The sequence below is a fragment of the Hibiscus syriacus genome, unplaced genomic scaffold (assembly GCF_006381635.1).
Source record: "Hibiscus syriacus cultivar Baekdansim isolate YM2019G1 unplaced genomic scaffold, ASM638163v2 tig00110893_pilon, whole genome shotgun sequence".
Classification (NCBI taxonomy): domain Eukaryota; kingdom Viridiplantae; phylum Streptophyta; class Magnoliopsida; order Malvales; family Malvaceae; genus Hibiscus; species Hibiscus syriacus.
This window is the reverse complement of record NW_024062901.1, coordinates 9,690,163-9,746,660: the sequence shown is the minus strand read 5'-3', so window position 1 is coordinate 9,746,660 and position 56,498 is coordinate 9,690,163. Positions and strand designations below refer to the sequence as shown.

The 56,498-nt window shown below is 36.0% G+C and overlaps 1 protein-coding gene, 1 long non-coding RNA gene and 2 pseudogenes across 2 annotated transcripts; 2 read left to right on the top strand and 2 right to left on the bottom strand.

Moving 5' to 3' along the window:
- Nucleotides 1-20,830: 20,830 nt before the first annotated feature.
- Nucleotides 20,831-37,636, top strand: LOC120145711 (annotated as a pseudogene).
- LOC120145712 lies at nucleotides 27,853-28,994 on the top strand (annotated as a pseudogene).
- LOC120145713 lies at nucleotides 29,364-29,929 on the bottom strand. Its single transcript, XR_005518145.1, has 2 exons — nucleotides 29,751-29,929; nucleotides 29,364-29,623 (listed from the first exon to the last, which is right to left on the bottom strand). It is a non-coding gene; the product is annotated as an uncharacterized LOC120145713 (long non-coding RNA).
- On the bottom strand, nucleotides 37,506-56,252 carry LOC120145692 (pentatricopeptide repeat-containing protein At5g55840-like; the record flags this gene model as incomplete). Its single annotated transcript, XM_039159461.1, has 3 exons — nucleotides 56,077-56,252; nucleotides 54,045-55,991; nucleotides 37,506-37,510 (listed from the first exon to the last, which is right to left on the bottom strand). Coding segments are annotated over exons 1-3 (2,121 nt in total), but the record flags the coding sequence as incomplete, so codon positions are not given.
- Nucleotides 56,253-56,498: the final 246 nt, after the last annotated feature.

Genomic DNA, 56,498 nt, shown 5'->3' with positions numbered 1-56,498 from the left:
ATATAGGTGAGTGCATATGTATAGTATGATTATAGAAATATACTCAATTATATACTTGTGAAAGTCTAGATTTTATATCTTGATACATGATCATATTTTGTATTATGAGCATGACATGAATTATAAAATGCATTAGTGACATGAATGTGCAGGAAAAGTTATATGAGCTATGTGAAAAGGTAAGAATTACATGTCTACGTGATAAACTACGTGAAATGTAAAAGCCCATGTTATGTTGATGAGAACTATAGGTATAGTTGGCATGCCAATGGTAGAGGGTCTACGCGGTCATTCGGGACAAAATTCTACGCGGTCCTTCGGATATATATATTCTTTGGAATATGTGAAGTCTTGTGAGACACATACTTGATCCCTAGTATATGTATATGATTCTTAAGGAATTCTATGTGGTCCTTTGGACATTATTATATGGCACTACGGTGCAATTCTACGCGGCACTTCGGCCATGTTATGTTGATGAGATATAGGTATAGTTGGCATGCCAATGGTAGAGGGTCTACGCGTCATTCGGGACAAAATTCTACGCGGTCCTTCGGATATATACTATTCTTTGAATATGTGAAGTCTTGTGAGACACATACTTGATCCCTAGTATATGTATATGATTCTTAAGGAATTCTATGTGGTCCTTTGGCATTATATATGGCACTACGGTGCAATTCTACGCGGCACTTCGGTGCATTATGAGCTGTGGTGACAGCATAGTGCACAACCTCACATACTCACATACCTTAGGTTCTCAATTGATCATGGGCCAATAAATTTATTAATACAAATTCATGAATGTTAAAGTTATATGCTTACAGGTAAGGATAATGGTGATGTACAGGATTAAGTATACGCTTTCATCCCATTTCATATCATTATGACATTTCATTACATTCCTTGTTATTATTATTACATTGCCTCACTAAGTTGATGACTTAGCGTGTGAGTGTTTCACACGTAGGATAGAAAGTAAACGAGACAGGTTAGCAGCTGGACAACATTACTCCTGCAACCATCAGATCAAGCAACTTAATCAGTAGGTCATTTTGTTATAAATGGAATTGGCATGTAATTAAAGGGTTAAGTTGTGTATGCTCTGAATATTTTGGTAATTATATTATATGTATATTATCGTATTTTGTTATATAAGTTCAAGTATTTTGCTATTATTTGTTAAGAGTTGTGTTTTAAAAGTCAATGTAATATCTCTGACTCGTATCCGGGTTGGGTACGGGTTGGGGGTGTTACATTTAATGGTATCAGAGCTATGGTTTAGCCAATTCTAGGCATAAACCAGAGTCTATAGAGTCTTTAGGTGAAATACATGCCAACATATAGTGAGAAATTTTGATATGGTATAGTATGAGTATGTTGTTTTGCTAATAGAACAATGTGTTTATTTTATTAGATGTCCGGACATAATAGCTCCCGAAGTGAAGCGACAGAATATAGGCCTGCTGAAAGCAATAATTCACCTGCCTTGGCTAGGCAAGGTGAAGAACAAGCATCTCAAGGAGTGTATGTGCAAGATCAGGATACGTTTTTCAGAACGTTAGACGTTATTTTGATGCGTCTTCAACCTTCTGCTCCACTAACTCAAAGAATGAACGTAGCAAAAGAGTTGAGAGGTTTAGGAGCTCTCGAATTTAAGGGAGAAGCTGATGAAGGTCCAGTGTCAACGGATCTTTCGTTGAATGATTTGAAAATCATGCTAGATGGTCTCCACTGTTCCGAAGTGGAGAAGTTAGATGGAGTTGTATCTTTATTGAGGGGATATGGTGGACAAACGTCACCATTAGGATGTCAAACGACCAGTTGACTTGGTCTTTGTTTATAGAAGAATTTAAAAACAAGTATATTGGAGATCAGTTTATTCGACAAATGAAGCAGGAGTTTATGAATTTGAAGCAGATGAGCCGCTCTGTATATGAGTACGAATGTGAGTTCAATAAGCTGAGCAGGTTTACAGCTGAGCTTGTGCCTACTGAAAAAGATGCTTGTGAATGGTTCGTGGAGGGCCTGCGCCCTAGAATTAAGAAATATTGATATTAAAACTTGTCCTCGTTTCAAGAGGTGATTAATCGTGCAAAATCTCTTGAAAGAGCTGAGAATGAAAGATTCGGGGACTCAAGGGTTCAGACATCAAAGAGGACGGGTGCTTCTTCCAGCTCAGTACTACCAAAAAGTGGAAGAGATTCAAGATTTCGATCACAAGCTAGATCAGAATCATTTGCATCCTCTGCTAGAGGAGCAAGTCATGTGAGACCTAGACAGACACAGTCAGTGGGATCGGGTACTGGGAGAGCCACTCAAGGTCAAGCGAGACAATGTTCGCATTGTGGGAAAAACCATTTTGGTGTATGTCGTATGGCTTCAGGGACTTGTTTCCGATGCGGAGAGGTTGGACATTTTATCCGGGACTGCCCGTTATTAGTTGGTGAGCCTGCATCATTTGAAAGAGTTGGTTCTGCCTCACAATAACCGGAAGTTCGATCCACTGCTCGGGTATATAATTTAAAGACAAGCGATGATCTCGATATTATATCAGGTACTTTTCAGTTGTATGATAAATTAGTGAGTGTGCTGATTGATCCAGGTTCTAATTATTCTTATATTACCAGTAAATTAGTAAAAGAATTAAGAATTCCCTTAGAAGCTACGAGTAATGTAATGATAGTAACTAATCCGTTAGGGCATAGTGCTTGAGTGGACAAGGTTTGTAAGGGGTGTCCCATAAAGATTCAGGGAATTGAATTCCCTGCTAATCTGATGGAATTACCGTTTGATGAGTTTGAAGTGATTTTGGGAATGGATTGGTTGTTTCATTACTATGGGAATGTCGACTGTAGATTGAAAAAGGTAAACCTGAAGAGTCCAGAAGGAATAGAAGTAAATGTGATCAGTGAAATGTGTAATCCCTTAGTAAATGTAATATCAGTGATGTCTGCCAAGAAATTACTGCTACAAGGATGTCAGGGTTTTCTTGCAAATGTGATAGATTCAAGAGCTCAAGAGAAAAGGTTAGAGGAGATTCCAATAGATCGAGAGTTCCCTGATGTTTTCCCTGCTGAGTTCTCAGGATTACCTCCAAGTAGAGAGGTAGAGTTCCAAATTGAAATAATGCCGGGAACAGCTCCGATTGCAATGGAACCTTATCGAATGTCTCCAAAAAAACTACAAGAGTTAAAGAATTAATTACAAGAGTTGCTAGAGAAGGGATTTATCCGACCAAGTGTATCACCTTGGGGAGCTCCGGTGTTATTTGTTAAAAAGAATGATGGATCAATGCGTCTCTGCATTGACTATCGACAGCTCAATAAGGTGACAATCAAGAATAAATATCCTCTCCCACGCATTGACGATTTGTTTGATCAGTTAAAAGGAGCTTCGGTATTCTCGAAGATTGACTTACGTTCCGGTTATCACCAATTGAAGATTCAGGAGAAAGGCATTCCGAAGATAGCTTTTAGAACGAGATATGGTCACTATGAATTCATTGTAATGTCATTTGGAGTGACGAATGCACCTTGCTGCTTTCATGGATCTTATGAACAAGATTTTTCAGCCCTACTTGGACCGGTTTGTTGTTGTCTTTATTGATGACATACTGGTGTACTCGAAATCCCATGAAGAGCATAGCGCACATCTGAGGATCATCTTGCAAATTTTAAGAGATAAGAAGTTGTATGCCAAATTGTCCAAATGTGAGTTTTGGTTAAATGAAGTAATTTTCTTGAGGCATGTGATCGCCGCAGATGGGATTAGGGTGGACCCTCAAAAGATTAAAGCTATAATGGATTGGGAAGTTCCTAAGAATGTGTCTGAAGTTCGGAGTTTCCTTGGACTTTTCGGTTATTATCGAAGATTCGTTAAGAATTTCTCGATGATTGTGTTGCCTCTAACAAAGCTTATGAGAAAGAACATACCTTTTAGTTGGACTCCTGAATGTCAAGAAAGTTTTGAAATGTTAAAGGAAATTTTGACAGAAGCTCCTGTTTTAGTTCAACCTGAAACTGGCAAGAATTTCATAGTGTTCAGTGACGCGTCCTATAATGGGTTAGGGTGTGTGTTAATGCAAGAAGGGAAAGTGGTAGCGTATGCATCGAGACATTTGAAACCACATGAAAAGAATTACCCCACTTATGATTTAGAAATGGCTGCTGTAGTGTTCGCTCTCACGATTTGGCGTCATTATCTGTATGGAGAACGATGTTATTTGTATACGGATCATAAGAGCTTGAAATACCTGATGACTCAGAAAGAACTTAATTTGAGGCAAAGGAGATGGGTTGAATTCTTAAAATATTATGATGTGATAATTGATTATCACCCCGGGAAGGCTAACGTGGTAGCTGATGCCTTGAGCAGGAAAACGTTTGCAGCCTTACGAGCTATGGACGCAAGATTATCTTTAACTGGAGACGGTGGTCTATGTGCGGAACTAAAGTTTAAACTGGAATGGTTGGACCGAATTGGAGAATTACAAAGTAAAGATGAAATGTGTTTGAAAAGAATAGAGCAAGTAAAGAATAAAGAGATTAAGGATTTTGAGGTTAAGTCAGATGGGAATTTATTTTATAAAGGAAAAATTGTGATACCAGACAATGAGGATTTGAAGAAAGAAATATTTACAGAGGCTCATTGTAGTTCATTGACGATGCATCCGGGTGGAACCAAGATGTATATGGATTTGAAGGATAGGTATTGGTGGTCAGGAATGAAAATAAGTATCACTAAAGTTGTGTCTAAGTGCTTGGTATGTCAACAAGTTAAAGTTGAGCATTAAGTTCATGAATACATGAGCCAATAAATTTATTAATACAAATTCATGAATGTTAAAGTTATATGCTTACAGGTAAGGATAATGGTGATGTAAACTAAATGGATTAAGTATACGCTTTCATCCCATTTTATATCATTATGACATTTTCATTACATTTCCTTGTTATTATTATTACATTGCCTCACTAAGTCGATGACTTAGCGTGTGAGTGTTTCACACGTAGGATCCGAGAAAGTAGACGAGACAGGTTAAGAAGCTGGACAACATTACTCCTGCAACCATCAGATCAGAAGCAACTTAATCAGTAGGTCATTTTGTTATGTAAATGGAAGTTGGCATGTAATTAAAGGGTTAAGTTGTGTATGCTCTGAATATTTTGGTAAACTTATATTACCATATGTATATTATCGTATTTGTTTTTATATAAGTTCAAGTATTTTGCTATTATTTGTTAAGAGTTGTGTTTTAAAAGTCAATGTAATATCTCTGACTCGTATCCGGGTTGGGTACGGGTTGGGGGTGTTACACCTTCTTTTTCTCAACTCTCATTTGTCGTTTCTTCCTCTTTAATTCTTCATCTTCATAGCTCTTACTTCCTCTCCAAGAACCAAGTAAAGGTAGAAACTTAGTAGTCTTGCAACCCTAGTTCAACAACCTAAAGGTAAGAATCATGATCCTTGTATCCCAAGCTTTTTATCAAGCTCTTAAGACACTCATTTCACCATAATTGCAAGAATGAGTTTAGAAGGGTTTTAGGAACTAGATGATTCCAACCTATTTTTTTCAGATATTTCTAGCATTATGAAGTATTTTAAAACCCTCCTTAATCAATAGAAACAATTAGTAACCCTTGCATATGGTTTTTTTGAGTGCAAGAGGTTAGAGAAGGCTCCAAAGTTAAGGGGAATGAAAAACTTACATTGGGCTGAGCCTTTGAAGTTTCCAGTAGTATATCATCAAAGGTAACTCACTCTTGACTCAACTATACCATATGTAAGTCATTTAGATGAAATATAGCAGGTTGCATAAGCTTGAAGTATTCCCATGGTAGATTTCATGTTTTAGAGTTATAAACATGTCTAAAGCCCTATTTATGTTCCTTTGTATCTTAATAAAACATTAATAATGTTTGGGAACCTCACTAAGATATTTAGGATAGTAGAATAGGAGTTTTTACACCTATTTTATGCTTTTTGTAGGTTGAGTTTTGATATTATAGGGATAGTATCGAAACTTGTTGTAACATCCCAAATTATGGGTTAGTGACTAAATTGTAAAATTTTAGAATTTAGTGATTAAAGTGGAAAAGTTGAAAAGTTTAATGATTTATGTAGAGATAATCCATGGAAGTTTTTAGTAATTATCCAAAGTAGTAAAGGGCAAAATGGTCATTTGACAATAAAGATATTTTTTAACCCCCTTTAATAGGAGATTGAAACGTGGAAGATGAAAACATTTCATCTCTTCTTCCTTTCTTCTTTCTCCTCCCGTAAGAGCTCAAGGGCAAAGGTAAGTTTCTTCATTAGTTGATTATTTGTTCAACTAAAGGTTGGGTTCTGATCATTGGATGATAATTAAGCTTAAGGAAAGCTTAATTGGTTCTAAAACAACAAGATGAAAGGCATAGAAGAGATTAAAGATTTTGAGTTTTTGAATGAAATCTTGAAATAAAGTTGGTAAGTTGAATTTTAAGTTGAATTGACTTGTCAATAGTTGAATTGAGAGATTTGGAGTGATAGAAATGAATTTAGAACAGTTGAAAATTGAGTATAATTCTTGAATTCATTAAGAGGAGAGGATTTTGAGAATTAAGATGAATTAAATTAGTACAAATGGGCTTAAGTATGTGTGTTTGAGTTTAGTATATATAAGAGGTTGAAATATGAAGTGTTTAAGATGAAATGAAGTAAATTTCGTGCTGAAAATATGATTTCTGGGCAAGGGGAATCGGTACCCATTCAAGGGAATCAATACCCATTCAATGGGGAATCGATACCCCTCAAGCGAACCAAAATTCCATGAACTCGATTCCCCCACATGAGGGAATCGATTCCCCTAAAGGAAAAAATGTGAATATTGGTTTAAGTCCGTTTAAGTTGCTAGTATTCAATTACAAGGTGTATGTATCTAATGATTGCCTCAACATGTACATTTATGTAGATTCTGCGCGTAAAGCAATTCTGGAACATTTGGCAAGTAAGATTGATCAAGGGAAATATAAGAGATTGGAATTGACTAGTGAGGCCAAGGTGAGTGTATACTAGTGATATGTAGTGTTTAATGGAAATAAGACTTGCGATGAGTCTATTTCCTAGAGTAATATGCATGAAGTCATGGACATGATTATGTGTTATAATTATATGTGATTATCTGTATTACATTGATTGTATGTATGCATGACTAAAGATAATGATATGCTTTGTATATGCTATATGATTTATGTAAAAATTTATTATGTAATAATGGAAAAACATGGGATAAGTTATATGATAGAGTCATAAGAAATGAAATGAACACGAGAGAATAAGATAATCAAGTATAAGTCATATGATATGGTATAAGTGATTATACGAGAAATGTTAGGAGACTCTAAGAGAATAGTATAAATTCGAGGGCATAAATAAGGATACATAAGTTATATAAGGAAGATTGATAAATTAAAGGAAGTATGGTTTATGTATTAAAGTGAAGAGCTACAAAGTTTTATTAAAGAGTATTGTGGAAGTCATGAGAAATTGAACTAAATAAATAGATGGTTTATGAGTGGAAAAGGAAAATGATATAAAATAAGTGGAAATTATTATAAGATGAATGAGACTAATTGAACCTGTAATATAAACTTTATAAAGGAGTACTTGGGTAAAATCATTGTATGATACAATTATAGATTATTACTATACAAATTATATTAAAATATGATATATGAGAATAGTAAGTTTATAGGTTATTGGACATAGAATATAAATGTATGATGATATGAAAAAGGGAACTAAGTTTAATGATGTTGAACCATATGAGTAGAAGTTATGTGATTATAAGTAACATGATTATATGATCACAAGATATGATACATGATATGAGATATATGAAAGAGAAAATATATGATATATGAATATTATATGACTATGCGATTATATGGAATGTTCTACGCGGAAGTGAACCATGTGTTATATGTATATGGGATATGTGATTTATATGACGATGAGCTATGTGAAAGAACTACATGACTATGTGTATATGTGAATGTATGTTAACATAAATATTAATGCCCATGTTATGTGTCATGAGAGCTAGGGGTATAGTTGGCATGCCAAGAGTCGAGGGTCTACGCGGTCCTTCGGGACATATATGTATTCTTTGGAACATGTGTAAGTCTGGTGAGACATACTTGATCTTGGCATATGTATATGATTCTTAAGGAATGATATGTGGCCATTCGGATATATATTCTTTTGAACATGTGTGAAGTCTGGTGAGACACATACTTGATCCCTAGTATATGTATATGATTCTTAAGGAATGATATGTGGTCCTTATGGACATTATTATATGGCACTACGGTGCAATTCTACGTGGCACTCCGGTGCAATTCTATGTGGCACTTCGATGCAATTATACGAGTTGTGGTGACAGTATAGTGCACAACCTCTATAGACTCACATATCTATAGTTCTCACATGTGTACATGGGCTTTGAAAAGAGAACATAATTTGATATAATGATATGTGTATTTCTCGTGACATGGTAGAAGTGCATATATGTCATGGTGATATGAGATGCTATGTGTAACACCCCCAACCCGTACCCGACCCAGATACGAGTCTGAGGTGTCACATTGACTTTTCAAACTTTGACTCTTGATAAAATTCAAAGAATTTTTAAAACATTTCATTAAAATAAAAGAGGTTTAGTTACATAAATTGACCACAATACCCAAAAACCAATAAGAGCATAACTAATTCAACCAATTAGTACATGCCAACTATACTCAAAATAACCAAAAACATTTAAATTCTCTATTTTCTGATATGAAATTTTGTAAGGGAGATGCTGACCTGTCTTACTCTTCTTCGTTTCTCTTCTAGCTTCTGTAACCTACGTGTGAAATAATCACACGCTAAGTCTATGACTTAGTGAGGCATAAAAACTTATAATGCACTTTATAACATATATCAATACATGCATGTTCTGTTCTATCATGCTATACCAAATTACATGATTCCCTCATATCATGAAAAATCATATCAGATTAATTACAATAAAAAACATACACATAACTCATCATTAACAGTTTATCACATATACTTGTATGCTTAACCTTTTCAATCAAACACTCTGCACACAATATCCTATCATTTCTATAACATTTATCATATCACTAACATATATTTTGTTATATCTCTTGATTAGCCCATGTACATATGTGAGAACTATAGATATGTGAGTTTATGGAGGTTGTGCACTAATGCTGTCACCACAACTCATATAAATGCTCCGAAGTGCCATATAGAATTGCACCGTAGTGCCGCGTAGAATTGCACCATAGTGCCATATAATAATGTCCATAAGGACCACATTATCATTCCTTAAGAATCATATACATATACTAGGGATCAAGTATGTGTCTCACCAGACTTCACACATGTTCCAAAGAATACATATATATCCCGAAGGACCACATATCATTCCTTAAGAATCATATACATATGCCAAAGATAAAGTATGTGTCTCACCAGACTTCACACATGTTCCAAAGAATACATGTATGTCCCGAAGGACCACATAGACCCTCGACTCTTGGCATTCCAACTATACCCCTAGCTCTCATGACACATAACATGGGCATTGTCATTTATATCATTTCATATTCACACATGCATATTAATTATCTTTTATCACATGTCTGATCTCTTATAATCATGTAATCACTAGCTCATGTCATTTCTTGTAAAATACATATATGTAATCCTATAACTTATACACTTCCTCATATGTTCACATGGTTTACATCACATGAATCATATCTTTTCATAGTTTTATGTTTATTCTCTTATATTCCCATACATGTAATACATATCAGGCATGGTTCACAACTCCTTTTGATATAACTTGCAGTACCTATATCTTTTCATACTCACATAGTCATATAGTAATATTTCATATAACCTCATGAAACAACTCACAGGATACATACTCAAATACTCATAGTTACATATCACTTAAATTATTCATATTTACCTAATCCATGGTCATAGCTTTATCACCAATTCACTTATCTAATCTCTTATTCTCATATGTTCATATTTATCATATAACACATAAGTTTTATTGCATATTATATCTCATTCCTACATCACTAATTCATAATATAATTTACATCATATCATCTACCTTATTCTATATTTCTTAGTATACACTTACATTACCTAACCTACATTTATACTTATAAACCTGAAATATTACTTCTATTATTTCTTTTATATACAATTTAATCTATTTACTTAATTCAATTCCGTAAAACTCCTATAATCATTTCATATCACTCCATAGCTTCTATTATACAACTAATGTATCATAATTTTATTTAAACATATGAATCTTTCTCTTCTATCTTATCTTATATGCTCATAGTATCACTGAAGTTCAAGTCTCCTAGTTAATATATTATTTATGTAACCTTTGCTTACTTAGTTCATATCCTTTCTCATAAACTCACTTTTACCATATTCTCATATATACTTAAATTATATCATAACATGTATTCACGTAGTAATATTTCATTTATATATCAAAGATCTTATCACATAACTTATCTTTTATATTCATATAATTTATTATCATATCATATGGTTTATATCATCATAACATATCACACATTCACATCAACCATATAATACATATATACAATACATGTCAACATGTATAAATCATACACATATATACTTCTATTTATGAATTCATGCATTTTACTATGGAAAATAGACTTGTCGCAAGTCTTATTTCCATTTAACATCATATATACTAATAGCACTCACCTGGCCTCACTAGTCCATTCCAATCTCTTATCTTCCCTTTTTATCGATCTTACTTGTCAATGATTCCGGAACTCGTTTAGGCTCTGAATCTACATAATTATACATTTTAAGACAATTATTAGATACCTACTGTAACACCTTGTAATTGGATACTAGCAACTTAAACGAACTTATTAAACCAATATTCACATTTTTCCTTTAGGGGGGAATCGGTTCCCTCCTGTGAGGGTATCGGTTCCCCTCTGGCATTCTGGAATTCCATGTTCGTTTGAGGGGGTATCGATTCCCCTTGAATGGGTATCGATTCCCCTAGCCCAGAAATCCTATTTTGAGCTCGAAATTCACTTCATTTCAGCTTAAACCTTCGTATTTTACTTCCTTTAATATTCCTAACTTCCATACACATATTTAAACTTATTTCTATTCCATAATCACTTCTTTAAACCCAAAATTCCATCATTTACATGGCATTCAAGAATCACACTAAATTTTCAATGTGTTCTAATTCCAATTCTAACACTTCATACTTCTTAATTAGATTGATGACAAGTTAAATTCATCCATAAAACTTCAACAGCCATACCATATCAAAATTCCATCTTAAAAATCATATTACAAATTCCTTCTTAATTCCTTTATCTTATTGTTTAAATCCCATATAAGTTTTCCTTAAGCTTATTTAATACCCAAAGAATCAAAATCCACTTAATATTTACAGTAAATAACTATAAAAACCCAACTTACTATTGTAGTAGCTAAGCCCCACGTGAAGAAGAGAAAGCAAGAAAAGAAAGCTTCCAGATAGCTCTTTCCCACGTTTTTTTCACTCTTATAAAAGGGAAAAAATATCTTTTAAAGGAAAAAGACCATAATACCCTTAATTTCCTTTAATAATTACTAAATAACCTTCATCATATATTTCCAATAATCATTGAATTATTTCATTCTTCTACTTTAGTCACCAAATTATGAAACTTTTCAATTTAGTCACTAACCCGGTATTGCGGATGTTACACTATACGTTTATGTATTATATGATTATAGAAATTAGTAATGTATTGTGGCATATTAAAATATATAATATGTTTATATTCATTATATGCTCATATGACGGAATTGAAGTGATGACAAGGGAATTAGTAAGGATAAACAGGTTGGTGATATGAGAACAATGTATGTGATATATGTATATGATGTGTGATATGAATTGCATGATATGATATGTGTGATAGGGGTTATGGTATCTGTTACATAATATACATGAATATGTTGATGTATATGTAATTGAGTGTATAATTTGATAGCATAAAAAAATCATGCATGATTAGTGGGTATGAATTCCATTAGATGTGTTTTCTTTATGTCTCACTAAGTCATCGACTTAGCGTGTGAGTGTTTCACACGCAGGTTACAGAAAGTAAATATAGAAGCTGTGAGGAACAATACAGGTCAGCATCTCCCTTACAAAATTTTAGATCAGAAAATAGAGGATTTAAATGTTTTTGGTTATTTTGAGTATAGTTGGCATGTACTAATTGGTTGAATTAAGTATGCTCTGATTGATTTTGGTTATTGTGGTCAGTTTATGTAAATAACCGCTTTTACTTTAATGAAATGTTTAAATTTTCTTTGAATTTGCAAGAGTCAAAGTTTGAAAAGTCAATGTGACACCTCATACTCGTATCTGGGTCGGATACGGGTTGGGGGTGTTACATTTAATGGTATCAGAGCTAAGGTTTAGCCGATTCTCGGCATAAACCGAAGTCCAAAGTGTCATAAAATGTGTACATGCTAACTAAGGTGAAAAATTATGATCTGATAGTGTAAGGAGTGTGTTGTCTTGCTAATAGAATTAGATTGTTGAGTTATAATAGAAGTATGATTATATTAATTTCGAAGTGAAGTAAGAGACGATATTCCTTATTGTGATAGCAATTCACCTGCCCTGGCCAGGCAGTGGGAAGAGCGGACACTTCAGAAAGTGCCTCATAAGATCAAAGACTGATTTCAGAAAGTCGAAATCATATTAGAATAGTGTTAGAAAGTTTTCACAGGTCTGAATCGGAAAAGTGATATGAAGTATTCTTATTATTTCATGGATACGATCGAATATGGTGAACAAGTGTCACCATAAGAAAGTTAAAATCTAAGGATGTGGCTAGAATTGTAGAAGAGTTCAAGAATAAGTGAATCAGTGACCAGTTTATAAGATAAATGCAATTAGTGTGATGAATTTAAAACAAAGAGATAGTACTGGGTATAAGTAAAATGTGGATATTATAAGGATTTGCATTCTAGATGAAAAGAGTTAGCGTTGGCTAACCAGTTTATGTGACGAAAAGTGTATTGAAATTAAAGGATTTTAAGATATTATTAGGATAAGTTAACCGAATATGAAACGGATATGGATATAGTTGTGTATCTCGACCATGTAAATGTGAAGGAGATAAGGATTCATATGGTTAAGGAAAGTTATAAAGTAATATAAAAGTTTAAGAATCAATATCTCAACAATCAGTTTATAAGACAGAGAAAGTTAGAATGCTTGATTTTGAAAACAGAGGAATCGTAACGTGTAGGGATATGAATATAGTTTGATAAGTTGAAGAAATTGTTGTTAAGTTATTTGAAGGAAAAATGATGTATGTAAGTGAGGTATAGAGGGTTTGTGCCTAGACGAAAAGAAAATTATTGATGTTAAAAAAAATTGTTCTTTTCAAGAAGTGATGAATTATATTAAAGATCTAGAGAGATCTCAGAAGAATTAAGAGAATTTGTATCTCATAAAAATTGACATTATCGAAGAGAGACATAGATTATGATTGTCAATTACAGACTCGATTTGAATTAGTTGTATTCCATAGCAATTGATCAAAACTTGATGAAAGACAGATACGCTTGAATAGTAGAGTCTGGTACTGGAAGATTAAATAAGGAGTTAAGAATGAATATGAAGTTAAGTTAGAAGGGAAAGTAATGGATTGGATTAAAAGTTCTGCTAGAAAATAGGTAAAGCAAAATTATTTTAAAAGGATCAAGTGATATAGGTACTGTTTTGCAAGGGTTTAAGACTAGGTGCATTGATGATTTTTTTATAAGATAAAGGAAATTGTAATGCCTGAGTTTGAACTCAGGAAAATTGCATTGTGAATGATAAGAATGTGAGTTGAATGAGTCAAATAAATTAATGCTGAGTTAGTTTCGACCGGAAATAGTAAAGGATTAATATGTTTGAAGGAAGTCAAGTATATGTGTATTATGATTTGAATAAGGACTTTACGAAGAATAAGGTTTGTGCAAGGAGTGTTGATTATCAAAGTGATGAAGAGATGATAAAGATTAGTAATCAGAGATGAGCACAAGTGAGAGGAAAAGAGTACGTGAGCATGAAAGAAAATATATGATTTATGTATAAGGAGATTTTGATTTTGAATAAATAAAGGTTATGTTTCTTGGTCAAGCAGATTTAGTCAAAGGAATAAAGAATAATTTATATGTATTAAGGAAGTTTAAGAAGTAATTAAGCGACGATGGAATAAAGGTTGGTTATTACTGCAAGGTAATTAAAGATTGATAAGGAATTTGATTGATTAATGATTTTGAGTGATAAGAACTGATGCTATTGGTTATATGATAAGTGACATGATAAGGATGTAAAAAAAAATAGGGTAGTTGAAGAACTAAGGGAAAGAAAGATTAAGTAAAGGAAACAACATGAGAATATTAACAGACATGTTCTTATCAAGGTGTGCAGTAAAAATTCGAGGACGAATTTTCTTTAAAGGAGGGGAGATTTGTAACATCCCAAATTATGGGTTAGTGACTAAATTGTAAAATTTCAGAATTTGGTGATTAAAGTGGAAAAGTTGAAAAGTTCAATGATTTATGTGGAGATAATCCCTGGAAGTTTTTAGTATTTATCCAAAGTAGTAAAGGGAAAAATAGTCATTTGACAATAAAGATATTTTTTTTATCCCCTTTAATAGGAGATTGAAACGTGGAAGATGAAAACATTTCATCTCTTCTTCCTTTCTTCTTTCTCCTCCCGTAAGAGCTCAAGGGCAAAGGTAAGTTTCTTCATTAGTTGATTATTTGTTCAACTAAAGGTTGGGTTCTGATCATTGGATGATAATTAAGCTTAAGGAAAGCTTAATTGGTTCTAAAACAACAAGATTAAAGGTATAGGAGAGATTAAATATTTTGAGTTTTTGAATGAAATCTTGAAATAAAGTTGATAAATTGAATTTTAAGTTGAATTTGACTTGTCAATAGTTGAATTAAGAGATTTGGAGTGATAGAAAGGAATTTAGAACATGGAGAGGAAACAAGCACTCGACAACCACATTGGTTGGAAGCGGAATGGTCGATTTTCATTATTCACTTCTTTAGTCGGATGCAAACTGAGAATAAGAGGACAATGATCAGAATAGAGTCGAGGAAGATGAGTGACAGTAGCTTCTGTAAAACGAGTACGTCAGTTCACATTCGCAAGCATTCTATCCAATCTCGCATGAATTTTTTCAAGTCCATGTCTCATGTTCCACCAAGTAAAGGGAGCCCCTCAAAAGCCTAGATCCAATAAATTACAATTTGAAAACATTTCATAAAACAGACGACAACCATAATTTGAAGGTCTTCTTCCTCCAGCTTTTTCGTTCGTATTCAAAACTCCATTGAAATCACCAGCGATAACCCATGGTAACGAGACGGACTCCGCATAATCATCCAAGCCAAGCCAGAGTTTTCTTCGAATTTTTAAAGTCGGGCTTGCATAGATAATGGTAAGAAGGAATTGGTTATTCTCACCCTAATTAACAATACAATGGACAGCTTGTCTGGAGGAGTGAAGAAAATTAATTGAAACCAACTGATCATCCCAAGCAATCCCATCCCACCAGCATAACCAACATGGTCAACAATGTGCGTTTGGGGAACACTTTCTAAAACATCAGTTATCATCTCTTGAGAAGAAATCCATCATGAAACTGCTAAATTTTTGTCTGGGGCACGTTTGCATGGATACTCAGCAAATTTATCGGGAGGTTTAGGAAGTCGGTGGCTGAGAGTAATTTCATCCATGATGTTATTAACCCCATATCGGTGTTCATAGCTGATCGTACCTACCCTCGATTTAGAAGAGGATTCAATGACAATTGCAGAATTTCCACGTGAGCTATTCGATGTATTCGCATGCGCAATATTAACGTTCTTTTTCAATCTGTTCCCACCACCTTAATCTGGTCCCCACTCCCCTTATGGTCATTTTCCTAGGTTCCCCAAATGAAGCCTTACTTCTCTTATTATTTTGCATGTGCTGATTTCGAGGGATATGCCCTACGCCTGTTTTGGGGCCTGCCTGCTGTCCATCATGCATAATTTCCATCCCAGTTTCCCTAGTTATTTACGGCAAGAATCTCGAGCATGATTCTTTGAATTTCTCCCTCGATTTCGGCATTGTGCAATCATCCAAGGCCCGAACTCGGAATCACCAGGGATTTCGCCTGCCTCTGGGGTGCTTTCCATATCTGTACCCGTCTGCTCCACCCTGTCGCCGGTCGATTCCAACGGCTCATTCACCTTATTTTCAGTCCTAGGAGTTTTAGTCAAGGCAATAGGACATACTCGATGCCCGAACATTCCATAGGTAAAGCAAATCAGTGGTAACCCTTCATATTCGACTGAATACCACATTTCATCAACTTCAATATTAGGAAATAGTGGTTTTCCAAAGTCTATCTCTACATAGACAGGAGCAAACCGTCCTTTGGAAGCATAACTTGTATTCGAATCTACTTTGAGGGCACGTCCCAGGGCATTCCCCATTGCGTATAAGATCCTCTCGTTGTAAATTATAATACTGAACAGGAAGTCCCGGAAACCGAACCCACACTGTTGTAGAATCAATAGTAGTGGTAGATGGATGAAAATCAGCCCACCATATTCTCACTGTTAGATAATATCCATATATAATCCATGGACCCTCTTCCAAAGCGAACCAGAGGTCATCCAGAGATGAAAAATTTGCTATGAAGTATCCATCGCCAACATCAATTAACTCATACTCCGCCTTCGGCATCCACATTTTTTGAATTCTTTCATCAAGCTCATGAAAGGCAAGTTTTTACTAGAAGTTTCAGCACTTACTCCGCCTTCGGCATCCACATTTTTTGAATTCTTTCATCAAGCTCATGAAAGGCAATGTTTTTACCTAGAAGTTTCAGCACTAAACAATTCGTCCATCTAATCTCGAGACCAGGGGCGGACCCAGCCCGTACAACCCCTCAAATTGTGAGAAATATTGATGTTATCAATTTCTACAAGACATTTGAAACCGACCCCAAAGATTACTTCTTTATTGAGTTTCAAGGGTACGATCATTCTCTCCAATCTAAGGGTACAAAATTATCTATTTAGTGTTTATTTTTTTATTTTTTTTAATTAATACAAGTGTCACTTTTCATATTGTGCAATCCCTAAAAAAATTTATAAATTTTTTTTATGTAATCCCTGAATTTTGTCTTGGGTCTGCCCCTGCTCGAGACTCGCTCTGAATTTATCAGATGTAGATAAGGATGGCCTTGAATCCTTGCTACCCACCGTAATCAAACCCTCATTATCACCAATTGGACCAAACTCATCAGATTCCTGGAATTCACTGATCAAACTTTCTCCCATCAGCATCGTTCTGTAGGATGGTTTCTCCTTCACCGATTTTACTTGACTAGGTTGCTCCAACGACTTCTCTTCCATAACGACTTCAGCAACTTTGTCGTCATCATTTTGATCTGTTGCCTTGATTTTTTTCTTGCTTCTGGTCAAGACATCGCATTCTTGGTCGGATTTCTCTCCGCTCATTACAGGAATTTTATTTTACGAAACACAAATTGTCTTGTTCTATAAGATTTTACTAACCAATGAAATGTTATTTTCAGTGACAGATTAAAAAAATTAAAAAAAAACGAGATTTTAAAATTTTAATGCTCTTTTTTTCAATGAAATGGGTATACAAATTTTCTTTTATTTTTCTGTCATTATTTTAATATATTGAACTCGAGACTTTATTTAAGCATATCAAGTTGTTTACCACTTAAATCAGCCATGTTGATAATTTATTAATTTCAAAAATAGTAATTATGAGATAAACGATAAAGTAGTATCAATTCTAAGTCCAACTAGTTATATTAAATTTAAATTATTATTATCAGGTACATGAAAACATATAATCTAATACTCACACTTGGTACATACATGAAAACTCCCACACCCACTAGCGACGTACCGTCTCGACCCGTCTGAAAACAAACTTAAGTTATACATAAGCAACAAACAAAAAAAACATGTCCATTAAGAAATATAATAAAACAAACGGAAAAATAAGTAACTATTTTTAGAAATAATGCTTTTTAAAAATATATATAGTAAGTTGAAACATATAATTATCCTTGTTTTTCCCTTTCAAATTTTATGATCTTACTGGTTCTTATGTACTTCCACGTTCAACATTTGAGCTGGTCACTTAGCTCTTCTACTTCATACCAAACAAATAGTATAGATTCGACAAACACCCTAACCAAATTCAGGCCAAACCATCAAATGATGCCTAAATACTCTAATTAACACTAACAAAAGCAGGTAGCTAGAGCTTTAAAATTGTAAGACAGGTTAACAAGGTAAACTTAAGGCATTACAAATAGCATTTGCAAATTCCAAGACATCAAAATAAAAAGATAAACGAGTCCAGATACATACACAAGAGTAAGACCTCCATTGTGACAAAGAATCCGGGCAGGGTCCAGTAAGGTTATTATTGTTTAACCGTCTGATACGTTCAGCAGAACAAGGGAAATACATATACGAAACAGAGCTACTAGAAAGAAACTCGACAGGGAGATGAATATGATGAAAAAAGCAGTAAAAAAATATGGACACTTACAAATAGTTGAGGTTTTTCAAGTCTCCGAAGAAGTCGGTATTTCTCCACTGAAAGTATTGTTGGAGAAATCAAGAGTCTGCAGCTTCTCTAACTTCCCAATCGTAGTCGGAATCGGACCCGAAATAGCATTATTCTGAAGCAACCTGCTCATGAAAAAAGAACAAACAATATTACTTAACAAAAATGCAGGAAATTTGAGTCACAAAAAAAAGGAAAGCCCAAAAGCACATGAAAAGATTAGCTAAATTTATATGCAAACTTAATCAACAAAGGCAATTAACTTACACTGACTGCAGCTCACTAAGGTTCTCAATCAATGGAGATAAAGTTCCAGACAGCTTTGACTAGGAAGGTCCTGGTCAAGGTAGAAAAGATAAGAGTTTACACAATACTAGGTTTATTTTTCCTATACCAGTGTGAAGTGCTATTAGAAATAGGCCAGATATGAAGAGAAGAATTACAAAGCAGAAACAACCATCTGGAGAGCAGTAATTAATGGTTTCTTGATATATGAAAAACTAGCGAAAACAAAGCAAAAAATGGAACAAAAAGGAAATGCCTTTTTCCTTTATTTTTTCTGCTCGAGAAACAAGAAAAATATAGGAATCAAAGTTGGGTTTCTGTAGATTTGAAGCACAAAGACTAAAGATTAAAGATTAAAGAAGAAGAAGAAACGTATCTGAAGAGTGGAGACCAGGGAAGATCGACGCAGAGTAACGATTAAGACTAAGAGATCATATTAAGACTAAATATTCCTAATTTGATTAAATTACATGTTATATCTTATACATATTAGAATTTATAAATTAGTCTCTAAAATTACACCTAAATTTATAATGGTCCAAAATTTAATGGATATTTAGCTGGGCAGGCGGATACGAGGCGGGTAATGACTCAAACCCATTACACGCCCACTACCGCCCACTACCCGCGACAGGTATCAATTTCTAAATTCACACCCGCTAAAATTATACCCATCCCTGCCCCAATTGAAGCGGGTGCGGTGCGGAATTCACGAAACTGTACCGTTTGCCATCTCTAGTTATGGAAACTATATCTTTGAAAGGTATCCACTTACTCCTTAGTTGTATGAGTTTTGATTTGATTGGTCAAGTTTTCTTTTAAAACAATTAGGAAAAAGTACTCTTTAGATCTAAATTGTTAGTTTTAATTCATTTTAGTATCCAAACTTTAATTTTTTTTTAAATCATAACTAAAATTTGGTTTTTTTCATTTTAATATCTTTTAAAAAATTAACATCGAATTTTGATTTTTTTTTTGAAAATTTAGGTACTAATATAGATAAAAAAATGATAGTTTAGATACTAAACACGTTAAGTTTTTAACGGCTGGTACTAAAATAAAACAAAACTAAAAATTAAGTTCAGATTTAATTAGGTTGGTTTTTTTTAAAGAACAAGGTCAGGTCGAATTCAAGTTTAAGATGAAAATAGATCTAACTCGAGATAATATTATAATATCTTGCATATTTAGTGATACTTACAATGATATTCATCTCTATATTATTTTTCAGTTATTACTTTTATCTAATAAAAATATTGTATATATATTCATAGGGTAGAACATAAATTTTTTATCTCAAAAATCGAATTAAATTTCGGATATGATGAAACATCCTAAATTCAAGTCGACTCGAGTCAGATCAAATAGAAGGGTTCGTTCGAATCTGATTTGGACAGGGTAAAAAACCCTACTCAGCCCAATTCATTATCATCCCTCTGTAGCTGTTTGATTGGCTAAGATTAGATACACGGTCACTTTCAGACAAGATTTGATCACATGTAATGGTGCAGTCATGTAATATAGATTAATACAAAAGGGAAAACAAACAATGATTTACATCTAAATAACTCTTATGTAACACATGGTGGCTTAAAGGGATAAAACCAATCTATTATTTACCTACACATACGGTTGAAGTAGTGAAAGGAAGTTATTTGTCGTGATCGTCCTATTCAAATGTCGTCTAATCTCTTCCATTCCGTTTGCACATGTAATATCTTTCTATATATGTATATGCCTTGGCTAAAGTTAGTTGCTGCGCATCCATAAGTGTCGTATTTCATTGTGAGAGGGAAAATACAGATGGGTGGAACTCAGCAACCGGTGGTGCAAGAGAGAGCTAACAAGTTGCCTCTTTTCGAGACGAAAGAGGCCGAGGGCAAGCTCGCTTTCCGGTTGTTTTCGTTGTCGATATTTGTCGGCATATGTTCGATATGGGCGTATAGATTGTCGAGCATACCGCGCCGGCGAGAGGGGTCGATGTCTATGGATAGGGATGTTTCTTGCGGAGCTAGGCTTCGGGTTTACTGGATCCTTACTCAAGCTATTCGTTGGAACGTTGTTCGTTACTATCCTCTCAAGGACAACCTCTCTCGAAGGTAATTAAACATCGAATCTCATTTGATTAGATGTGAAATTTTCATCTTTGATCCCTCTTAAAATAAGTAATTCAATTTAAGCCCTTTTAACATATTTTTTAAATTTAATCCTCCAATTTTGTACTTGATAAGATAATTCTAAACCAGAGAAAATGTCTTGGAGAGCGTGCCACTTCTTCACAATATGTGGTTGTCTTACGCTTTAGATGGCAATGTACAGATAAAAGATATATCTATGAATGAGTTTGTACGTATTTATATATAATTTGGGAAAGGGACTAAGGTAAAATTAAATATAAAAAATTAAAGTATTTAAATCTAAAATAATAAAAATTTAATATATATTTAATTTCAAAAGTTGGTGAAGACAAAAATCTAATTTTAAGGGGGCTAAAAACCTCCTACTCTATATACATCTGTCCTCTATATATTATATAATACATCCGTCCATGTATAATATAATAATATAATATAATATAATATAATAATATATAATATAATATAATATAATAATAATATAATATAATATAATATAATAATATAATATAATATAATATAATATAATATAATATAATATAATATAATATAATATAATAAATATAATAATATAAATAATATAATATAATATAATATATGAGATTGTTGTATGCATAATTGTAATATTTTGCATGAATAAGCTATTTTAATATTTTAAAAAAATAGTTAGTTGTAGAGATTTTAAATTCGAATATCAATGGCTTTATGATATTTGAACATTTAAGAAATTTTAAAACAAGTATTATTATTTGTGATAATCTTAGATTAATAAAAAAATTATAATATTTTATATTTATATGGAAAGTGTTTATAATTATGAATTAGAATATAAATACAATTTATCTCAGTAAAGAAATTTATAAAAAGGTTTTAAATAAAAATTATACAAAGTATATATTAATATATTCAAAGATCATGTAAAAAAATTCAACGTATATGTACGTTTTACTTATTTTGATAATTGATCACAGCTCTGAGGCTAAGTTACCGGGGGTGGACATATTCGTATGCACGGCGGATCCTACGGTGGAGCCACCGACTTTGGTGATTAACACCGTATTATCGGCGATGTCACTGAATTATCCCACCGAGAAACTAAGTGTTTATCTTTCCGATGACGGTGGATCACAACTCACCTTTATGCCCTTGGAGGCCTGCCGTTTTGCTAGGCTTTGGATCCCGTTTTGCAAAAAATTCAACGTTGAACCAAGGTCCCTGAGGCTTACTTTACCCCACAGCTCTGATGCGTCTGAAGGAACTGCAAATACTCAACAATGGCTGTTCATCAAGGTAAATATTAAATATATAGTTTTAGTAGCATGTAGAAAAAGAAATTAAATATACGTTAAAGGTCCCTGTACTATAGTACAGTTTGAATTTTAATGCATATATAAAAGAACGACCATAACCTGTACTGACCTTTACCAAGAGAAACAAGATAGATAGATCTCCAACATTTGGTTTGATTAAATGATCAACTGTAGTTGTTTTCTTTAATTTTGGAAGGAACAATATGGAGATATGGTGAAACAAATTGACGCAGTGATTAACAAAGGTAGTGTTCCAGAAGAAGTAAAGAATCAACACAAAGGATTTTCCGAGTGGAATTGTAATGTAACCAAGCAAAATCATCAGCCCATTGTGCAGGTGAAACACTGCATTTTTTTTTCACCCTGCAGAGATTTTATATATTTGATGGTTTGAGAAATTTTCTTTTTGTTATTTCAGATTGTGATCGATGGAAGAGACGCAAATGAAGTGGATAGTGACGGATGTCGATTGCCCACACTGGTTTACATGGCTCGAGAGAAGAGACCCGGTTGCCCTCATCACTTCAAAGCAGGAGCCATGAATGCACTGGTAACTGCCTCTTTCCTTTGATAAAAGAATAATGAATTAAGGACTCAATTTGTACTGAAATAACGGGTGGCGGATCTATGCGATGCTTACGCTGGGAAGTGCCAAACCTCAAATTTGAATTTTCATTCTTGAAATCGATTTTCTTCCGTTAGTTATTCATTTTATTGATTGTATTAGCTCTGAAATTTTATTTGTATCTATATAAAAATTGTGTTGTTAATACATGCATATCAACAAAAATTGTTGTTAATAACCAATGGAATGATGCAGATAAGGGTGTCATCAGAGATCAGCAATGGAGCAATCGTTCTAAATTTGGACTGCGACATGTATGCGAATAACGCAGACTCGATAAAAGATGCTCTTTGCTTCTTCATGGATGAAGAAAGGGGCCATCAGATTGCTTTTGTGCAGCATCCACAGTGTTTCAATAACATCACCAAGAATGATCTTTATGGAAATTCCTTCCCAGTAATTAACAAGGTTGGTGATGCACTACAGATATTAGAACATGCATGTTTGGACTATGTTCTTGACTGATTTCTTTTATTTGATGGTTCCGAAGGTCGAACTTCCCGGAGTGGGCAGTTACGGCGCCGCATTATATTGCGGCACCAGCTGTTTTCACCGGCGAACGAGTCTTTGGGGTAGCAAGTATTCCGAGGAATATAAAGGATCGTCGAATTGGGAAACGAGGAAGGATGATGACAGGACAGTTCATGAATTGGAGGAAGCATCAAAAGTTCTTGCTAGTTGTGACTATGAGAAGGGAACTCAATGGGGAAACGAGGTGTGGATATACTGTTAGTTAGGAATCCGTAAACTAAATACGTAATCAAAGCTAAACTAATATGAACATCGTGAAACCGATGATTCTATTCGAATGCATCGTTGTTTGTCTGTGCAGATGGGATTGATATACGGGTGTCCAACTGAAGATATGGTGACAGGGTTGAAAATACATTGCAGGGGATGGAAATCAGTTTATTACGATCCGGACAACACTGCTTTCCTAGGAGTTGCTCCAACAACCTTGGACATAGCTCTTGTTCAGTGGACAAGGTGGTCGGATGGACTGTTCCAGATCTTCTTCTCCAAATACTGTCCTTTCATCTACGGACATAAGAAGATCAAATTGGGTGCTCAAATGGGGTACTGTGTTTATCTGTTGTGGGCTCCAACTTCCCTACCTCACCTCTATTATACCATTGCTCTTCCTTTTTCTTTGGTCCAAGGCATTCCTTTATTCCCAGAGGTATGTATACGCAATTCATCAGAGCTTAATTTCATAAGTAGTTTTAGTCCTCTATTATGTTTTTAGTTTAAACACTTCTTACATCATTGTGAATTTCAAAATTAGACAATTTAGACAATGAACACTTAATTTTAAAATTTTAAACTAACGACTTAATAATTAAACATTGACCCCACATTTTATTTTACACACACATATATATGTCCCCATTAAGTCACATCTTGGCTCCGTCCTTGCATATCACGTGTCACATTATTATTGGTTAGTATTCTTTTGGTAAATCGAGAATAATGATAATTTAGGTACCATTTTTGACTAAAAAAAACTTTAAGGATCAATTTGGGAATCAAGGTATATTAGGGGCCAATTTACTTATATGCATTTCAATATGAATTGTTAACGATGTCAACTTTTTGGACCAATTAATAACATTATAAGCAAATTATCAAATCATATCAAGCTAAAGGACAATAACTAAATTCTAAATTGAGCATAGTATAAAGGACTAGAATAAGAATTTTCATAACCCTTTTTTCAGATAGTAAAATGGTGCATTATTTTTGGTCACAGGTATCAAGCAGATGGTTTATACCCTTTGCATATGTATTCATATCCAATAACCTTTACAGCATAGTGGAGGCTCTATTCCATGGACTTACATTCAAAGCTTGGTGGAACTCGCAAAGAATGTGGATGATTCGAAGAACAACATCCTTCTTCTTTGGCTTCATCGATTGCATAGTGAGACAACTCGGATTGTCTCAGACAACGTTTAAGATCACGGCCAAGGTCGTCACCGACGATGCCTCAATGAGATACCGGCAAGAGATGATGGATTTCGGGAGCACATCCATCATGTTACTGTTATATCAACATTGGCAATGGTGAACATGTTGAGTTTAGTGGGTGTTGCAGTTAAGATGTTTTTGTGGGGTTGGGATAGGAGGAAGTTGACGTCTCAGGTTGTGCTTTGTGGACTTATGGTTAGTCTCAATGCACCAGTGTACGAAGCACTGTTCTCTCGCAAGGATAAGGGCAGGATACCGGCTTCTGTCATGTTCAAAGCTCTAGTTTTAGCTTCGTTGGCTTGTTTTGTGCCTTTAAAGTAGATTCATTCATGTAGAGTGTGCAATATATTATTGTCCTTGTACTGTATGTACCTATTTTCATCTCATTACGAAGAAAAACTATTGGATGTCATTTAACTAAATAAATATATTCTCATAAATTAATCTTTCATAATAATCTAGTAATGATTTTTTAGTAATTATAGAAACTTAAAAAGAAATTTCAAACAAACTAATAAAGAGAGAGAAATTAACATAAGGGTCAAAACATTAGGCCCAACCTGGTTGAAAAAAGATAGGGTAAAATATATAAATGATCTCTCGACTATAAGACGTTATGTTGTTGAATCTTTTGATTATTAAAGAATAATCATTCGATTATTCATATGTTTTGGATATGTCTTTTTAGTTAAAAGTTTTACGGTGTTATTTTGTGGATCGAATCTTCCTCTATATTATACAATCGAGTCAATGCTTAAAACATTACGTTATTGAGCCAATACTTTAAAGCAACGACGATATTTATAAGCATCACTAAAATATGATTTTATCAAACAATAATCAATTTTTAACTGAAAAAATGAGTTTAAACATATGGATATTTAAGTGATTATTTGTAACTTTTAATAATTAGAGGATTGATAAAAGTATTTCTCTATAGTTGAGGATCATTTGTGTAGTTTACCGAAACTGATATTATTTAAATGAGACACAGGTGATTATAACCACGTTGAAGACAGACCGTGTTGGACTTTCTTTCTCCTCTCTGCTACTGCTGGTCTTAAAAAAACTGATCTTTCACAAATCTAATCTTTCACATCTTTTGTACTCTCCCAGAAAAACTGAGAGAAAAAGAAAATTAAAGGTAACTTAAATTTATTTTCAATTAAAATTCATAGCTTTATTATTATTTTAATTCGTAGCTTCGAATTGTTTTCATATTTTTTCCTGCATTTTTCCTGCACTAAATAGTTTCGAATTGGTTTTAATCTTTATCAGAAACTTGAAGGGGGGAAAATGAGAGAACTGGTGGGAATTATTTGGGTTTTTGATTCCATTACTTGTTTTTGTGGAAAGATTTAAGAAAACTTTGCTAGTTGGTACTGTTTATAATTATTATCATGTTAGGTTTTGTGAGGTATTACATTGGTTGGCATGAATCTGTTGGAATTGGAAGAATTGGAATCCAATTCTACCATTTTTTTTATGTTGGTTAAGTTTTTTAAAGAATTTGAATCCTTCAACTTTACTTTCCATCAAATAAGAGAAAATGAATTCCATCCAAAAATGGATGAAATTAAATTTTTATTGGATGGAATTAAAATTTGATCATACTATCTTCATTAATATTTGGTAATTTATTCATATATTGAATAAAATATTTTTTTATTATTCGGGTCGGTCGAGTTTCTAATTCATATATTCGGATCGAGTCAATTTTTTTAAGTGTGATATTCGGGTCGGATCAGGTCGAGTTCAGGTTTAGGGTGAAAAATACCCGACCTAAAAATATATATAATTTTACCTTATATAATTAGGAATAATTACAATAATATCCTTCTATATATAATTTTTTTCAATTAAGTCACTGTTTTTATTGAATAAAAATATTTTTTTATTATTTCGGGTCGAGTGAAATTTTATTTTGTTCGGGTCGGGTCGGGTTTTTTAAGTATGATATTCGAGTTGAGTCGGGTCGGGTTTTTTAAGTGTGATATTCGGGTCGGGTCGGATTTTTTTAAGCGTGATATTCGGATCAGGTCGGATTCGAGTTTAGGGTAAAAAAACCAAACACGACCCGAAAATATATAATTTTACCTATATTTAGGAATAATACAATAATACCCCTCTATATATAATTTTTTCAATTAAATCAATGTTTTTATGAATAAAAATATTTTTTTTATTTCATGTCGGGTCGGGTTTCTAATTCATATATGAATAAAAATAGCTTTTGGTATATTTTTGTAACTAATTAACATAATCCGATTGGAATGTATCGAAATATTGCTCTATCTTTTGATAACTTACATATTTTAATTGCGATAATTTTAACTTATGATGTTTATTAGCATGATTTTTATAATTTATTAAAATGAATAATCAATCATAAAATGAAAATTTAATATTTTTATTTTTTTAATATATTACTACATATAAGTTGTAAAACAAATTAAAATAAAGCAAAAAAGCAAGAAGGACAATTCTGTCATTTTACATTACTGAATCAAATTCATCTGACATGTCTGCGAACCAAACAGAATATGAAATTGGATTCCAATTCCATTTGCTGCCAAAAAAAATATAGAATTGAATCCAATTCCTGACAGATTTCAATTCTTTCACAAATTCCAATTCCCTCATAAACATTCCAGCGAATCAAACTTAGTCTTTAGTATTTGATTTGTATAATTTGATATATTCATTTTTTGTCAGTTTCATAACTAGGATTATTTGACTTTTTAATTGCAGATGAAAGTTGGATCTCTTGAATTTGTGGCTGTTATATTGCTATCAATCTTGTGTATCCCGAATCCCGCTTTTGGAATTAGAGTCGTCATTAAGTCCGATTCGTCTTGGCATAACAGTCATAAGGGTGTTGATCTTGTGGTAAGCTTCCTCGCCTCCTTCATACTTCGTGTACTTGTATTTCGATTGCTAGCATTTGTTCAGTTATTGCATATTCTTATTTAGGGCATTGTGAAGACCTAGTTTATAGTGTTTGGAATTGGTGATCTTATTAATCTAAATTGTATCCGACTGCTCTATGAACTCAGTGTCTCAAGAGTCTTATCGAACTCGCTACCTTTTGCAATTGTTAGGTGAAGGACCTCCGGTGATCAGATTCAAGATTATCGCGACAAGATAAGTGAAATTCGAGTTTGTTGTCATCAAAAAGGAGTCCACGCTTCTGCTTCAGTAATAAATCTCCTTATTATGAAACGGTTGACTTCGATGTACATGAAAGTCATTTTTCGTACTATGATCAGCATGCAAAGGATGGTCAGTCGTATCTTATTTGCTTTATGTTTCTCTTCCCCTGGTGAAAGCTTTAATAAGAAGTCACTAACTGTTGTTCTCATGTGCTTATCTGCAGAGCATTTGGACCCTTTGTTAGAACAAATATCAAAGTTAGAGGAAGCTCTTATAACATCCAGTTCGAACAGCATTGGTTAGATGCTCAGACAGAACGTCAGAAAATAGGTATTCACCATTTCACTTTTAATTACAGACAATTGTGTATGATGTTCTATCATTGATGCCTTTGGAACTTATATGTCTGCTAGTAACCTTCAGGCTCATAGATACCTGAAATATTTTCCTCGAAGCAGTTTGACACAATTGCTAGATTCAATTGCGAATTACGGTGCTACACTACGTTTATTAGATTGTTTAGAACTGTATCTACGCATAACACTCTCATTAATCCTTTCTAGTTAATTAATTTTCCTCTGATGATTTGGCTGACTGTAAATGCAGTAAACGACGCAATGAGTATAACAGCCGTTCACAAGGCCTTATGCGAATCCGCAGCACTAGTTGGAGCTAGTGTTCTGCAAGTTTACCTACTCCGACTCCTTTTTGAACGAAAGCTTGGAATGTCACAGGTTTAATTCTAGCACTGAACTGCAATGTTTATTGTTACAGGATACTACAAACTTTTGTCAACTCAGGCACTTGATATATACAGTGATCTTGAATTCACTGTCTGTTACGGCTGAGAATTTAGATTTTAACATGATTTACCTGAAAACATATTTTTCTTTTGCATGTTATAAACTGCCATCAAAATACAACCATAATCCGGAAACATGTTCTGCATGTTATAAACTGCCATTGAAATACATTTCCAATAAAAAGATGAAAATGAGAAGATAACAAAGACAAGTTTTCTAAGACACACCGATCATGTGTAACATGATTACATGAAGTTATGTATCACAGAAAAGCTCCATAGCTTCGTAACACAAAGACAAAGGCAGAATAAAATAACACAGTTTGTCATAACAATCCACCAAATCAATATACATAGATACAGTAAGTGTTTGTCTTGTTTACTTCTTCCCCCCAGAATTAGATCATACACCACAAAAAAGGAAATCTAGAAGGCCAAGCCCTAGAGATCCTATCTTGTTCAGGAATATATGGTGGGGCTTTAACATACTTGTGGAAGTAGTCTTATGTGAGTAGGGTTTCGTCAAGATTCCGCAGCTGGGACTTGAACGCAGCAAAACCATTTTTTCTAAAAAAAATAGCATCATATACGGAGGGAAATGTCAACTAGCAACAGTTTATAGCAATCATTTCAAATGGAACATTCAAGTAAACGATTATTTGATGTCAAAACAAGTCATTAGATATTTACATACAGGTTGGGTTTTGCCAGGTTCTGCTCCAGGCTTAGCATGAGGATCAGCCTTTCTGGTGACTCGGGTGGCCACCTGTTTTCTTCTCGTCCCTTGCCTTGTTAAAGATCACAGTAAATCCCTCGGCTGAGGCAGGATCGTTGACATCCCATTCACCAAATTTTGGCAATGGCTGACCCTTTTCATATTGGCCAAAGTGAAATGCCCCATTAAGACCCTTATAAACAAAGGGTAAGCAAATAGACAAAACATGAAGGTAACCTGGTAAAATTAAAGCATGTCCAAGGTTAACCGTGTAACTAATAGCTACAACATATCAATTACCCATAATAACAAACCGGCCATAATTGCTGGTCATAAGAGTTTTTCTGACAAGCATACGGATACTTCGAATCTCAAAATAAAAAAAATAAAAAATCCACTCGATAATCAAGGAAATGTCTTGCAGAAAAATAACTCAAGATTAATGGTTCTTAAACTGTAAAAAAAGGGGTAAACCGAAAAGAGGATATGAATCCACTCTTGATTGTTTCTCAAGCTGCCAAGGAACTTATTAGTGCAAGACATAAGATATTTACATTTTCATCGTCATTACAACACTTTTGAGTGATTGAACATACCATCAAATCTTTTCTATTCTGAGCTAGCGACCATCAATAGCCAACTCTGATTAGAATGCAACACATTCAATTGAAGATAAGATCACAGATACAATCTAAACTGCAACTGACTGAAACAGCTAGATGAAAGCTGCTAGGTACCATAAGGGTATACATAACTTTGGCTGGAACTTGGTAAATTCCATTTATTAACTGCAAAATTAATTGGCATGCTTTGCAATATTAAGGGCAAACTTGGGTGTCCTATCCTGCAGGCTTGACATCACAGAGCATTATTTCTTAGAGAAAATCGTCTCAGTGACCAAAAAAAATAATATACGATTTTAACCAACTTTTTTTGGATTTGCCAAAATGACCAACAAAATCGCAACGCGAAATAAAAATCGCAACGCGATCCCCAGAATCGCAAATCAGTTTCCAAAATCGCAACGCGATTCTTGAAAATCGCGATGCGATAGTACAAATTCGCATTGCGATTTTCAATAATCGCAACGCGAATATGAAAATCGCAACGCGAACACATAAATCGCAACGCGTATCCGTAAATCGCAACGTGTATCCGTAAAATCGCAACGCGTATGGGTAAATCGCAATGCGTATCCGTATATCGCAACGCGTATCCGTAAATCGCAACGATAATACATAAAATCGCAACGCGTATCCGTAAATCGCAACGCGATATTTAAAGCGCCATTATAATCGCTACGCGTATTTTATTTTCAAATTACAAAAAGAATATTAAGACAAAATCCCGTAATCGCAACTCATAACCTAAAACCTAAAATCACAACTCAGTCCCATCTCCATCTCTCACTCTCTACGGCGAAGAAATCCGTCCCCATCTCCGAAGATTTCCGTCCCCATCTCCGGCGAAATCCCACCTAAAATCACAACTCAGTCCCATCTCCATCTCTCACTCTCTACGGCGAAGAAATCCGTCCCCATCTCCGAAGATTTCGTCCCCATCTCCGGCGAAATCCCTCACAACCATTCCGGTCAGAAATCCCTCACAATATTCAGAAATGGAAAATCAACCTCCGAGGGTTAGTTTTTTTAATTATTTTTATTTGAAATGTTTGCATTATTGTAGGTTTTTCATATGAAACTGATGATAAGTTTACTGGTCATTCAATAATAGATTAAGCATTCACTTAGATTTCATTTCGCGTTAAGATTCTCTCGTTGCGATTTCATTTCGCGTTGCTATTCTCTCGTTGCGATTTTCAAGTAGTATTGTCTTTGTCTTTGTTCTGTCTTTTGGTTGAAGTAATGCAATCCATTCAAGTTTCAATTTGCGAAAGAGTCGCAACGAGATAAAGAAAATCGCAACGAGAGAATGACTGTCGCAACGAGAGAATCGCAACGCGAAATGAAAATCGCAACGAGAGAATCGCAACGCGAAACCAAAATCGCATTGCGATTTTCATTCGCGTTGCGATTCTCTCGTTGCGATTTTCATTTCGCGTTGCGATTCTCGTTGCGATTTTCATTTCGCGTTGCGATTCTCTCGTTTGCGATTGTCATCTCGCGTTGCGATTCTCTCGTTGCGATTTTCATTTCAACCAAAAGACAAAACAGTGTTGCAAATTTTAGTTTCAAGAATAAACTACTACTTTTATGTTTATTGTTTTGGTATATCTCACAGTGTAGTTTTGGTATATCTAACTTGGTATGTTTATTGTTTTTGTAGAAATTTTTTTCGGCTCAATTGACCTTGAGAAATAAAGTCAGCCTGGCCACTACAATTGCAAAGAAGCTTTCACCTGCTCAAAGACAATTGTTTGAGGAAACCTGCTTCGGGCCATGGCTGAGAGTACAGCATCCGGGTGGAGATGCTAATTTGACCCATTTGTGGCTTCAGACCATGACATCAAATCTACCCGACAGTATACAACGTGGTGAGGAAGAGATATGGTTTCATTTTCCACCAGCGTATACTTGCTTTGGGCGGAAGGAGTTCTGCTTAATCACTGGTCTACGATTCGGACACGATGATAGGCCGGTACACTCGTCATATCGCCCGCCCATCATGGTTATCCGGGTTTTTCGGATGAGTCAATGGAGAAGCCGAACCTACATGTCGACGACCTGAAGAAATTATTTAATAAGAAAGCTGGTTTCACTCGGATGGAAGACGTCGATGTTGTCCGAGTATGCCTTCTACTACTTGTGTATGCCGGCTTTTTAGGCAGAGAGGCAGACAACCTATTCATCGGGAGCTAATAATATTGGTAGAGGACCTGAATGCATGGAATCTGTTCCGTGGGGTTCGTATATATGGAAAGCTACCTGGACTAAGTTGTCGTCTGCCTTGATGACCGCAAAAGTTTGCGGGGCGATGGGTCCAAATACACTTTGTCAGGCTTTGTTTGGGCCTTTAAGGTAAGAATTTCTATATAATTTTCTAAAATTATAATTAATTATTTAACAATTACTAATTTGTTATTATATTGTTTGTAGATTTGGATATTCGAGGCTTTCCCCAGCATGCGTACATATGCAATAAAACGTCAAATGATATTCCCAGGGCTTTCCTGGAAGAGGAAAACTCTGTTGGATTGGGAAGACTTAATACCATATGCCACAATAAATAATGTAAGTTAACACAAATACTTTCATATAATATAAACAAGTTATTAATAGTAGACGTTTAACTTTGTTTGAGTTTATATTTTAGGAGGCCAACATTCCATTACAAAGACTGTCACCCACGGAGGAAGAGTTGCCACTGATTGGTGGCAAGCTAGTCAGAGTTTTTTTGATGGCACGGATGATGAGCAGCATCCACTTCCTCCAATTCGAGAGCTCTTCTCCACCATACCTCATGATAGGCGACCGGCAAAGATGCCACGACTCCTATCTCCCTGTTCTCCAACTCCACCTCAACGGATGAGTCAAGGGAGTTACGTGATGAGGTCAATGCCTTGCGTGAGGAGATCGGTACTCTACGCGATAACGATGGTGCATGGCGTGTGGAGGTGTCAACTTTACGTGGTGAGGTTGCCGCTCTAACGTGAGATGATAGTATCGTTGCAGAATGAGGTTCATACTCTACGCAACGAGGTAAGTTTAAGATTTTCCATATTTAACTTAATGATAAATTTACTCGTAATTTCACTTAGATTAGCCATTTCACTTAGATTGCTTAGTAAATTTATTCGGTTGCTGCCAATTCTGCTAAACTGTATTCTTTAACACTGTGAAATAGTATTTGTCTTTGTTTTGTCTTTTGGTTGAAAGTAAATTTATTCGGTTGCTGCCAATTTGCTAAACTGTGTATTCTTTAACACTGTGAATAGTATTTGTCTTTGTTTTGTCTTTTGGTTGAAAGTAAATTTGTTCGGTTGCTGCCAATTCTGCTAAACTGTGTATCTTTAACACTGTGAAATATATTTGTCTTGTTTTGTCTTTTGGTTGAAAGTAAATTTGTTCGGTTGCTGCCAATTCTGCTAAAACTGTGTATTCTTTAACACTGTGAAATATATTGTCTTTGTTTTGTCTTTTGGTTGAAAGTAATTTGTTCGGTTGCTGCCAATTCTGCTAAACTGTGTATTCTTTAACACTGTGAATAGTATTGTCTTTGTTTTGTCTTTTGGTTGAAAGTAATTTATCCATTCAAGTTTCAATTTGCAGAAGAAGAAATAGTTTACTTTCGCAACACGAAACTTAAAATCGCAACGCGAAACCAAAATCGCAACGCGAAATGAAAATCGCAACGACAGAATCGCAACGCGAAACCAAAATCGCAACGACAAGATCGCAACGCGAAACCAAAATCGCATTGCGATTTTCATTTCGCATTGCGATTTTCATTTCGCATTGCGATTTCCATTTCGCATTGCGATTTCCATTTCGCATTGCGATTTTCATTTCGCATTGCGATTCTCTCGTTGCGATTTTCATTTCGCATTGCGATTTTCATTTCGCATTGCGATTCTCTCGTTGCGATTTTCATTTCCGCATTGCGATTTTCATGTTGGGATTTTCATTTCGCATTGCGATTCTCTCGTTGCGATTTTCATTTCCGCATTGCGATTTTCATGTTGCGATTTTCATTTCCGCATTGCGATTTTCATGTTGGGATTTTCATTTCGCGTTGCGATTGTATTTTCCGTAGTGCGATAGTCAAATGCATGCCTAATAGTGATAACAACTGAATAACAAGAGTTGGTTAAGTCAAAATGGTTGGCCTGAGTCATTAATTCAACTGAAAATGTTAAAAGTTCACACATAAAATCCACATAATACAACGTTTGCATTTAAAAATCACCTAAGTTAACAGTCTCAAAAGGTGAAGCCAATCGTGATTGGGATTTTAAAGATGAGTGCCTTTTGCTTGACACCATATGAGCTTTGGATTTTGATGAGGATCCATATTTTGGTAGAGGAAAAGATGATTTGATGGCACTGGTGATCCACAGTCAACCTTGTATGACCACTTTCCTTGCACCGACTACATGTCGATCTCTTCTTCTCTTCACCCTTAGACGGTATACGATCGTGACTTTTTGGTCGGCCAGGTAGCCTTCTGTCCATGGCTGGTGGCAAAACTGTTTGTAAGTCATCTGGTATGTCCCACTCAGAAGGATGTGGAATAGGGTAGACAATCTCGGCATAAGTCTGTCGATAAACTTCTGTAGTGTAGCAATCCATAGCGTATGCGCTTGAATCATCTTGGTTTAAATGAAGAGCAACTTTTATAACATGGCCACATGGATAACCAGATGTTTGCCATTTCATACAACTACACGTCTTTGCATTTAGATCGACTAGCCCATTTAAGTTATTATCCAGTACTTGAAACAAAGTGTTTGAACATGGTTCAACTCTCCATGACGTTGACTTCACAACACGTTTTCGTTATCTTTTTTTCAGTCCATGGTGTAACACGATGTTCCAATGTTCCTGTAAATTTAAATAAACAATACTTAGTAAAATATATAAATATGATAAGTTACGAATTCAAAGATAATACCTGCATGGTTTCTTTTCTTGTAGTACCACGTTGAATAGAGGCTCGAAAAAACTCCATTAACATAGTAAATGGTAATTTCCGGGAATGACGACTTAGAGCGTTGATTGATTCTGCACTATTAGACGTCATGAAACCATATCTTGCTCCAAGTTGATGTACTCTTGACCATTTCAACCCGACTCTTCTAGTGTTTGAGCACACTGAGGCAAAACACGTCTTAAACATTTATATGCTTATTGAAATCCACTTCCCGATAAGCTTTTACAGCCTTCCAGTATGTCCATTTGTGCTTTTTTATACCAGCAGACCTTGATTTTAGATTTCTATACAAATGAACACCACAAAGTCCATGAAAAGCATCTGGGAACACCTTCTAACAGCGTTGTCAATTGAGTTTGCCCTATCGGATATGATTGTCAGATTGCTATAGGACCTATGCAATCCCTAAGATGCCCCATAAACCATGTCCATGAATCAGAGGTTTCAGATTTGCCAACCCCGTAAGCTATTGGCAATATCCCATTGTTAGCATCCATGGCTACTGCTAATAAGTTTACTCCAAGGTATCGACCTTTCAAATGTGCTCCGTCAACTATAATAACTGGGCGCATGCAAGTAATAAACGAACGAATCTACAAAATAATATACACAAGAAATATAATCATTTAAATGTGAAATGCATGTAACTAACAAAATGAGTCAACAATTATATTGATTTACTAACCGTAGCACCATGGCGATAAACAGCAACTCAAAGCGTCCATCTCTATCTGTTTTGATATGAGTTACCGACCCAGGATTTTTCAGCTTTAAATTGTGACAATAAGCCGGCAGTTGGGCAAACGATGCTTCTGGCGACCCCCTCAACAATTCCAAGGCATAACATTTGGCTCTCCAAGCTTGAGAATATGATATACTAATCTTGAACCGAGCATTCATGTCAGTCATAATTTCATGTCCCCGATATACCCTGCCATTCAAAAACATTAACTCAGCCAGAAAACCACCCAACACCTTTTTGTTTGCCTGTCTATGGTGAGGAAAAACTTGGGTTCTTGAACATGTATGTTTATCAATAAAAGTCCTAACTTGAAACATTTTGCAATCTTTTATTCTCTTTGCAATCATACGCCACGTACATTTTTTGTCAATCATACACCTTGTTTCGAAACGATCTTTGCTTGATTTGTTAACTTTTAGTTGATAGCCATCTTCCACACATTTTGTATACAAAGCTATCTTCAAGTCTTCCTTTGTATCAAACAATCATCTTTCTTGACACGAATAACTTTTGTGTAACAATCAACTGCTTTCTTTGCCAACTCTTCTTCCGGTAACTGAAGTAATTCTGGCATATTCCAGTTATACTCCCGTGCATTTTCTTTTCTTCTTCGGGGACTTTTTCTTCTTCTTTTCTTCTTCAGGATTATATGAATTACAGAATGGATGTTCAACATGTTCATTCACAGTCGTAACTTCCTCCTCATTATCATCAACAACATCTTCCTCGGCAACGGGTGTTTCATCATCAAAATTCGGGTATTGACCAATATTAAAATCATTACACACATGGTCTGTTTCTTCTTCTGAAACATCATCAAAATCCGTGTATTGACCAATATCAAAGTCCGGATATTGACCAAGACCAAATTTCGAATACTGACTAGTACTTACAATTTTTCTGTTGGCTCATCATCGTCTAACTGGTCAATACGAAAACCGGAATTTGGTGCTGAAAGTTGATTGGGATTTGGATTAGAGAAAGGTTGTGGGTTTTGAGAAAAACTTAGTTGATTACTACCCGCTACTGACCCAACAATACTACTTCTAGGTTCAACAACATACAATGTAACATCATCTTGTGAAACACTAATGTAAGCAATGAATCGTTCAACATCTTCATTGTCGGTTAACAAATAAACTTTACCATTTCTCTGATAAGATAGCCTAAATCCACTTAGGGGCTCTAAATTCAATTTATTTGAAACACGTAGCATTAGAGTTTCATAAGTTAACTTTTGTAAAGACAATTTTAGTTGAAGATTCATGGGTAAAGGCATATATTGTAAAACACCATGAACATTATCCCATGACCCTCCAAAACACAAATCTATCCAAACATGATCAGATGATTTCATGGTTGTAAATTAATTTACTAAACAGACGAGCTGCGAAACTAAAACCTGTTGCCGGATTGGGAAGGATGTCGTTGGATATAGGAACGGATGTCGCCGGAGAGTGATAGATGGAGATGGAATGAGTTGCGATTTAGGGATTTAGTTTATGATTTCAGTGTTATATACCCAAAATTTCAGTGTTGTGATTTACAGATTCTCGTTGCGATTTACGGATTATCGTTGCGATTTACAGATTCTCGTTGCGATTTACGGATTATCGTTGCGATTTACGGATACGCGTTGCGATTTACGGATTATCGTTGCGATTTACGGATACGCGTTGCGATTTACGTTTACGGATACGCGTTGCGATTTACGGATACGCATTGCGATTTACGGATACGCGTTGCGATTTACGGATACACGTTGCGATTTACGGATACGCGTTGCGATTTTATGTATTATCGTTGCGATTTACGGATACGCGTTGCGATATACGGATACGCATTGCGATTTACCCATACGCGTTGCGATTTTACGGATACACGTTGCGATTTACGGATACGCGTTGCGATTTATGTGTTCGCGTTGCGATTTTCATATTCGCGTTGCGATTATTGAAAATCGCAATGCGAATTTGTACTATCGCATCGCGATTTTCAAGAATCGCGTTGCGATTTTGGAAACTGATTTGCGATTCTGGGGATCGCGTTGCGATTTTTATTTCGCGTTGCGATTTTGTTGGTCATTTTGGCAAATCCAAAAAAAGTTGGTTAAAATCGTATATTATAACTTTTTTTTGGTCACTGAGGCGATTTTCTCTATTTCTTATTGTATTTTTGGTGTGGAACTCATCTTTTACATGTTTAATTAAAAAAAAATGCGACTTCAGCAGAACTTAGATCACATCGGTGTGGCCAAAAAGGCATGTTAAAGCTTGCGTTATCAAAAATCTAAATAACAGTGTAGTTTAAATTAACTGAACAGTAACACTGGTTATTGCTCTAGAGAAAGCACTTTGACAACCCTGGTAATCACAATTTTTTAATAGGATATTCGACGAGAACACAAATGGTTCGTGAAATAACTATTCTAAACTACGGTACAATCACTGACATAACATTTTTATTCAAGGGAGAAGTTAAGTGGGTCGATCGATGAAAGGAAGCCATGCCAAACATAGCAACAGTATCAATTACACAGTTCAAACAGAAGCCTCCAAAAAGAGCAATAATTGAGTATAAATCACAAAGATCAGTCATGGAGATGAAAAATGAACACATAAAATCATATGCATTATTGATATAAAACCACAACCAGATAACATGGAACAATCACATTCTTGAAAAGATACATTGAAAAGCTTAACTTATCCAGCAACAAGACAAAAGGGAATCTGCAAAAAGTTGAACATGATGTTACATAAAGTATCAAAATAATAGCAAGTCATGCAAATCCAAGCATAATTTAGTAATACCCTTCAGAATATATGTTGCCATAAATCCCATAAAGAACTCTAATTACTTAGCGCTGGTTAATTTAATGTGAAAAGATTGACACAAAAGATTCATCTACCTCAGAATATTAACGAATTTATGGATTATGACGTTCACAATCAAGCTGCCATTTGCAGATTAGACATCCAATAAAACATAAGTAACAATACATGTCCTCTAAACAAAAACATAAATCATGTCATTACATAAGTAAATAGCTCAAATGGTATACAATTCATCACTTAAACAAAACAAAAACAAAAACATAAAAAAAATACAAAAAAAAGGAGCTGCAAAACACATCAAAGAAAGCAGTTCCAAAAAGATGAAAAGGGTAAATTTAAAGCTCTGATCATCAGCAACAAAAAAGCTCTTTCTTACTTAAAACTCAGAATCGAAAACCCAAAAAGTATACGAATCGAAACAACCCAAAACTAAAAAACTACATAAAAAACAGAAAAAATAAATCACATAACATAACAAAACTAAACCTTTCTATTAATGAATTCAAACAGAAATGAAGAAGACAACAAAAGTCCCAAAAATTGCATACCCACATGAATTCTTGAGATAAACTTTTCTAGCGAAGAAAGAGAGGAAGATATATATAGAGAGAGAGAGAAAGGAGAGAATTTTTTTTGAGAGGAAAATGTGAAGCAAGAGATAAAAAGAAGGGGAGAAGCTTGGAATCGGGATAAACGGCGTTAGTTTGGACGGTTAATGGAAAAAGGAAGGGGGGAACCGAGTCGTTTGGCTCTTTACGGAACTGGTGACGTGATTATTATATCATAGCCCAATAGATCATATACCTCAATTGTCCTACGGTTTTGAACTAATAGCTCTTTTCACAATTTGATGCTCATATCATGAGCGAAAATAGTCCACAAAGGTTTGCTTTGTTGGGATGTACAACTACATCATAATCGGAATTATCCGTCATCAGATAGTATTTAACCTAAGTCGAGACATCTCTTTGAATTTCAACTATCCGGCTCGAAGAGCCCTTCCTCACCTTCTTCCTTGCATCCATTATGAATTGTCCAATGAAGATCATGGCATTGCAGAAAGGATTCAAGGTTAAGAAACATTTAGTAGAAGTTGTAGCCTTACACGTTACACCATACCGGTTAGTGACCGCGCTCACTGGAAAATCTATATTCTTCAAGTGTATGCATCATTTGATGAGCTGAAACCGTTTCCAGGCGTACAGAGAGTCCAACGGTATGAACGGCGAGGGACAAACCTAAACCATTAAGTTCTGTTTAGTTGGTAAGAATTGCATTGAACCAGATGGTAAATAGATAGCAGATCAATCCAAAAACAGGAACTTTTACTCTGTTTTAAAATGGGTAAATTTAGCTCATGTGCGGAAAAGGGAGAAGAGACTTACACAGTCTTGCATCTGATGTATCTTCATGGGTTTGCAGTGCTATTTCGATGCAGACGTAAATCAATGTTTACGCATGCTTTCTGGGTCCATGATTCCGAATAGGAAGGGAAACGAATTCGACCTGAGAAAACTTAAAAGGTATAAGCTGAAAAGGATGAAATAATAGTCCATAACTGATCAAAAGTTGAGGCTTGGTGCAAACCAAATCAGAATGCCATGACCGGTTGAGAAGCAAAAGTTCCATTTGAACCTCATCAATAAGTAGATGAGCAGAAACTTGGTCTATAAGTTTTGAGAAAAAAAGGTATAAGCTGAAAGGGAAATAATAGCCATAGATCAAAAGTTGAGGCTTGTGCAAACCAAATCAGAATGCCATGCCGGTTGAGAAGCAAAAGTTCCATTTGAACCTCATCAATAAGTAGATGAGCAGAAACTTGGTCTATAAGTTTTGGACTTTACGGATTTTCTTTGACGCTATTTCCTCTTATTCTGTTTCAAGTACTTCAACCTTTTCTTGGCGATTATCAACGCCTTCTGAAACTGCTCTGTACTGCCATCCCAATCACAAGATATGATTCCCCTCCCCTTTAAGTCCTTTAAAAGTGCATCACCAGTAGATGGGTTACTCCCGTCGGTGAGAAGGGCATCAACTAGGACAGTATAAGTAGTGGCATTGGGCAACAAACCATTTTGTTTCATCTCTCGATATAGTTCAAAAGCAGCAGTTATGTCCCCGTCGGCACAAAGGCCCGAAATGATGACATTGTAAGCAATAACATCAAACTTCAGACCACAAAGCTCCATTTTACTCAGCTTTAAAGCATCCGCAACGTTGCTTTCTTTGCAGTGTTGGATATATGAACTGCAAAACTACACCGTTAACACTGACTGAAAATATAAACAGTAATTAAGAAGAACAGATTCGTAAACCGTGTCGTGGTAAGAACCACTGCCTTAGAAACGAATTCGCCTCGATGTGGTAATCGCTGCAGTAGGCGGACCGTCCCCCGAGGTTAACACGGTCGCTCCAAATTCCGTACACCCGAAACCGGAGTGGACTGCTGGTGGTATTGTACTTCTGATCGGAAAGCACTCAGAGAGAACTCACGGAGAGAACTTTAGAAAACACTTTGTAAGTGAATTGTAAATGTTTTGGAGTGAGTTGAGAAGCTGAATATAGCTCTATTTATAGGCTAGAAATAGGGTTAAAATCGTCCATAAAATTTCAGGATTAAACCTCTTATTTGTAACAGCTGAAACGTCTAGATGAACCTGACTCAGAAATAGTCCAGGTTCATTGTATAATTATTCAGCTGTTATAACTCCCGAAATTATATCATGTAACCCCTGGAATTAAATCAAATAACTCCTGTAACTCCTGATATTAACAGCTTGTCTCCTCTGTACAAAGCTGTAAATCAGTCCAGGTACATCTTAACGTTTCTGATTTAATTTAGGAATAAACTGTTTAATTTCTGATAAAAAATAATAATTCAGCTGTTATTTGAAATTCAAACAGTCCTCAGCAGCCTATAAATATCAGTTGATATCTTTCACATTTTCCATTTGTTTCTTTCAAAGAGAAATTCCTCAAGAATTTTCTCTAAAAAGATAGTATCCGCGCGGACGTGTCGAAGACACGTATTACCACGACCACGACCACGACCACGACCACGACCACGACCACGACCTCGACCTCGACCTCGACCACGACCACGACCACGACCACGACCACGAGCCGAGCCGAGCCGTGCCGAGCCGAGACGAGACGAGACGGACGGACGGCGGCGGCGGTGCGCGAGAGCCCCCCTTGTTCTCTATCACTCAACAAGGAAGTGGAATGTCAAGCCTTAAATACCATTCCCAATAGTGTTTCCAACACTATGTGGGATTGAGCATTACCAACATTCCCCCACTAATGCGAAAGAAATCTTCTGAAACTCGAAAACAAGCTTTCCAGAAGAGTAATAGCGAGATTAGTTGCTTAAGCACTAGTGAACATATCTGGAACTAGTACATAGTGATGATGAATCATTCTCTTAGATAAGTGAAACTAGTCTGGAACTTTCTAAGATCAAGGTAAACTCATAACACACAACTAACCCCTTCATCCACCTGAGTCCTCGATGTGTAAGATATATATATACAAACGTATATATTTGGCCATCTTACCTCAGGATTCTAGTAAGTGTGCTAGAAAAACAGTCCAACATTTTTCATAGAAGGCGGCTAACCCTTCTCACTTACATAGGTTATTTCATCAAGTTTATCTCAACATAAACCACCCTTTAAAAGGAATATGAAATAATTAAGAGCTTTTATAATAGCTCAACCTCACAAAGGGTTTGGTGACTTTTTTCAAGTTCATTATAAATGAACCACCCAAACTCTGGGCTAAGAAGTCATTAAGAATAAATATTCAACCTCATTTATCGGTAAATTCAATAAGTCCTTCTCACTAGAACCATCCAAATACTTGGATTTGAATTTATTAAGAGTTTAACAAACTCAACCTTTCTGTCGGTAAGTTCATCATTTCCTACCCACTCGGTCTGGGTTATGAACTTATTAAGAATAGATATTCAGCCAAAATCGGTAAATTCATCAAGTCTTTCTCACTAAGACCACCCAAAGCCTGGGGTATGAATTTATTAAGAGCAATTAAGCTCATCCTGGGCATGCACATTATTCATCATAGGGATAGGCAGTAGGAATGTGCACTATGAGTCTTTCCATGGTTTCGTTTGACCACATGGAACTTAGATAACTAAGTTGGGTATCCACCATGAATTCCTCAACCAATGGGCTTTAGACCCATCCCCCTCGATGAATCTAGGACCAGCTTCCGACTTAACCCTTTGGTAAGTGGATCTGCTAGGTTCCTTTCCGACTTCACATACTCTAAAGAGAGCACTCCATTCTTTATCAAGTGTCTAACTGATTCATGTCTTATGCGAATGTGTCTTTTCTTACCATTGTAAGCTTGGTTCTTAGCCACACATATTGCAGCTTGTGAATCACACAACAATGAAACTGGAGGAGTCGGTCTTCCCCACAACGGAATATCTGCTAACAAGCTTCTGAGCCACTCGGCTTCTTGCCCAGCTAGGTCAAGAGCTATAAACTCTGACTCCATGGTAGAACGAGCAATACAAGTCTGCTTTGATGATTTCCACGAGATCGCTGCTCCACCCAAAGTAAAAACATACCCGCTTGTAGAGCTTACCTCATCATTATCAGAAACCCAGTTGGCATCACAATATCCTTCCAATACCGCAGGAAAGCCAACAAACTCAAGTTTCCAATTCACAGTACCCTTAAGATACTTTAGTAAGCGTTTAAGCGCAATCCAGTGCTCACCACTCGGATTATGAGTATATCTACTTAGTCTCTCACGGCATAAGCAATATCAGGCCGAGTATAGTTCATTAAGAACATTAAACTTCCGATTAATTTAGCATATTCAGTTTGGGAAACACTACTTCCTTTATTCTTAACTAGATGTATGCTAGGGTCATAAGGAGTTCGAACAGGGACGACATCAAAACTGTCAAATTTCTTTAGCACTTTCTCTATAATGTGCTTGACATAAAGAAAATCCCTTCTCAGTTTTGGTAACTTTGACTCCTAAGATTACATCTACTTCTCCCAATTTGTCATCTCAAACTTAGTGGACAAGAAATTTTTAACTTTGTTAATGGACTCAATGTTAGAACTGAAAATCAACATGTCATCAACATAAAGACTTATGATAACACATTCAGTTTCAAACATCTTCGAATACACACAAGCATCCGAACCATTCACAACAAAACCAAAACTAAGAATAGTTTTATGAAATTTCTCATACCACTGTTTAGGAGCCTGCTTAAGTCCATAGAGTGACTTTTTGAGTCTACAAACTTTGCCTTCCATACCAGGTGCCTCAAAACCTAGTGGTTGCTCCATGTAAATCTCCTCATCTAGATCCCCATTCAAGAAAGCAGTCTTAACATCCATTTGATGTACCTGCAACTTATGAATAGAGGCTAGTGCAAATAATGCACGAATCGTTGAGATTTTTGTAACGGGAGAGTATGTATCAAAGTAGTCTAAACCAAACCTTTGAGTGAACCCTTTGACGACTAACCTTGCCTTGTACCGCTGAATCGAACCATCTGGCCTTAGTTTCTTCCGGAAGACCCATTTGTTGGAGATTGGTTTGAATCCCTTAGGCAAGTCAACTAATTCCCAAGTATGATTAGACATTATCGATTCTAGTTCATCATTAACAGCGCTTTTCCAAAAACTAGCATCGATAGATCTTATAGCTTCTTCAAAAGTTTTAGGATCCTCATCTAATAGAAAAATTTGAGCTATAGGATCTGAAATGAAGTCTAAATCATTTATCTCAGAAATAAAGGAAGTAATAAAGTCTGGTCCAAAAGAGGTTTCAACTCTTTGCCTTTTACTTCTTCTAGGCTCAAAATCAATTTGTTCAAAAGACCTAGCAGGATTACTAGAAGAAGTTGATGGAATATATCTATTTGTGTTTCAATATTTATTCTCGGTTCCTTTAAAGGAAAAGTATTTTCAAAGAAACAGCATCTCTTGATTCACAAATAGAATAATCTTGTAAAAGCATGAATCTGTATGCAGCACTATTCGTAGCATACCCTATAAACACTGCATCAACGGTTTTAGGTCCGATGGTGGACTTCTTAAAATCTGGCAAGCCCACTTTAGCCAGACACCCCCACACTTTCAGGTATTGTAAATTAGGAGCGTATCCTTTCCACAATTCATATGGGGTAGAATCTAATTTCTTATGAGGAACTCGGTTCAAGATATGAGTTGCTGATAGAATGGCCTCCCCCCATATGTTATCAGATAACCCGGAACTTATTAGTAAAGAATTCATCATCTCTTTTAAAGTTCTATTTTTCCTTTCGGCTATACCATTCTGTTGAGGAAAATAGGGGGCTGATGTTTCATGAATTATGCCATTCTTTTCACAAATATCTTTTAAGAAATTAGATCCATATTCACCACCTCTATCAGATCTAACCCGTTTGATTCTCCTTTCTAACTGATTTTCAACTTCTGCCTTATAAATAAGAAAGAAGTTTCAGCTTCATCTTTAGTTCTTAGGAGATAAACTTTTGTATATCTTGAATAATCATCTACAAAAGTTATGTAGTAGTGTTTTCCTCCTTTACTTTCAGTGTTTCTAAAATCTGCTAGATCAGTATGAATAAGTTCTAACAGTTCAGTCTTTCTATTAGAAACAGTCTTAAAGTGAGGTCTAGTATGTTTAGCTTCTACACAAATCTCACATTTGTTAAAGCTAGTTGTGTCTAGTTTAGGCAGAACATTCATATTCATTAATTTCTTTAAAGCATGAATATTCACGTGTCCTAATCTAGCATGCCACATATCAATGGATTCAACAATATAAGCAGAAGTGGTAGCTTTATTTTCATTAAATTGAGTTTCTATGACAAATAAACCATTGCTTAAAAACCCTTTCCCCACATAATCACCATTTCGGGAAAGTACAAGTTTATCTGCCTCAAAAACTAACTAATGCCTGCCTTATTCAGAAGCCCACCACTTATCAAATTTCTACGCAAGGCAGGTACATACAGAACATTATTTAAAGCCAGAGTTTTACCAGAAGTCAGCTTGAGTAAAACCTTGCCTTTGCCTAGCACTTCAGAGCTGCTAGAGTTCCCCATGTACACACGTTCACCAGTGTTTCCATCCTCGAACTCGGTGAAAAACTCCTTCCTTGCGCAGAAATGCTTCGAAGCGCCAGTGTCAACTACCCATTCTGAACTGTTCTCCACCAGATTAACTTCTGAGACCACCGCAACAATGATATCATCATCTTCTTCTACAACGTGCATCTGTGGCTTGTTGTCATTTTGGCGGTCTGAGCGGTGTTGGCATTGGTAAGCTTTGTGGCCAGGTAAACCGCAGACATAACACTTGAACGTCTTTCCTTCCGGTTTGGCCTTTCCTGACTTCTTGAAGTTGGTAGCCTTCTGTGGTTTCGTCTTTTTGTCTTGATTCCCACGTTTCATGATCTTCTTAAATTTAGACTCAACCAAGTTAGCTCTAAAAGATAAATTACTCATAGAATTAGTAAGCTTATCTTTTAAACGGTTGGCTTCTTCAATCTTCATATGGCCCACAAGTTCTTCAAGCGAAATGTCTCTCTTCTTATGCTTAAGAGAGTTGCGGTAATCGGACCAGGACTTGGGCAGCTTCTCAATGAGTACATTGGCTTGCAGCACCTCACACATTTGCATCCCTTCAGCGATGATGTCAGCGACTAAGTTCTCATAGTCATGGACTTGATCCATTATTGGTTTGTCGTCTGTCATCTGGAATTTGAGCCATTCACCGACAACGTACTTCTTTATCCCCGCATCATCCGCACCATACTTCTTGTCGAGAGTGTCCCATATTGTCTTGGCACTCCTTTCTCTAAGGAACATATCAAATAGTTTATTTGACATGTGGCTGAGCAAATGTCCTCGTACCGTCTTGTTATCCTTCTCGTATTTCTCGTAGGTAGCGAGAACGGCGGCGGCAGTTGCTAAGGCATCATCATTGAGGATCGTATCCGCATCATTACCGACAGCTGGGGTTGGTGGCATGGTAGGTGGTGGCTTGAGCAACACGTAATCAAGATCAAGTTGCTCGAAGAATATCAGAATTCTTTGGGACCACCTTCTATAGTTCTTTCCATCAAGTGCATCGAGCTTGGAAAGATCGGGAATGAGTTTGCTCAAAGGTGTCGACATGATTGCAGTTTATGGAAATTCGTTTCTAAATTGTTGGATATATGAACTGCAAAACTACACCGTTAGCACTGACTGAAAATATAAACAGTAATTAAGAAGAACAGATTCGTAAACCGTGTCGTGGTAAGAACCACTGCCTTAGAAACGAATTCGCCTCGATGTGTGTAATCGCTGCAGTAGGCGGACCGTCCCCCGAGGTTAACACGGTCGCTCCAAATTCCGTACACCCGAAACCGGAGTGGACTGCTGGTGGTATTGTACTTCTGATCGGAAAGCACTCAGAGAGAACTCACGGAGAGAACTTTAGAAAACACTTTGTAAGTGAATTGTAAAATGTTTTGGAGTGAGTTGAGAAGCTGAATATAGCTCTCTATTTATAGGCTAGAAATAGGGTTAAAATCGTCCATAAAATTTCAGGATTAAACCTCTTATTTGTAACAGCTGAAACGTCTAGATGAACCTGACTCAGAAATAGTCCAGGTTCATTGTATAATTATTCAGCTGTTATAACTCCCGAAATTATATCATGTAACCCCTGGAATTAAATCAAATAACTCCTGTAACTCCTGATATTAACAGCTTGTCTCCTCTGTACAAAGCTGTAAATCAGTCCAGGTACATCTTAACGTTTCTGATTTAATTTAGGAATAAACTGTTTAATTTCTGATAAAAAATAATAATTCAGCTGTTATTATTTGAAATTCAAACAGTCCTCAGCAGCCTATAAATATCAGTTGATATCTTTCACATTTTCCATTTGTTTCTTTCAAAGAGAAATTCCTCAAGAATTTTCTCTAAAAAGATAGTATCCGCGCGGACGTGTCGAAGACACGTATTACCACGACCACGACCACGACCACGACCACGACCTCGACCACGACCACGACCACGAGCCGAGCCGAGCCGAGCCGTGCCGAGCCGAGACGAGACGAGACGGACGGACGGCGGCGGCGGTGCGCGAGAGCCCCCCTTGTTCTCTATCACTCAACAAGGAAGTGGAATGTCAAGCCTTAAATACCATTCCCAATAGTGTTTCCAACACTATGTGGGATTGAGCATTACCAACATGCAGAACCTGTGCATAAGGGTTGTAAATGTAGCAACAGTTGGAACAAGTTGCTTGCATAGCATCATATCAAGAACCAATGTTGATTCATCGACCTTCCCGCATAAGGCAAGTCCTCGTACAACAGCACTCTCTGCAACATCAGGTGAAGCGATACCGAGAGACGTCATTTCATCCTTCAATTGGAATGCTGTTTGCAAATCCCTACGTCTACACACAGAATTAATCAATTTAATATATTGTTTCCCCTTGGGAAGGAAACCCTTCTGAGCCATTTCATGCAAAATAATATGAGATTCTTGAAGTGCAAGATTTCTATTGAGCCCGATAACGATTGCATCAAGGGTCTCCAAATCAGGAAATATTCCCAAAAGTTTCATAACATTAACCAGATCGAAGGTCCTTCTGGTATCACCTCTTTCACAGCACTTGCTAATAAGCAAGTTGAATGCAAACCGATCGACTTCAACACCTACAGATATCATACTTTTCAAGATTTTAATACCAACATCCAGCATCCCTGACTTGCAAAGTCCAAGAATGAGGCCATGTGATGATAATCTATCAGGCAAAATGCCACAACCGATCATGAGTCTAAAAAGAAATGAGCAACTCTGAATGTCTTTTTGCTTGGAATATCCATGCAACAAAATATTATATGTAGCCAAACTGGGGTATAAGCTTTTGCTTCTCATCATGGAAAACAGATTATCCACGTTCGTCAATTTTCCCCTCCTACAGTTTCCATCAAGAGCAACATTAAAAGCAATAACATAAAGACAGATTTTTTCGCTCCATGTCTTCATAAAAATAAGAAGCAGCCGTTGATTGGCCAGCCCTGAAAAGACCATCAACTAAACAGGTGTATGTAACTTGATCTGGAAAGAAAACTTCTTTCTCCATCAGCTTCCCCAGAAACAGAAGGGAAACAGTGTTGTGGATTGGGAAATAAGAAGAAGAAATTATCGAAGAAGTTGGGATTTTAGAAGAAGAAGAATAGAGATTACAGAAATGATTTCTCAGTCATTCAATTCATGAGCAAAAGATGACTACAACAGGTATTTTATTTAGTTACAAAAATAATACTGAGAATCTAATTCCTGCCAGCTGGCATTTTTGTTAACAGACTTGCTTTTGTATCATTTCCCTTTTTAGCCTTCATTTGGACTAACCGATCTGGGTCGCTCCATTGTGCTTCTGGTCTGCTCCATCTCGGCCTGCTCCCTCTCATCAGGTAACATAATCATCTGTCCCTCTTCCATTTTAATTCCCAATTCACATTTTTTAATCCCTAACCCTCGAGCCTCCATCCCCAAATCGTCCCCTCTCTCGTCCATTCCCAATCTCTTCCCTCCTCGCCGTTCTTCTTCTCTTCCAACCATAACAATACCCACCCCACGAGAAGATCCTTGTCTCCAAGGATCAAATCCAGGAAACTAAGATTTTAAAACCATATAGTCTTCCCATGTTTCGTTCGATTCATCAAGATTCTCCCATCGAACCAAAAGCTGAGTGACTGGTTTGCTGTGTCTATTCACTATACGTTTAGCCAAAATCTTTAGAGGTTTAACTCTGAAATGTCCATCATCTATTGCAGGAGGGTCCGTTGCAGCAATAGAGGAATCCCCGATAAATTTCTTCAGAAGGCTTACATGAAACATTGGATGAAGTTTTGATGAATCAGGTAAGTGTAATCGATAGGCCACTTCACCGATTTTTTCCAGAACCTTATATGGCCAATAATATTTCGCTGCTAACTTTAGGTTTTTTCGCAAGGCTAATGAAGTTTGTCTATATGGCTGGAGCTTCAGGTAAACCATATCCCCCACATGAAAAACTCTTTCTGATCTCTTTTTATCTGTTTGTTGCTTCATACGGTTGCTGGTTAATTCCAATTGCTGCTTGACCAATTGTCTGATATTCTCTCTGTTTGTCATCATATCTTGCACCGCTTGTCATCATATCTTGCACTGCTTGCACTGTAGTTTCTGTGGTCCAAACCATAATAGGTGGTTGGTAACCATACAAAGCCTGAAAAGGTGTAATTTTTAGGGCAGTGTGATAAGTTGTATTATACCACCACTCTGCATGAGACAACCACTTAGCCCATTGCTTAGGCTGATAGAAGCAAAGCCCTCTAAGATACTGTTCTAAACATTGATTAACCCTTTCTGTTTGTCCGTCTGTTTCAGGATGATAAGCAGTACTGAAAAGGGTCTTAGTACCCAACTGTTTCATTAGTTCCTTCCAAAATATACTAGTAAAGGTTCTATCTCTATCAGAAATGGCCACTTTAGGATAGCCATGCAACTTATACACATTATCCAAGTAGATTTTAGCTACCTCTACTGCAGAATAGGGATGAGATAGTGATAGAAAATTATTGTATTTGGTAAATTTATCCACAATAACCAATATACAGTTTTTCTTAAGTGAAGTAGATAAACCCGCAATGAAATCCATAGTTATGACTTCCCAAGCCTGATTAGGGATAGGCAGTGGCTGTAGTAATTCAGGCTTTGGAATATGTTCCACTTTAATTTGTTGGCAAATCTGACAACATCTAATAAAAGCAGTAACCATAGACTTAAGATTCGGCCAATAAAAAATTGACCTTATTCTGTAATAAGTAGCTTGTATTCCTGAATGTCCCCAGGGGAGAGTCATGCAAAGTCTGTATGATTTTCACTCTAAGGCTTCCATTAGATCCAATATAAACTCTCCCTTCATATCTAAGAACAACCTTAGACAATTTCCATTTACTGTCAGCAGCTGGATTAACAGTTAGAATTGAAATCCAATTCTGAGCTAAAGAGTAATTCTGATAACTGTCTTCAATCTCCTGGACCCAAGTAGGAATTAGGATTGTTGCTCCTATAGTCATACATTGAGCTTGATCCTCCCACCTTCTAGATAAAGCATCAGCAACCACATTTAATTTTCCTTTTCTATACTGAATAGTATAGTCTAACCCCAAAAGCTTTGTCAACCCTTTCTTTTAAATAGTTGTAGTCAACTTCTGCTCCAAAAAAAACTTAAGGGTTCATGATATGTCTTAATAACAAATGGCATGCTCTCCAAATAATGCCTCCATTTTGACACAGCTAAGAGAATAGTAAGATATTCTCTTTCATAAATAGATAGTGTTGAATCTCTAGGGCTTAAAGCTTTACTCAAATAAGCAATTGGTCTTCCTTCCTGTGAAAGAACAGCCCCAATACCCCCAGAACTAGCATCTGTTTCCAGAAAAAAATTCTTAGAAAAATCAGACAGTGCTAAAACTGGAGCAGAACACATAGCTTTCTTAAGATTTTCAAATGCAGTATGAGCAACAGAATTCCATTGGAAGCCATCCTTCTTTAATGTAATGTCAATGGTCTGCTAAGAATGCCATAATTTCGAATAAATCTTCTATAATAACCTGTTAGACCTAGAAACCCTCTGAGAGATTTAAGGGTTTTAGGCTTCGGCCAAGTTTGCATAGCTTCCACCTTACTAGGATCAGTAGACACCCCTGCAACAGAAATAATATGGCCAAGGTACTCTACCTTGGTCTGTCCAAAAAACACTTGGACAATTTAGTAAATAATTGGTTCTTTTGTAAAACCTCCAAAACTGATTGTAAATGTTCAACATGATCTTCCATACTGCTGCTGTACACCAAGATATCATCAAAGAAAACTAAAACAAACTTCCTAAGGAAGGAATTAAACAAATCATTCATAAGAGTTTGAAATATAACAGGAGCATTAGTAAGGCCAAAAAGCATTACCTTAAACTCATAATGGCCTTGATGTGTTCTAAAGGCTGCCTTGTAAATATCTTCAGGTTTAATTCTAATCTGCCAATAACCAGACCTTAGATCAATCTTTGAGAAATAAATTGTCCCATGCAGCTCATCCAATAAATCATCCACTATAGGAATAGGAAATTTGTCTTTAACAGTCATACTGTTAAGTTGCCTATAATCCACACAAAATCTCCAAGTGTCATCCTTCTTTTTAATAAGAAGGCAGGGAGAGGCAAAAGGACTCCTGCTAGGTTGAATAATAGAAGAAGTTAGCATAGTAGCTATCTGTTTCTCAACTTCAGCTTTCTGATTATAAGGAAATCTATAAGGCCTTAGATTAACAGGATTGGCATTAGGTTTAAGTGGAATTGCATGGTCATGAGACCTCTGGGGAGGTAGACCAACAGGTTCATCAAAAACTGGTATGTATTTATCCAGTAGATGTTGGATTTCAATATGAATGGAAGAAGAATGCCCTGTCATAGTCATTAGGACAATATGACCCATAAGATCAGAATCCCCTGCACTCATTTTAAGTAAGGTAGCTCCTAAAATTTGCTGCAGCTCAGTTGAAGGCTGCTGTCCCTGAATACAAATCCTCTGCCCTCCATGGTCAAAACTTAGAGTCATGTTATTAAAGTCCATTAATATTGGACTGAATAACTTCATCCAATCCACTCCTAAAACCATGTCACTTCCCCCCAACTTAAGCAGTCTGAAATCATGTGTAAATGTATGGCCTTGCATTTGCCATTTCACTTTGTTGCATCTAGCTGAACTGAATAATTGTTGATCATTAGCCACAATAATAGCCAAAGGATAAGGAGTAGTGATTTGAATACCAACATCAACCCAATTAGGAGTCAAGAAACTGTGTATACTCCCACTATCTATTAGAATATTCAATGGTCTACCCTGAATAGATCCTTGTATCCTCAATGTGGTATGACCAATAGAACCAGTAATGACATTCATAGATATTTCCAGTGTTTCTTCCTCTGCTTGTGGGGACTGATCTGAGTCTGTAAAAAAAATGGTAAATCAATTTTAGGTCTATGCCACATTGACCCCGAACTGATAAAAGAACTCCCTGGTCCCCTGGTTTTAGCTTCTATTCCTATAATAGATCTATTGTTACTGTTTTCACCCACTTGATTCTCAGGCCTAGAACTATTCTTAAGGGCTAAACAAGCATCAGGCTTGTCTTTCAATATTCCCGGTTCATCAGTTTTATAAGTGAATCTTGATTTATCCTTTACTACAGTCACCAAAACGGGATTTTTCTCCCCATTTTTAGAGTTATCAGGAGTGTTTACCTAATCACCTTCAGACTGCTCCTGTTCTCCATCTCTGCCAGTTAAAATCTTCAAGAGTTTTTCCACATATCCTTGGTTGGTAGCCATTCTAGTCTCCATTGCAGTAATTCTGTTCTCTTGGGCTTCCCACCATTTAGGTGTATTAGAATCATCGTTACCCTTTTTCACCAACGTTGTCAAATCTTCCATCTGTTTCTGTAACCCAGCTAAATCTGCCTCCATACTCTGATTTTTCTTTGTCATGCTCGTGATTTACTTGCCAGAACCGAAGCTCTCGATACCAATTTGTTGTGGATTGGGAAATAAGAAGAAGAAATTATCGAAGAAGTTGGGATTTTAGAAGAAGAAGAATGGAGATTACAGAAATGATTTCTCAGTCATTCAATTCATGAGCAAAAGATGACTACAACAGGTATTTTATTTAGTTACAAAAATAGTACTGAGAATCTAATTCCTGCCAGCTGACATTTTTGCTAACAGACTTGCTTTTGTATCATTTCCCTTTTTAGCCTTCATTTGGGCCAACCGATCTGGGCCGCTCGATTATGCTTCTGGTCTGCTCCATCTCGACCTGCTCCCTCTCATCAGGTAACATAATCATCTGCCCTCTTCCATTTTAATTCCCAATTCATATTTTTTAATCTCTAACCCTCGAGCCTCCATCCCCAAATCCTCCCCTCTTTCGTCCATTCCCAATCTCTTCCCTCCTCCGTTCTTCTTCTCTTCCAACCATAACAAACAACAACTTTTCCCTTTCTACAAAACCCATAAAGAAGGATGGTATATGTATAACTATCAGGAAGAATACCAAACCGAACCATCTCATCGAAAAGGGCCGCTGATTCCGACATATTCCCTGATTTGCAGGTCCCAGCAAGCATGGTGTTGTAGACAACATTACCTACCGCCGAAGGAACGTAATGCAGGTTGTTCAACAATCTCTTCGCTTCTACCAGATTTCCACCCTTACGTAGTCCTTTGAGTAGGCTGCCGTATGTGAAAAAACTGGGATTATTACCTATTTTAACCATCTCATCGAACAAATAAAATGCCTTCAGGCCATCACCCAAATTTCCATATCCACTTATAAGACAATCAAATGTGACGTAGTTAGCATTACAACCAATCTGACTCATGTGACTCATGAAATCCTCAGCCTCTCGAACTTTTCCATCTCTACAAAGAGAAGCAACCAACATGTTACAAGTAAAACTGTCAGCAGCATGGCCGCTGCAATTCATAATTCTGTAGACATTCAATGCTTCAGAGACGAATCCCATCCTACAGAAATTGTAGATTAATGAGGAGAAAATAACTTTGTTAGGTTCAAAACCAGCTCTATACATTTTACATATAATTTCCTTCACACTTTTTATCTTCCCAGCCTTGTGAAATCCATTTATAAGCACGGAAAATGTAATAATATCAGGAGTCACACCTTCCTCGAGCATCTTATGAAGCATATGTACAGCTTTATTGAAGAACCCATTCTTGCATAGTCCATCAATCATTTCAGTGTACGGTAAACAACCAAAACCCATGCCAATTGTCCTGAATCTCTCAAAAATACTTCTCGCTAGATCAAACTTAGCATGCCTGCACAACCCATTTAAAAGTGCTCCGTAGCTAACTTCATTAGGCTGTAATCCCACTTTTTCCATCATATCCACGAGTCTTAGAGCTTCTTCAAAGTTAGCCTCATTAGAATGACCTTCAATCAAAGCATTGTAAGTAGCAACATTCGGCTCAAGATTAGAACATGCAATCTCATCAAAAACCCGAGTAGCAATCCGAACATTTCCACCCTTTACAAACCCTTTAATGAGAGTGTTATAGGTAATGGCATTTGGAGATATCCTTCTTTTTCTCATCTTTTTTAACAGCAAGTAAGCTTTAGCACTTCGGTCATTTCTACACAAATCGTTAATAAGAAAATTATATGTACATACATCTGCTTCAATACCCTTGGACCCCATACGATCAATCAGCTCGAAGGCCGATTTATACCTCCCCTTCTTGCAAAACCAATGGAGAAAAGTATTGTAAGTAACTATAGTCGGTAGGTAACCGCTGTTCTCCATCTTTCTCAACAAATAAACAGCTTTCTTGAGTTTCCCTTCGGCACACAAAACACTGATCAATATATTAAAAGTAGCAATATTAGGACAAATCTTCAAATCAAGCAATTCCCTGAAAAATGACCAAACAGTACAAACTCTCCCATCTTTCACCATTGAGCCTAACATCATATTACAAGTATAAACCGATGGCTTGAATCCTCGAGAACGCATAAACCCGACAGTCTCCAAAGCATGATCAATCATTCCATCTTTCAGATAACCCCTGATTAATAGATCGAAAACCGAAGGGTTTGAATTGCAAAGAGGGTATGTATCCATCAAAACACCAAAAACAAACTTCGAGTCAACACCCATTTTACATAAGCGCCTCAACAATGATTTAGCCGAATCATACATTCTAGCTCTAACAAGAATATGGGTTGTCATTGAAAGTACATGAGCAAGATGATTGTGTTCCAAACCAGGCTGTTTGATAAAAAAGTTGAGAAATTTCAAAGCTAGCCTTCCATGAACTTGCCTCAAAGAAGCTAACTTGTAATCCATGTGGTTCAAGGACTCCCAACGGTCTATAGTTAAGATTGTATATATGCTGTTCTCCAAATCTACCAAAAAAAATCATAATAAGAAACATATATTAATACAAAATGTTGAACTTTTTTTAGCAAAACAACAGTTGAGAAGAGTAACCGGAGAACTGCGAGTGGCTTTGAACAGTGGCGTTTTGTTCATCAGGCTTTGAGGTTGTAGTGAAAAGTTCAAAGGAACACAGAAGAGAAAAAGACCTGAATTTTGTGAATTTCCGGCTGAGTGGAGATATTAGTGTTTTGGCGGTGGAAGAACACAGAGTGGAAGACATTAGTTCAGCTGTGTCGTGTTCGTGTTTAACTGTTCCGAGCTGTGTCTGATGTTTAGTAGAGTTGCTGGTTCAGACTGTTAAGTTCTTTGAAACATTGGGCCTCATTTTCCTTTAGACCCTTTATTTAAGGACAATTTGGGTTCTTCTTAGAATTTTAAGGCTTAAAAGGTTGTTTATTAAAGTACACTTTTTTATTATTTATTTTTAAATTATTTATTAAAATATTTTCCCTTTTAAAAAAATTAACATGAAT